Consider the following 72089-nt stretch of genomic DNA (forward strand, 5'->3'; position numbering starts at 1 on the left):
GCTTAGGGACAAAGAAGACCCTCTCGGAGATGCTCGGGATCACGGACAAGTCCCCAAGTACATGGATGAAGGAGCACGACGAAAGGTAGCAGAGAAGGCTCCCAGGACCCGGATATCCGGCCCCAGCCCCGGACATCTGGCCCTTGGAGACTACAACAATAGCCCAGCGGACGCCAGGCAACTCTACAACGGCCAGACATCCGGCCGACCCCCGGACATCCGACGCCCTACAACGGGCCGGACATCCGGCGCCTGCCCGGAAATCTGGCGCACGCTATCCAGAGAGCAGAAGAAATTGGCAACTCCAGCTCGGACATCCGGCCCGGGGCCCAGACATCCGGCCCCTCATGAGCCGCCGGACATCTGGCCCCCAGCCCGGACATCCGGCGCCTGTCTGCGCATAGTGAACGGGCCAAGGGCCCATGTACCCCTCCAACTCGTCTCGACTTGTACTAGCACTATATATAGACCCCCCTCCTCTTCCTAGTTAGCGTCAGCATTGGTTTAGCTCATATTAGAGATAGAGCTTTGCTCATCCACTTGGTTACTTCTCCTTCGGAGGCGAGCGCCTCTTCGGAGAAGATCCCCCAAGCGGATTCAAGACCCCATCACGGGAAGACCCTTCAAGACCTCCTCATGGAGAAGACCTTTTGTATCATCCTTTGTTGACTTTGAATTGTGTATCACTCTTTGTGTTTCGAGGATCTAGCATATGTGTACCGGATCTTGTTGGTTTGAGTGATTCTCTCGTGTTTCCCCTCGTGATTTCTCCCCGTGTTCTTCGTAGGATCCCCTCTAATCGTGAAAGATCGGACATCTAGGGTTCTACCCTACATCATCTTGGATCAGAGCAAGGTTGATCATGAATTTGGAGCCCCTACCCCTTGTTTCTAGCCTTCTTTTGCTTGATTTCGTCCTAAATTCGAAAATCCCCACCAAAAAATAGCCCCATTTTTTTGATTTGTTGGTTTGATGATGTTTTGTTGATTTTGACCCATGGATTTGCTTGGTTTCGAGTGGATCTAGCATCTCCCAAGTTTCCCCACCTTCCATCCACGAAATCCATCAAATTTTGCCCTGGAAATCATCAATTTCCGCCCCCAAATGGAGTTTCGAAGTCCAAATCCTGATCTGGAATCGTCGGGCCGGACATCCGGGCCCCAAGCCATACATCCGGCTCCTGGAGCACAAAATCTGCATGATTCTGGATATCAGCCCACGGATATCCGACCCCCACCCCCGGATGTCCGACCCCTGGGATTTCAGCCTTTGGTGTTTCACCGTTTTGCCTATAACTTTCACATCCGGAGTCCGATTTTCGCGTTCTTTAGCTCGTTGAGTAGCTATTGACATCCCCCATCAATCTAGATAGGTTTCAGCATCATTTGACTCCATCAAATTTTTGAAATTTTGGCAAGTTTGCCTAGGGCTTCCACCATATCATTCGCATTACCACCCCGACTTCCGCAACCTAACCCATATTGCACCCCCATTGCGTTTGAGGTTGTTGAGTAGTGATTCGAGTCTCCTAAGGTGTTTCGGCTACTTAGGGACGATTTCTTCTTCATCAACCACCACCACCATAACTTCCGCATAAGCTTGCCCACCACACACTTCCGCCACCCCAACTTAACCCAATTTTGTTTGAGCTTGCTTGAGTTGTGGCTTGTGTCTCCTCAGGTGTTTCAGCTACTTAGGGATGACAACTTCAACTCTGACACATGTATAGCCCATCACTCCACTTCCGCATTGCCAAGTGCAAACCACCACCGCTTTTTCGCTACCACCATTTGACATTTGCCTTTGGAGATTTTGAGTTTGCGGTTTTTCTATTTTCTAAGGTGTTTCGGCTAATTAGGGACGGTTCGACATCGAGAACACCACCACTCATCATCACCACGAGGTCTTCATCGTACGTAAGGACGGTAACCTTGACGACATCATTGTATATCCCCCTTGTCATTGCATTGATAACCCCTAGCCCATTTTGCATCACTTGCCTATCGAGACTAGCCTTTGAGTATTGCCGACAACATTACTTGTGCACATTAGTGATCATTGGTCTACACCTCCTATTGCATATATACCATATCATATTGGTATCATCTCGCTATCATATCATATCTTGTGTCACAAGTTTGTTCCCGCATATACACTATTGCTATCTTGGTTTGTGCATTGGTGCAAAAGTGGCCATAAAAAAGAAATAAAGCTTTTAAGCAAACAAAGATAGCAAAGGAGCTTGTAAGCAAGTGCCATAATATCATACCACATTGCATATAAGACTGTCATATCCGATCATCTTGTTAACCACCGGGGACATCATACATACATAGAATACTTGGGATAGAAGTTGCTACATTTTGCATCTTATAGGTTGTGCACAAGTCTCGTATCCGCCTATTGAGCAATCATGCTAGCGTCTCTCTTGAGTTGTGCAACACGAGCGTTTTGCGTGGATTCCACATTCTGTGCTCATTCCTTGGTTGCACAAACCCATTTATCTATCCGTGTGTGTGTTTCCATGTGCCATTCATTGCTATTGGTCTACTTGTTTCGCTTGGGCATTTGTGAATCTCTTTCAACATTATTGACTCTTGCTAACATTTTGCATCAAATTTTTGTGCCACTATCCTCATCGAGCTCCACAAATTGTGCCTTACTTGTGTAGGTACGAGAAATTGACGAGATCGGTACCAATTGTGCTATTTCCTTGTTACATCTTTTAGTGATCATTGATCCATTTTCAACATCGGCCAAGGTACATTTGGTATAGTTCTCTCCTTTCTTCCACTCATATTTGCTCGAGTCTTGTGATGGATAGGAAAGGCATTTCATCTCCGGTCTTCGACAACAACGACGGCATGAACAACTACATCACCAAATCGTCAATCTTCAATCTACAATGACAAATGCAAGGCGCACAATCAAGATTGCCAGAGCGCATCGAGAACCTCTCCATTGACATTCATCACTCCCAAGCAAGGAAAAGGGACTACATCGACGACAATCTTTCCGCATAAAAGGAGGAGCAAGATGCAAGGATGAGGAGATTCGGGCCTTAATCAAGTCTACTTCCCCTTCATCATCTTCAAGGCAGCGGCGATCAAGTCGATCATCTTCGGAGCACCCAAGTGATGCAAGTGCAAGTCGTCCACGTCCACATCTACATGGCGACCTGATACGTCTCCAACGTATCTATAATTTGTGATTGTTCCATGCTATTATATTATCTGTTTTGGATGTTTAATGGGCTTTATTATGCACTTTTATATTATTTTTGGGACTAACCTATTAACCGGAGGCCCAGTGCAAATTGCTATTTTTTTGCCTATTTCAGTGTTTCGTAGAAAAGGAATATCAAACAGAGTCCAAATGGAATGAAACCTTCGGGAGAATCGTTTTTGGAACAAACGCAATCCAGGAGACTTGGAGTGGACGTCAAGGAAGCAACAAGGCGGCCACGAGGTAGGAGGGCGCGCCCAGGGGGCTAGGTGCGCCCCACCCTTGTGGGCCCCTCGTGGCTCCACCGACCTACTTCTTTCACCTTTATATACTCATATACCCCCAAAAACCACGAAACCCTATTTCCACCGTCGCAACCTTCTGTACCCGTGAGATCCCATCTTGGGGCCTTTTCCGGCGCTCCGCTGGAGGGGGAATCAATCATGGAGGGATTCTACATCAACACCATAGCCTCTCCGATGATGTGTGAGTAGTTTACCACAGACCTTCGGGTCCATAGTTATTTGCTAGATGGCTTCTTCTCTCTCTTTGATTCTCAATACAAAGTTCTCCTCGATCTTCTTGGAGATCTATTCGATGCAATACTTTTTGCGGTGTGTTTGTCGAGATTCAATGAATTGTGGGTTTATGATCAAGACTACCTATGAACAATATTTGATTCTTCTCTGAATTCTTATATGTATGATTTGATATATTTGCAAGTCTCTTTGAATTATCAGTTTCGTTTGGCCTACTAGATTGATCTTTCTTGCAATGGGAGAAGTGTTCAGCTTTGGGTTCAATCTTGCGGTGTCCTTTCCCAGTGACAGCAGGGGCAGCAAGGCACGTATTGTATTGTTGCCATCGAGGATAAAAAGATGGGGTTTATATCATATTGCTTGAGTTTATCCCTCTACATCATGTCATCTTGCATAATGTGTTACTCTGTTCTTATGAACTTAATACTCTAGATGCATTATGGATAGTGGTCGATGTGTGGAGTAATAGTAGTAGATGCAGAATCGTTTTGATCTACTTGTCACGGACGTGATGCCTATATACATGATCATGCCTAGATATTCTCATAACTATGCGCTTTTCTATCAATTGCTCGACAGTAATTTGTTCACCCACCGTAAGATATGCTATCTTGAGAGAAGTCACTAGTGAAACCTATGGCCCCCGGGTCTCTTTTCCATCGTATTATATCTCTTTTATTTACATTGCATCTCGTTTACTATTTTGCAATCTTTACTTTTCAATCTATACAACAGAAGTACCAAAAATATTTATCTTATTATCTCTACCAGATCTCACTTTTGCAAGTGGCCGTGAAGGGATTGACAACCCCTTTATCGCGTTGGTTGCAAGGTTCTTATTTGTTTGTGCAGGTACAAGGTGACTTGCGTGTAACCTCCTACTGGATTGATACATTGGTTCTCAAAAACTGAGGGAAATTCTTACGCTACTTTGCTGCATCACCCTTTCCTCTTCAAGGGAAAACCAACGCATGCTCAAGAGGTAGCACGACCACCATCACGTTCGTGATCCACATCGTCATGACGGACAAGTCACCTCCTACCATCATGTGCACGACGACGACGAACGACATCTACTACGAGCTCAAGCACGACAACACCACCATCATCATGAAGATGATCCACATGCGCAAATGCACTAGTCCCAACAAGCCCTACTTCATGCCAAGTCCAAGCTTCATGAGAAAAAGAGAAGACCGCGAGACGAGCACCACCAAGACGGAGCTACGGCTACACCAACCACTTCAGCATCTTCGCCAAGTGTTCTCAAGGCATCTTCGCCTTTGGACGTATGACATCTTCGCCTACTTCCCATGAGTTCGCCTACATCGACATCTTCAACAACAAGGCGACCACCTACGAGCTACGAGGTGCCACATCATATGGGCCTCCAACAACAAGATGATGACAAGACGGTCGAGCAAGGGCCATCCCCATCGACCACGGCGGTGAGCATGAACCTCTTCAACAACATGAAGACGACACCCATATTGGACTCATACTCCGAGTCAAGCTACGCGAGCACACATGAGACATTCTCTTTGATCTCGGAGGAGAGTTATGTTTTGCCACATCCTAGGACATTCATCTTTGGAGGCGTTATGGATGAGGAGTTTGAGCATGGGACTATCCCTTCAACCAAGGCGGTGATAGGAGTTGAGCATGGAGACATTTGCACCTACATCTCTCTGATACCCACATATATCTAGATGACCCAAGTGCCATGTGAGGAGAGCCACTACCACATGAGTGACATGAGTGACCATACATGACATTGAGAGCATTTCCTATGAGAGGATGAGTGTGACTAGCACTAGCCCCACACATGAGAGCATGCCACACATCCTATGTGAGGTTGAGCGCCATTTGAGTGACTCCACCAACCATATGAGTGAGAGCATCCTTGAGGGAGTGAGTGAGCCACAACACTTAGTGAGTGAGGTAGTTGACACGACATGTGAGGCCACTATGATTTCTAACGACTTAACCTCTACTCTGAGTGTGTTTTGTTCTTTGGTGATAGGTCTCCTACATGACGACATGCCTATCCTCGACTAGTCCATCCCTCCAATGGAGACGACGATGGCCATGGTGGAATATGATGCACCCCCACATGGTTCCATCAAGATGAAGATGACAATGAGTGGATCTTCGACACCTCACCTACAACACATGAGCGACACTCCAAAGGTAACATAGGTGATGGTGCTTCTCTTGTCCCACTAGTGGACTCTCTTGACATTGATTGCTCCCATGATGTTGATCACCCTATGGATTCATCACATACTATGTCTTGTTTCGATATGCCACCCATTTATGATGAATATGATGATGAGCATGTTGAATTGCCTACTTTTGATGCTATGCTCCATAGGATATCATGTGAAAATTCTATTGGTCACGTCATGTTTGACAATCCATTAAACTTGTCATATGCTATGAGTGAGATCTCCCATATTGCATCATTTAAATCTCAACGTAGTAACTATGCATGCCCCATTAAAATAAATCCCATTTGCACTTATGGCATAGATGACGAGATGATGGTCATTGGCTTTTGTTTTTCATGCGATGATATTGCTATGCTTCCTTTACATGATTTATGCAATTCATCTACTATGCCATGTCATAATCACATTGTTTTGAATATGCTATGTTTTGGATGTTGTCAATATTCTCCATGTGATGTTTCCACTAATGCTCATGAGGAGACATCCATAGTTTCCTCATACATATTAGGAGTTTTTGATACATCCCATACTTTGCATGCTTTCCACAATTGCTTGCACCATATGCATTCCATGAATAACAATGCTGTAGATATTGCTCGTGATGCATTACATAATTTGAGTCTCCATTATGCCATACATAACAACAAACACATCATGATGGATGACATGTTTCTATATCATGCATCTCATTTATTTGAGCATTGGATATTTTGTGCTAACCAACACAAGCACGTGCGCATCATAATGGATGATGTGTACATCTACCACGCACACACAATTTTGCCTTTGCCTTTGTTTTGTGTAGGTACTCACGTATACTTGTCAACCTCTCAATCCCAAGATTTGATGAAACGAGCTCTTGAGAGCAACGACGACTTGGGATCACATGGATTATCCTTACCACAGTTACCTTCGCGCAAGGACTACGCACATCTATTTTACTTGGCTCTCACACGGCTATGGGCCATATACCATTTCTCACCTTATGCTCATTTTACCGTGTTCACTTTACATGATATGCTTGCTCCTATGCGTTTGCCATGCAATTGACCCTTGTTTTCACTTACATATAATTCACCATTCTAGTACTTCTATGTGTATTTGCATGCTCGGTGGAGATCCTTGTTGCTATTGCCATGTTTACCAGGTGCCACATGCTATTATTGATTCTTGTGTTGGGAGAGTCATGATGTTCCATTTCTATTTACATATGGCCTCTCGCCAATACATTGATAATATTTTGCTCATATCTTGCTTTCATGCTTGTGATATGTCATGTGCATTATTCATGACCACTATTTGCACACATGACATGCTTGCCATGATTCCTTCTAGTACGTTGCATCTTCGCACTACTAGCTCGCATGACTTGATTCATATGATTACTTGCTTTGATGCATCACCCATGTTCCATTATTACTCGCTTTCTTGGGTTGATGACATATATGTTCATGCCTCTCACATGATATATCTTGATCATTGTCTCTTGTGTCAATTAGTTGCCTCTCTCACATCCACTTGTATTGAGTGCAACCATACTATGCTTATTGATTTTGGAGACTTTGACACCTTACTTATGATGCATGCTTGTTTGTTTGAGCCTAGTGCCTTTGGTTGTTATCGCATCATATGCCTTCATACCATGCCACATCTTGTCCTTTCTTATGATAAGCATGATGAAAACACTTGTTGGGTATCTCACCCCCCGTATGATAGGTTTTGCATTTCTGCTAACGGCATTTGTTTATCCAAGTGTTTGTCATGTTCTTTCACTTGGAAGGATTCACGAGGCGGTACCATCAAGAGACATTTTGGTTATGTGAAAGTATAAATGATGTACAACTCCTACATCACCAAGAAGATCCTAAAGGTGAACTCTTTCCCTTTGAGCCATCTTCAAATATGCATATTGGATGGGCCATACTTTCATTGTTGTCTCCTTCTTCTTGTCTACATGATACATATATTGGATGGAGGACCGACATTGGAGATGGACCCTATGGACCTTCAAGTTGAGAAGCGCTCAGACATATCGGATGCACCTTCGGAACTCCACTCATGACACAACATCGAGCATTGGTACTTCTACGCTCCTTTGACACATTGCACCAACACCTCCATATTTGTTGATTGTGCTCCCACGTGTCATGCTCGATGGACATATCATACTCACCACAAGTTTGCACCCTATGCATGGATTGACTTGCATTATGATTGCCTTGTTGCATCTTGTATTCCCATGTCATCCATGATATATGAGCTTGTGCACTTCCTTAGCAAATTTATAGTGATCTTTCTTGATGGCATATTCATACATCATGATCATATTGCCCACCATCAATTGCATGATCACATACTCATATTGAGCACCAATTACCATGTTCATGCTTTTGATACACCGTCCCATTATGACATCATTTTGCACAATGGTCTCATTCATCATATTCACAACACCTTTGTGCATGCCTCAAATGAATTTGACAACATAAATGTTTTACATGTCATTTTACATCATTTGGATAAGCATATCGTGCCTTCTCATGACCAATTCCATTGGACGACCTCATGCTTACTTGATGGACACCTTGTGTGCGCTAACCATTGTATTTCCGAGTGTCGCTTGTGTTTGCTCGTTTTGCATGTATACCATCCCGACGACATCTTGCAGTACTTGGATTGCGTCATGACTTCCATTCCATTCAACTACAAGTCCATCCACGACAACCATTTCCATGGTGATGAGGTTTTGATCCGAGGTCGGATCTTTCCCAAGGGAGGGGAGATGATGCGAAGCATCCTACAACCATCCCCATGTACACTATGACTACTCCCCAAGCCCCAATTGGACATACGATGAGACCTCAAGCATACACAATTGGACACAAGGCGAACCCGCTCCTAAATGCCTGCCCTTCCCTTTCGTGCGAGACATGGTTGCTACCTCATGCAAAGACACTATATGTGCTTAGGGACCAAGAAGACCCTCTCGGAGATGCTCGGGATCACGGACAAGTCCCCAAGTACATGGATGAAGGAGCACAATGAAAGGCAACGGAGAAGGCTCCCAGGACCCGGACATCCGGCCCCAGCCCCGGACATCCGGCCCCAGGAGACTACAATAACAGCCCAGCAGATGCCAGGAAACTCTACAGCGGCCGGACATCCGGCGCCTGCATAGAAATCCAGCGCACGCTATCCAGAGAGCAGAAGAATCGGGCAACTCCAGCTCGGACATCCGGTCCGAGGCCCGAACATCCGGCCCCTCATGACCCGCCGGACATCTGGCCCCCAGACAGGACATCCGGCGCTTGCCTGCACACAATGAACGGGCCAAGGGCCCATGTACCCCTCCAACTCGTCCCAACTTGTACTAGCACTATATATAGACACCCTCCTCCTCCTAGTTAGGGTCAGCATTGGTTTAGCTCATATTAGAGATAGATCTTTGCTCATCCAGCTGGTTACTTCTCCTTCGAAGCCGAGCGCCTCTTCGGAGAAGATCCCCCAAGCGGATTCAAGACCCCATCACAGGAAGACCCTTCAATACCTCCTCACGGAGAAGACCTTTTGTATCGTCCTTTGTTGACTTTGAGTCATGTATCATTCTTTGTGTTTCAAGGATCTAGCATATGTGTGATCGAATCTTGTTGATTTGAGTGATTCTCTCGTGTTTCCCCTCGTGATTTCTCCTCGTGTTCTTCGTAGGATCCCCTCCAATCATGAAAGATCGGGCATCTAGGGTTCTACCCTACATCAGATATGTTTCTCGTTTATGGAGGTGACAAAGAGCTTGTCGTAAGTGGTTACATCGACGCTAGCTTTCACACTGATCCGGATGACTATAAGTCACAAACCAGATACGTATTTTTATTGAATGGTGGAGCTGTCAGTTGGTGCAGTTCCAAGCAGAGCGTCGTGGCAGGATCTACGTGTGAAGTGGAGTACATAGCTGCTTTGGAAGCAGCAAATGAAGGAGTCTGGATGAAGGAGTGCATATACGATCTAGGTGTAATACCTAGTGCATCGGGTCCAATGAAAATCTTTTGTGACACTACTGGAGCAATTGTCTTGGCAAAGGAATCCAGATTTCACAAAAAGACCAAACACATCAAGAGATGCTTCAACTCCATCCGAGATTTGGTCAAGGAGGGATACATAGAGATTTGCAAGATACATACGGATCTGAATGTGGCAGACCCATTGACCAAGCCTCTTCCATGAGCAAAACATGATCAGCACCAAGACTCCATGGGTGTTAGATTCATTACAATGTAATCTAGATTATTGACTCTAGCGCAAGTGGGAGACTGAAGTAAATATGCCCTAGAGGCAATAATAAAGTTGTTATTTTATATTTCCTTATTCGTGATAAATGTTTATTATTCATTATATAATTGTATTAACCGAAAACTTGATACATGTGTGAATACATAGACAAAACATCGTGTGCCTAGTATGCCTCTACTTGACTAGCTCGTTAATCGAAGATGGTTAAGTTTCCTAGCCATAGACATGTGTTGTAATTTGATGAACGGGATCACATCATTAGGAGAATGATGTGATGGACAAGACCCATCCGCTAGCTTAGCATTCTATCGTTCAGTTTTATTGCTACTGCTTTCTTCATGTCAAATACATATTCCTCCGACTATGAGATTATGCAACTCCCGGACACCGGAGGAATGCCTTGTGTGCTATCAAACGTCACAACGTAACTTGGTGATTATAAAGATGCTCTATAGGTATCTCCAAAGGTGTTTGTTGGGTTGGCATAGATCGAGATTAGGATTTGTCACTCAGAGTATTGGAGAGGTATCTCTAGGCCCTCTCGGTAATGCACATCATATGAAGCTTTGCAAGCAATGTGACTAATGAGTTAGTTGCAGGATGATGCATGATGGAATTAGTAAAGAGACTTGCCGGTAACGAGATTGAACTAGGTATGAAGATACCGATGATCGAATCTCGGGCAAGTAACATACCGATGACAAAGGGAATAATGTATGTTGACATAGAGGTTCGACCGATAAAGATCTTTGTAGAATATGTGGGAACCAATATGAGCATCTAGTTCCTCCATTGGTTATTGACCGGAGAGGTGTCTCAGTAATGTCTACATAGTTCTCGAACCCGTAGGGTTCGCACGCTTAACGTTCGATGATGATATGTATTATATGAGTTATGTGTTTTGGCGACTGAAGGTTGTTCGGAGTCCCGAATGAGATCACTGTCGATGTTCTGGGAATGGGGGTCCCTAGACTTGCCTGCCTGTGGCCTGCGGCATGGCTCAAGTGGTGGCCCAGTATGGCCCATCTTCATCAGCGCAAGACTCAAGACCCTCGCGAGGGGCTAAGCCTCGCGGGGCGGACGACACGAGGCTTCCTCAGGAGCGGCCTCGTTAGGTAGGCTCGCGAGGAGGCGGGGAGATCAAGGTAGGGGTATCTCGCGAGGTTCCCGTGATGCAAGCCGTGACGATCGAGACCAGGCGGGCGCCAGGCGGGTGCTGGCCCGCGCAGTGTCCTTGTTTCCTCTTTGGTGCAAAGGGGGCAAGCACAGGCGTGGAGTACCGAGGCATCAGGCAAAGGTTACCATTTCAGTGCAACGAGACCAAGACCAGCAGAGCGGCAGGATGGAGGTCACCGTGGAGCCCAAGACGGCGTCATTGCCAGTGCCTTTGGCAGCCGAAGACCAACTTTAGTCAGGATAACTTGTACTAGATGTTCCCCTTCAAAATGGCCGTTGTTGGCGCCCTTCCCGCTCAATATTTGGGAAGAGGACCAGGGCCTCTATAAATAGGGATATCCACCACAGTAGGAGGGGAGGGGATCCTTCAACAAGTAGAACACCACATCATCTCAAGAACACCTCTCGCGAGGCAGTTCTTCCCTGTACTGTTCATCATCTGCCCCCCGAGGCTATCCACCACACCACACACTGGAGTAGGGTATTACAGCACAACGGTGGCCCGAACCAGTATAAATCTTGTGTCGCTCGTGTTGTTCATTGTTTAGCTTAGATTCTCATGAGGCGATCAAACGCTGATAGGTAGGGGGAAGATCTTCGTGCACACCCCAGAGTTCGAACCTTAAGGGTCTGCCGGAACCCAACATCCGACATTTGGCGCACCAGGTAGGGGTGCGCCGAAGCTCTCCCTTCCGTCGGATCACTCTCCATCAGCACTGCGCTTCTCCCTCATGGCAGACATCGCGCTTCCGGCTCCGACGGCCAGCACCAGCGCTGGGGCCAGGGGGCTCCGGGCCTTGGCCCCCGCCTTACGGCAGGTGCAGTGGCCAAACAATTTCAAGCCAGACATGCCTCCACGCTACAACGGCACGACGGATCCGCTAGCCTTCCTGCTGGCATATGAGGAGGCCGTCCTCGAGGCAGGGGGCAACGACAGGGTCATGGCTAACTGGCTGCCCATGGCCCTCACCGGAGTCCCGCGCATGTGGTTGCTCCACCTGCCAGCGGCTTCTGTGGCCTCCTGGGAGGAGTTGCGCAGCCTCTTCCTCACCCAGTATGATGCGTCGGTGCCCCCGTTCATCGCATCTCTCCTGGACGGCTCACTGGCGCCACCTTCGAGCCGCCACGTCAAGTCGTTCCTCCGCCGGATCGGTGCCGTCCTCAAGCACCATGAAGCCCCCCTGGGCTGGGTGGCACCCAAGGCCGATTTGACCTTTAGCTCGGACGATCACCCTTCCAACACCGCCTGCTCGGGCGCTATGCACCCCCACCATCTGCCAGGTGGCCGTCACCAGGACCCTCATCGACGGTGGTGCCGGCCTCAACGTGCTCTCGGTGGAGGCCTTCAGCCTCCTCCGTGTGCCGCTGGAGCGACTCCAGCCCAGCAGGCCCTTCTCGGGCCTCGGAGGCAGTTCCACCGGCTCCCTGGGGCAGATCCGCCTCCCGGTGACCTTCGGCACCCATGACAACTTCTACACGGAGCTGGTCGACTTCGACATCGTCCCCATCGCCTCCCGTATAACGCCATCCTCAGCTACCCTACCTTAGTACAGTTCATGGCGGCGACTCACCCGGCCTACAACCTCATGAAGATGCCCGGGAGCAGCGGCGTCCTTACCGTGCCTGGAGACGCGAGGGATGCACTGCAGGCACTCAAGCTCACTTTCAAGGCGGCCGCAGTGGCGCAACCCACCAGCACTGACGCCCTCGAGCCCAAGGGGGCTGCGCCGGCCAAGAAGAAGTAGCTATTCACCCAAGACAAGACGGAGACCAAGCAAGTACTGGTCGATGAAGATGGATCTTCTGGTGCTACCTTCACCATAGGCGCCAATCTCGACCCTGAGCAGGAGGAGGCCCCGGTGAAATTTCTGCGTGCGAACAAGGAGGTGTTTGCATGGGAACCTGATCAGCTAGCAGGGGTCCCAAAAGAGGTGATTGAGCACCATCTAAACGTGTGCCCCAACATGCGCCCCGTGAAGCAGAAGGCAAGGCGATAGTCCACCGAGAAGCAGGCCTTCATCGTCCAAGAAACCCGCAAGTTGGAGGCTGCCGGTGTCATTTGCGAGGTTCGCTATCCTGAATGGCTGGCCAACCCTGTTGTTGTGCCAAAAAAGGGGGGAAAGGAGCGCATGTGCGTCGACTTCACCAACCTCAACAAGGCCTGCCCTCAGGATCCATTCCCGCTCCCTCGCATTGACCAGATCGTCAATTCCACCGCCGAATGCGACTTGCTGTGCTTCCTGGATGCCTTCTCAGGCTATCACCAAATTAAGATGGCGGTAGAAGATGTGGAGAAAACGACCTTCCTGACCCCGTGCGGGGTATACTGCTATACCTGCATGCCGTTCGGAATGCGCAACGCAGGCGCGACCTTTCAGCGACTGATGCACATCGCCTTGGGCCGGCAGCTCGGGAGAAACGCTGAGGCCTACATCAACGACATCGTGGTGAAGTCTCGGGAGGCGAAAACCCTGATACAGGACCTGGAAGAAACCTTCGCGAGCCTCCGCGAAGTGGACCTGCGGCTCAACCCGGAGAAGTCCGTATTCGGAGTCCCCTCGGGCAAGCTTTTGGGCTTCCTCGTGTCCCACAGAGGTATCGAGGCTAACCCAGAGAAGGTCAAGGCAGTTGAAGACATGGGTCCGCCGAAGACCCTTAGAGAAATGCAGAAGCTCACCGGGCGAGTAACCGCCTTGGGACGCTTCATCTCCAAGATGGGGGAACGAGCACTGCCCTTCTTCAAGTTGATGAAGAAGAAGGGCCCGTTCGAATGGACAGAAGAGGCTGACAAAGCATTCCAAGATGTCAAGAAGTACCTTACCAGCCCCCCGGTGATGGTAGATCCGTGCCCTTAGGAGCCCTTGGTGCTCTACCTTGCAGCCACGCCCTATCCGCCAGCGCAGCCCTGGTGGCGGTTCAGGAGGAGCGTCGGGCCAAGACCGCGTCAGCCTCAGCCCCGGCCGAGGCGGAACAAGGCCAAGAAAGCCTCGCGAAGACCACAACCACAGCAGATGAGGATCAGCCTCAGCAGGGGGACGTACCCAGGGCGGAGGAGGCCCCGCCGGGCGACCAAGCGCTGGGGGCTCCATCGTCTCGGGAGGCTCCTCGACTTCCGGAAGGCGCAGGCCACACCAGCACTCTCGACCTCGTCGAGCATCCTATGTACTTCGTTAGCACGGTGCTGCGGGACGCGAGGGCGCGATACCCCATGCTTCAGAAACTCCTCCTTGCGTTGCTAGTGGCCTCACGCAAGCTGTGGCACTACTTTCAAGGTCACCCCATCAAGGTCGTCTCGGCATATCCCTTGGAAAGGGTACTCAGGAGCCCCAACTCAGCTGGAAGGGTCGCTGAATGGAACATCGAGTTGCAAGCATTTCAGCTGGAATTCAGCACGACTAGGGTCATCAAGGGAGCCGCACTTGCAGATTTCATGGCGGAATGGACGGAAGCACCAGGCCTCGAAGCGGGCGAGGATCGGTCACTTTCCCCAGGAAGTGAAGCATCGGACGGCTGGGTCATGTACTTCGACGGGGCGTTCTTGCGACATGGCGCAGGAGCAGGCGCAGTGCTCATATCTCCCACTCAGGACAAGCTCTATTATGCCGTGCAGCTCTGCTTCCAGCATGGAGAGAAGGTCTCCAATAACATAGCAGAATACGAGGGCCTGATAGCAGGCTTGAAAGCTACAACCTCTTTGGGAGTAAAGTGCCTCATCATCAAGGGGGATTCACAACTCCTTGTCAACTTCTCCAACAAGGTGTACGAGCCGCAGGACGAACACATGGAAGCATATCTTGCGGAGGTCCGCAGGATGGAAAAGCAGTTCTGGAGGTTAGAGTTGCAGCACGTGCCCCGCGGCACCAATCAGGAGGCTGATGACATCGCCAGGAGGGCGTCCAGGCGGCTGCCTCAGGAGCCCGGCGTCTTTGAGGAACGACTCTTCAGACCCTCAGCAGCATCGACACTACCAAGTACAGCACAACCTCGGGAGGAGCTCCCTCAACCGCCTGCCTCGGGAGCCCCGGCCTGCGGCCCGACCTCGGGAGCTGATAACCCGCAAGTATACGGGATAGTTGTAGCCTCTTTCGATAAGTAAGAGTGTCGAACCCAATGAGGAGCTAAAGGTAGAACAAATACTCTCTCAAGTCCTATAGGCCACTAATACGACTCTACGCACGCTTGACGTTCACTTTACCTAGAACAAGTATGAAACTAGAAGTACTCTGTAGGTGTTGTTGGATAGGTTTGCAAGATAATAAAGAACACGTAAATAAAAATTAGGGGCTTTTAGATAAATATGCAATAAAGTAAATATAGCGAGTGTGGAAAAGTGGTGGTAGGAGTTGTGAAATTGTCCCTAAGCAATTGACTATGTTACTAGACCGATAATCCCTATTGCAATTCTCTTTGAGGGAGAGACATAAGCTAACATACTTTCTCTACTTGGATCATATGCACTTATGATTGGAACTCTAGCAAGCATCCGCGAATACTAAAGATTCATTAAAGTAAAACCCAACCATAGCATTAAAGTATCAAGTCCCTTTATCCCATACGCAAACAACGTTACTCGGGTCTGTGCTTCTGTCACTGACGCCACCCACCATAAGCAAATCATAAACATATTGCAAACCCTATAGCGGGAATCCCTCACGCTTGCGCGACACGGAGGGCACAATAGGACAACACCAATAATAAAACATGCAACTCAAACCAATCATAGCAATTCATCAATCACCGATAGGACAACGAAAATCTACTCAAACATGATAGAATGGCAACACATCATTGGAAAATAATATGAAGCATAAAGCACCATGTTCAAGTAGAGGATATAGCGGGTTGCGGGAGAGTGGACCGATGTAGATAGAAGGGGGAAGGTGATGGAGATGTTGGTGAAGATGATGGAGGTGTTGGTGAAGATCACGGTGATGATGATGGCCTCCGGCAGCGCTCCGGCGCCACCGGAAGCAAGGGGGAGAGAGCCCCCCTTCTTCTTCTTCTTCTTACTTGACCTTCTCCCTAGATGGGAGAAGGGTTTCCCCTCTGATCCTTGGCTCCCATGGCTTGGGAGGGCCGAGAGCCCCTCCGAGATTGGATCTATCTCTCTGTTTCTGTGTTCTCAGATTCTACCCCCTCACCATTTCTTTAATATCCGGAGATCCGTAACTCCGATTGGGGTGAATCTTTCGCCCAGATTTTTCTCGTAAAATTAGCTTTCTTGCGGCAAAAGAAGAGCGTCAACCGCCTTACGGGTGGCCCAGGAGAGTCCAGGCCGTGCCTGCCTCCCTGGGGCGCGCCCCTATCTCCTGGCCCCCTCGGGCACCGTCTCGCGTTGATTTTACTTCCCAAAAATCATAAATATTCCAAAATATTCTCCGTCTATTTTTATCCCGTTTGGACTCCATTTGATATGGGGTTTCTGCGAAACATAAAACATGCAACAGACAGGAACTGGCACTGGGCACTGGATCAATATGTTAGTCACAAAAATAGTATAAAAAGTTGCCAAAAGTATATGAAAGTTGAAGAATATTGGCATGGAACAATCAAAAATTATAGACACGACGGAGACGTATCAGCTTCCCCAAGCTTAATTCCTACTCGTCCTCGAGTAGGTAAATGATAGAGAAGAATAATTTTTGATGTGGAATGCTACCTAGCATAATCTTGATCATATGTCTAATCATGGCATGAGTATTAAGACACGAGTGATTCAAAGCAATAGCCTATCATTTGACATAAAAACAATAATACTTCGAGCGTACCAATAAAGCAATCATGTCTTTTCAAAACAACAAGGCCAAAGCAAGCTTATCCCTACAAAATCATATAGTTTGGCCATGCTTCATTTTCATCACACAAAATGCCCCCATCATGCACAACCCCAATGACAAGCCGAGCAATTGGTTCATACTTTTTAACGTGCTTCAGCTTTTTCAACCTTCACGCAATACATGAGCGCAAGCCATGGATATAGCACTATAGGTGTAATAGAATATAATGATGGAGGTTATGTGGAGAAGACAAAAAGGAGAAAGTCTCACATTAACGCGGCTAATCAACGGGCTATGGAGATGCCCATCAATTGATGTCAATGCGAGGAGTTGGGATTGCCATGCAATGGATGCACTAAGAGCTATAAGTGTATGAAATCTCAACAAAAGAAACTAAGTGGGTGTGCATCCAACTTGCTTGCTCATGAAGACCTAGGGCATTTGAGAAAGCCCATCGTTGGAATATACAAGCCAAGTTCTATAATGAAAATTCCCACTAGTATATGAAAGTGATAACATAGGAGACTCTCTATATGAAGAACATGGTGCTACTCTGAAGCACAAGTGTGGAAAAAGGATAGTAACATTGCCCCTTTTCTTTTTCTTTTTTTTCTTTTTTTTTCTTTTTGGGTGGGCTTCTTTGGCCCCCTTTTTTATTTAGGCTTCTTTGGCCTTTCCTTTTTTTATTTTTTTCTTTTTCTTTTGTATGGGGCAATGTTCTTTTATGATGATCATCACACTTTTATTTACTTACAACTCAATATTACAACTCGATACTGGAACAAGGATATGACTCTATATGAATGCTTCCGGCGGTGTACCGGGATGTGCAATGATCTAGCGTAGCAATGACATCAAAAAACGGACAAGCCATGAAAACATCATGCTAGCTATCTTACGATCATGCAAAGCAATATGACAATGAATGCTCAAGTCATGTATATGATGATGATGGAAGTTGCATGGCAATATATCTCGGAATGGCTATGGAAATGCCATGATAGGTAGGTATGGTGGCTGTTTTGAGGAAGATATAAGGAGGCTTATGTGTGATAGAGCGTATCATATCACGGGGTTTGGATGCACCGGCGAAGTTTGCACCAACTCTCGAGGTGAGAAAGGGCAATGCACGGTACTGAGGAGGCTAGCAATGATGGAAAGGTAAAAGTGCGTATAATCCATGGACTCACATTAGTCATAAAGAACTCATATACTTATTGCAAAAGTTTATTAGCCCTCGAAGCAAAGTACTACTACGCATGCCCCTAGGGGGGTAGATTGGTAGGAAAAGACCATTGCTCGTCCCCGACCGCCACTCATAAGGAAGACAATCAAAGAAACACCCCATGCTTCAAATTTGTCACACAACGGTTACCATACATGCATGCTACGGGACTTGCAAACCTCAACACAAGTGTCTCTACAATCCAGAACCACCCACTAGCATGACTCTAATATCACCATCTTTATATCGCAAAACTATTGCAAGGAATCAAACATATCATATTTAGCGATCTACAAGTTTATGTAGGATTTTATGACTAACCATGTGAATGACCAATTCCTGTCATCTCTCCAAATAGATATAAGTGAAGCAAGAGAGTTTAATTCTTTCTACAAAAGATATGCCCATGCTCTAACAAATATAAGTGAAGCAAAAGAGCATTCTACAAATGGCGGTTTTCTATGTGAAGAAAAACATGCAATCCAAACTTCAAATGATATAAGTGAAGCACATGAAGCATTCTATAAAGCCATACTCAAAAGATTTAAGTGAAGTGCAATGAGCATTATATAAATCAACCAAGGACTATCTCATACCAGCATGGTGCATAAAATAAAAATGAAAACTAAATGCAAAAGATGCTCCAAGACTTGCACATAATGCATGAACGAAACGAATTCGAAAACATACCGATACTTGTTGAAGAAAGAGGGGATGCCTTCCGGGGCATCCCAAGCTTAGACGCTTGAGTCTCCTTGAATATTTACTTGGGGTGCCTCGGGCATCCCCAAGCTTGAGCTCTTGCCTCTCTTCCTTTTCCTCATATCGAGACATCCTCGATTAGACACTACATCCACACAAAACTTCAACAGAAAACTCGGTAAGATCCGTTAGTATAATAAAGCAAATCACCACTCTAAGTACTGTCACAAACCAATTCATATTTTGTTTTTTAATTGTGCCTACTGTAATATAGCTTTTCCATGGCTTAATCCACTAGTATAAATTGGTAGATTCATTAAAAGAAGCAAACTATGCATCAAAAACAGAATCTGTCAAAAACAGAACAGTCTGTAGCAATCTGAACATCCACCATACTTCTGGTACCCCAAAATTCTACCAAAATTAGGAAAAATAAACAAGTTGTATAGCAAGACAGTGCAAAATGAATCAGAACCAATTGACATTCCAGTTAAAAATGTAAAATCGCGCACTACAGCCAAAGTTTCTGTCCTGCACCGTACAAACCAACAAGCATTGTAACATCCTAAAGGCAAACCTTAGCACATTATTTTTATAATGCAATGGAATTGTACAAGGGGATAATTATTTTTGATGAAAAGTTTCTGTAATCAAGATTCCCAAAGTTTCTGTGAGCATGAACAAAGTTCAAGGAGCTCCCCCACTTCAACAATGCTTGTCTTTCTTACTTTCACTTTCCTTTTTCAAAAGTTTTCGGTTCCCCTCTTTATTTTTGTGTTTTTAAACCATATGAAAGCACTAAACAGAAATAAATGACTCTCTAAAACTTCCGGGTTGTCTCCTTGGCAGTGCTTTCTTTAAAGCCATTAAGCTAGGCATTTAGTGCTCAAGTAATGAATCCACCTGGATCCCAAGGTATATCAGAGCCAATTTTAATTAACAATGATTTGTAATTTAGTAGTGAGCACAAAGTAACATATATCATGCAACTTTGAAGTCTAACTCTCTTCCTATGCATCGGCATGTCATAAAAGAACAATTTATGCACACATAGTAAAGGCCAATGTATAGTATAAACAGTTTCTTGCAATTCTATCATATTGGGAACATAGAGAGGTGGAGATGTAGTTCCTCTCTCATAATAATTGCAAGTAGGAACAGCAAGCACATGCATATTACATTCAACAAAATCATCATGTGCAATGGTAAAAGGCAACCCATCAATATAATCCTTAATAAGCACAAACTTCTCCGATATAGTGTAGTTTGGAGAATTCAAAAAGATAATAGGACTATCATGCGTGGGTGCAATAGCAACAATTTCATGTTTAACATAAGGAACTATAGCAAGTTCATCTCCATAAGCATAATGCATATTGGCATCTTGGCCACAAGCATAGCAAGCATCATCAAAAAGGGATATTTCAAGAGAATCAACGGGATCATAGCAATCATCATTCGGTAAGCACGAAGGGGAATTAAACAATGTATGAGTTGAAGAGTTACTATCATTAGAAGGTGGGCACAGGTGATCAATCCGCTCTTCCTCCTTTTGTTCTTTGCTCTCCTCATCATCTTTTTCATCCAATGAGCTCACGGTTTTATCAATTTCTTCTTCCATAGCTTCCTGCAAAATATTATTCTCTTCTTGGACAGCGGAGAATTTCTCAATATATAATTTAACATAGGCATTAGAAGCATAATTATCATAACAATATTCAGGTATGGCAAAATTTTCAGATTTCTAGAGAGTAGCATCATACTTTTCAATCAAAGAAGCAATTTCATAAGCACCCTTAAAAGCAACAAATTCTTCAATTTGTTGAACATCATAGTAATTATAAACACCCTTAGCATAGGAAGATACGATTCCATTATCAATAAACTCACATTGGTAGGGAAGGTGTTTCTTAGGGTTTTCAGAACAACAAGTAATATCATATATTTCACATAAATTCCAAGCATAGCATTGCAAACGATGAACTTGATCTAGTAAAAGTTTCCCTTTTTCAGATATATGGTATCGCACATAACAAGCATGCTCATCTAAAGATTTGCCCTCAACTAAGCTAGTTGGGGTTTTAACACGAGCACAAAGGGATCGAAGATGATCCAAGTAAAAAGCTTCAGGAGTGTGATAGATTTTGAGTGGTTCTTCAACCATTGGTTTAGTAGGTACAACTAATTTTTTTGGTATTTTGCATTTCCTACCCATAACTAAAGATAGAAAACAACTAAGAACAGCAAATAAAAATTACTTAGTGATAAAGCAAACAAGCACACACGAGAATATTCACCCCACGCTATGACTCCCCGACAACGGCGCTAGAAAAAGGTCTTGATAACCCACAAGTATACGGGATAGTTGTAGCCTCTTTCAATAAGTAAGAGTGTCGAACCCAACGAGGAGCTAAAGGTAGAACAAATACTCTCTCAAGTCCTATAGGCCACTAATACGACTCTACGCACGCTTGACGTTCACTTTACCTAGAACAAGTATGAAACTAGAAGTACTCTGTAGGTGTTGTTGGATAGGTTTGCAAGATAATAAAGAACACGTAAATAAAAAGTAGGGGCTGTTTAGATAAATATGCAATAAAGTAAATATAGCAAGTGTGGAAAAGTTGTGGTAGGAGTTGTGAAATTGTCCCTAAGCAATTGACTACGTTACTAGACCGGTAATCACTATTGCAATTCTATTTGAGGGAGAGGCATAAGCTAACATACTTTCTCTACTTGGATCATATGCACTTATGATTGGAACTCTAGCAAGCATCCGCAAATACTAAAGATTCATTAAGGTAAAACCCAACCATAGCATTAAAGTATCAAGTCCCCTTTATCCCATACGCAAACAACCTACTTACTCGGGTTTGTGCTTCTGTCACTCACGCCACCCACCATAAGCAAATCATAAACATATTGCAAACCCTACAGCAGGAATCCCTCACGCTTGCGCGACACAGAGGGCACAATAGGACAGCACCAATAATAAAACATGCAACTCAAACCAATCATAGCAATTCATCAATCACCGATAGGACAACGAAAATCTACTCAGACATCATAGAAGGACAACACATCATTGGAAAATAATCTGAAGCATAAAGCACCATGTTCAAGTAGAGGGTACAGCGGGTTGTGGGAGATGGACCGCTGTAGATAGAAGGGGGAAGGTGATGGAGATGTTGGTGAAGATGATGGAGGTGTTGGTGAAGATCGCGGTGATGATGATGGCCTCCGGCAGCGCTCCGGCGCCACCGGAAGCAAGGGGGAGAGAGCCCCCCTTCTTCTTCTTCTTCTTCTTCCTTGGCCTTCTCCCTAGACGGGAGAAGGGTTTCACCTCTTGTCCTTGGCTCCCATGGCTTGGGAGGGGCGAGAGCCCCTCCGAGATTGGATCTATCTCTCTATTTCTGCGTTCTCAAATTCTACCCTTCACCGTTTCTTTAATATCCGGAGATCCATAACTCCGATTGGGGTGAATCTTTTGCCTAGATTTTTCTCATAAAATTAGCTTTCTTGTGGCAAAAGAAGAGTGTCAACCGCCTTACGGGTGGCCCAAGAGAGTCCAGGGCGCGCCTGCCTCCCTGGGGCGCGCCCCCTATCTCCTGGCCCCCTCGGGCACCGTCTCGTGTTGATTTTATTTCCCAAAAATCATAAATATTCCAAAATAATTCTCCGTCCGTTTTTATCCCGTTTGGACTCCGTTGGATATGGCGTTTCTGTGAAACATAAAACATGCAATAGACAGGAACTGGCATTGGGCACTGTATCAATATGTTAGTCCCAAAAATAGTATAAAAAGTTGCCAAAAGTATATGAAAGTTGAAGAATATTGGCATGCAACAATCAAAAATTATAGATACGACGGAGACGTATCAGGAGCTCGCCTACTCCTAGCACTAGAGCCTCAGGAGGGATGTTGGATCGCAGAATTCAAAGATTACCTGACACAAGTGACTCTGCCAGAGAAGGAGGAGGACGCGGAACGCGTGACGCGGCAGGCCACGCCCTACTGCATCCAAGATGGAGAACTCTACCGAAAGCGTCCGAATGATGTTTCCCTGCGTTGCATCTCCAGGGAGCAAGGGAAAGAGTTACTGGCAGACATTCACGATGGGGACTGTGGGCACCACTCATCTTCACGGACCCTCGTCGACAAGGCGTTTCGGAGCGGGTTCTATTGGCCAACAACACTCAACAACGCGATCGAACTGGTGAAAGCTTGTGAAGCCTGTCAATTCCATGCTAAGCAGATTCATTAGCCGGCTCAGGGCCTGCAAACCATCCCCCTTTCATGGACATTCGCTGTTTGGGGATTGGACATCCTTGGCCCATTTCCCCGGGCGCCAGGGGGCTACCGCTACCTCTATGTCGCCATCGACAAGTTCACAAAGTGAGTGGAGGTGGAAGCTGTCCGCACCATCCCGGCCAGCTCAGTGATCAAATTCATCATGGGCCTCGTGAGCCGGTTTGGGGTGCCTAATCGCATCATCACCGACAACAGTTCGCAGTTCACCAGCAATCTCTTCAAAACATATTGTGCTAACCTTGGAACACAGATATTCTACGCTTCAGTGGCACACCCTCGGAGCAACGGCCAGGCTGAACGCGCCAACGCGGAGGTCCTGAAAGGCCTCAAAACCCAGACCTTCAAGACGAAGCTGGAGGCCTGCGGCAGGGGCTGGCACGACGAGCTCCAGTCCGTGTTGTGGTCCATCCGCACTACCGCTACCAAGTCGACCGGCGAAACCCCGTTCTTCCTCGTCTACGGGGCTGAGGCGGTCCTTCCTCACGAGGTCAGGCATTGCTCTGCGCGGGTCCTGGCTTTCGACGAAGCACAGCAGGACGCCATGCGGGGGTGGACCTCGTGCTCGGAGAGGAACGCCGTTGGGAGGCTGCGCTTCGGGCAGCGAGATACCAACAGGCGTTGCGGCGGTACCACTGCCGCAGCATCCGCCCCAGGACAATCAAGGTAGGTGACCTCGTGCTCAGGCGGGTTCTCTCCAGGGAAGGGTTGCACAAGCTCTCGCCCATGTGGGAGGGCCCGTTCAAGGTTGTTCATGTCTCCAGGCCTGGCACCACACGCTTTGAGACTCAGGAGGGGGTGCCCATCCTGAACGCGTGGAACATCCAACAGCTCCGGAAGTTCTACCCTTGAAGTATGGCCCGGCGCCTGTAAAGAAGGCCCGGCGCCTGTGAAGCTAGTCGTACCAAGAAAGGCCCGGTGCCTGTGAAGAAGGCCAACACCTGTGAAGCTCATCGCCCCGAGAAAGGCCTGGTGCCTGTGAAGAAGGCCAACGCCTGTGAAACTCATCGCCCCGAGAAAGGCCCGAAGCCTGTGAAGAAGGTCAATGCCTGTGAAGCTCGCCGCCCATGACACTCTCACGTAATAATGAGTTGGGGCTGTACACGCCCCGGAGTCTCCGGAGAGCCGCCGTCGGGCCTCGGGGGCTCCCGCCCACGCCCAGTGGCAGTACTTAGCTCCGCCCTAGTGAGAAGACGTCAAAGACTAGATTAGGTGCCAGACGCGGCTTTTTCATTTGCTTTCTGCAGTTGGCTTGTTCATCCTTCTTTGAAATTTTATTGGACTTGCTTTTAGCATTGTTGCCATCTCCGACCCGTGATTCTTTGTATTTGTCTCCCACCTGACTCGTTTTCTCTTTCGCAAGTCTCGCGAGGGGGCTGCGTGGGTGCCGTCGCGAGTGTTTTCTGACCCAGTCTCATGAGGCTTTCCTATCCAAGTCCACCGCGGGAGCACCCCTCCCGGTCCGTGCCCCACGGGCATCGCGACGCGAACACAGGACCTAAGCCGGTTGCCCTCATGACCGGGTCTGAAAGTTATCCCCCTGACTAATTCTTACAGGCCTCAAGGCGCGCGACGAGGCCTCAACCTCGAGAAGCAAAGACTGCGGCAAGTCCCCCCGGGCTAAGTGGTTCCTACATACGAGCACACAACACCAAAACACAGCATGGGAATAACGAAAGTAGCATAATAGTTAAACAACAGCAGTCCAGCACGCCCCTATGGGGCCCCACATTACTCTCTCTTTGTGCAGGAAAGGGAGGAAAACAAAATAGACACGGCTCGCCCGGCGCCGACTCATGGCGAGGGCTCGTACTGCCTCTGGAGCTCAGTCAGACCCCTCCTCACGCTTCACCGAGGCGCGACGACGGGATGACCCGCTACCTCCCTCAAGGCGAGCGCGACGGCGCGGTGGCTGGTCACGGACAGCGCTGGAGGAGCGGCCATCCGAAGGGGAGCTCTGAGGCTTGGTGAGCTGCGAACGCCACCGGCCACGCGCCCACCTCCGTCTTCATCTCGACCATCGCCGAGGCTGGGCACCCGGTCGCCGTCATCATCTTCTGGGCAGCACCCAATGCGGCGGCCGTCTTCTCCGAACACCCTCACGTAGAGGGTGGTGTCGCCGTCGAACTTGAAATGCAGGGTGCACCGCCGGCTCAGGCCACTCGCGCGGGCAAACGTTTGCCAGCCGCGGGCCAGAGCCACGTTCCCGGCGATGGAGATCTCTAGTGAGGCCCAGGAGGCCCTGCTGCAGCAACCGTCCTCTTGAAGCCAGAGGCCGCCAGGAGCGCCGGTCGGGAGTTCGCCTGCAAAGAAGCAGGGAAGCTGGAGCCAGCTGACGATTGGGTCCACTGACCACATGACGAACTCCGGCAGCACCTCTGCTGAATGGAAGCGCGGGCTGGGAGGCCGCGCGGCCACGGCGCGCCTTCCCTCACCCACCAGGCGCCCATCGCCACACAGGAGATCGCAGCCGCAGCCGCGGGGAGCCGCTGCGGGAGTCGCGGGATGCTTGCGGGGACGACCCCGGCCGCGCTTGGGCGGGGGAGAGTCAGGCCCTTCCTGACGAGTCTTTCCCTTCTCCACGGCCGAGAACCTCTTCGGCAACGCCAGAGAACACGACGAGCAGCTGGGATGGGGAGAAAGAAGAAGCAAGGAGGAAGCTGTGCAGCGGGGGCCTGCGCTCTCCCGCATTTATAACCGGGGGAGGCCATCCGTCGGCCTCCATGATCTCAGGTAATCATGACTCATTTCTGCATGCAGGGACTTGTTAAGTCGGGCAGTTGTCGAGGCAGCGTGGGGAAGTGGGGGCGCGCACGTCCAATCAACCGCCATGCGGCGCCCAAGGCCGCAGGCTGATGGGGCCTGCGGCGCTCCACACTTGCCCCTTCGCTTCTCTGCTAAGCCAAGTCCGAGCGCACCTTGGGTCCGGGGGCTACTATCGGTGTTCTGGGAATGGGGGTCTCCAGACTTGCCTGCTTGCGGCCTGCGGCATGGTTCGAGTGGTGGACCAGTACGGCCCATCTTTATCAGCGCAAGACTCAAGACCCTCGCGAGGGGCCAAGCCTCGCGGGGTGGACGACACGAGGCTTCCTCAGGAGCGGCCTCGCCAGGCAGGATTGATACGTCTCCAACGTATCTATAATTTTTTATTGCTCCATGCTACTTTATCTACTGTTTTAGGCAATATTGGGCTTTATTATCCACTTTTATATTATTTTTGGGACTAACCTATTAACCTGAGGCCCAACCCAAATTTGCTGTTTTATGTCTATTTCAGTGTTTCGAGGAAAATGAATATCAGACAGAGTCAAAATGGAATGAAATCAACTGGAGAAGTTATTTTTGGAAGGAAAGCCACCCGATGGACTTGGAGTGCATGTCAGGAAAGAAGGGAGGTGCCCATGAGGGTGGAGGCGCGCACACCCCCCTAGGGCACGCCCCCTGCCTCGTGGGGCCCCCGTAGCTCCACCGACGTACTCCTTTCACCCATATATACCTACATACCCTAAAACTTCCAGAACAGAAGATAGATCGGGAGTTCCACCGCCGCAAGCCTTTGTAGCCACTAAAACCTCTCGGGAGCCCTTCCCGGCGCCCTGCCGGAGGGGGATCCCATCACCGGTGGCCATCTTCATCATCCCGGTGCTATCCATGATGAGGAGGGAGTAGTTCACCCTCGGGGCTGATGGTATGTACCAGTAGCTATGTGTTTGATCTCTCTCTCTCTCGCGTTCCCTCTATGGCACGATCTTGATGTATCCCGAGCTTTGCTATTGTAGTTGGATCTTATGATGTTTCTCCCCCTCTACTCTCTTGTGATGAATTGAGTTTCCCCTTTGAAGTTATCTTATCGGATTGAGTCTTTTATGAGAACACTTGATGTATGTCTTGCCGTGATTATCTGTGGTGACAATGGGATACCATGAGCCACTTGATGTATGTATGGTGATCAACTTGCGGGTTTCGTGACATTGGGAACCTATGCATAGGGGTTGGCACACGTTCTTGACTCTCCGATAGAAACTTTGGGGAACTCTTTGAAGTAATTTTATGTTGGTTGGATGAATCTGAGATTATGTGATGCATATCGTATAATCATGCCCACGGATACTTGAGGTGACAATGGAGTATCTAGGTGACATTAGGGTTTTGGTTGATTTGTGTCTTAAGGTGTTATTCTAGTACTAACTCTTTTATAGATTGATCCGAAAGAATAACTTTGAGGTGGTTTTGTACCCTACCATAATCTCTATGTTTGTTCTTCGCTATTAGTGGCTTCGGAGTGACTCTTTGTTGCATGTTGAGGGCTTGTTATATTATCTATCTATGTTATTATTGTTGAGAGAACTTGCACTAGTGAAATTTTGAACCCTAGGCCTTGTTTCCTATCATTGCAATACCGTTTACGCTCCCTTTTACCACTTGTTACCTTGCTGTTTTTATATTTTCAGATTACAAAAACCTATATCTACTATCCATATTGCACTTGTATCACCATCTATTCGCCGAACTAGTGCACCTATACAATTTACCATTGTATTGGGTGTGTTGGGGACACAAGACACTCTTTGTTATTTGGTTGCAAGGTTGCTTGAGAGAGACCATCTTCATCCTACGCCTCCTAAGGATTGATAAACCTTAGGTCATCCACTTGAGGGAAATTTGCTACTGTCCTACAAACCTGTGCACTTGCAGGCCCAACAACGTCTACAAGAAGAAGGTTGTGTAGTAGACATCAAGCTCTTTTCTGCCGCCATTGTCGGGGAGGTTAGCGCTTGAAGGTATATCTTTAGATCTTGCAATCGAATCTTTTTGTTTCTTGTTTTAGCACTAGTTTAGTTTATAAAAGAAAACTCGAAAAAAATGGAATTGAGTATGTCTCATACGCTTCACCTTTTTAATATCTTTCGTGAGTATGATGGAAAGGAAAATTGTGCCAAAGTGTTAGAAGAAGAATGCATTAAAATGTTTGGCACTAAATCTTTGAATGATGAGCATGATTGCAATGTTGTTAGTACGAATTCTTTGAATATCCATGATGCTAATGATGATTGCACTAGTTATGATGAAAATGCCTCCTATAAGCATGTTAGTTTTTGTGGAGTGCATTGGGCTTGCAAGGACACACCAAATAGGGAAGATAGATATTGCAAGAGGCATAAGTACTTAGAAACTAAATGGTTGCAAGAAAGGCTAGATGCATGTGCTGAAAATTTATTTTTTCTTAGCCATACTTGTGAACTTTGCAATGAACGTGATCATTTTAGTACCCAATGCAAATTGTTTCATGATCGTGTCGTATCCAAAAATTGTGATGACTTGATTTCCCTTGCACATCATAATGAGCTTAGTTTGCTCTTGGGTTATGAAGAAATAAAACGTATAACTAAGATTATTCCAGAATTTGCCCTTGATAGAATTCTTCATTTTGATGTAGAAGAAATGCATATGTATTGTGCGGTGAATTGCATTGAAAATCCTTATATTGCCAATTACATAAAGAAAAGAAAACAAATAGAGGATGAAGAGAATACTAATGAAAGGGAAGAGGCTTCCCAATCTCCTCCTATAGTTTCTTATGATGAATCAGGTAACGAGGAGGAGCTTTCTATTCAACCAATCTCATCAATAAGGAGCTCAAAGAGGAAGGTTGAACCTACACATAATGTGAAGAAGAAAAAGAAAAAGAAGGAGCAACAAAGGTAAAAAGGTATCCCTCCCAAATGATGTTGCTCCTACTACTACTTGTGATGATGCCAATTGCTATACTATTGGTGCTATCCATATTTTTAATGATGAGAGTGATTATGCTTATGATATGAAAGGGCCCAAGCTTGGGGAAGCTATGTTTGATGAGGATGAAATATTTGAGAATATATTTGCTGGAATTAATGTTTGTCCCAAGCTTGGGGATGCTATGTTTAATGAAGATGATATTTTTAGCACCCCAAGTTTTGATATGCAAAGTTGTTATGATGATAGCATGCCTTTTACCTATGATGATTATATTTATGAAAGTGGGTTTGGAAGAGTGTCAACTTTAGGAAGTAGTGATCCCACTATTTTGGAGGATGTTGAATCTTATAATATTTATGAAAGTGGATTTGGAGAGGTCATGACCTTATTTAGTGATGTATCCACTATTTCGGAAGAGGTTTCAATCGATTATGATGAGAACAAAGTTGCTACTTATGATGATTATTGTGATAAAACTTATGTTATAAAGAGTAGTGATGATTATATTTATAAAACTTGTCATGATTATGAGTACCCTTTCTCTGAACATTACTCTTTTAATGTGGAAACAATTTATAGTATTCAAGTCTCTTATGATACTCCCACTATTCTGAATGAGAAGAATTTTGCTTATGTGGAGCAAAATTTCTATGCTAGTAGATCATGAAAAGAATACTAAGAAAAGTTTGATGCTTGATAATTGTTTTGAGATATGGAGGTAGTGATATTAAAGTCATGCTAGTTGGGTGATTATGAATTTAAAGAATGCTTGTGTTGAAGTTTGCAAGTCCCGTAGCATGCACGTATGGTTAAAGTTGTGTAACAAATTTGAAACATGAAGTGTACCTGGCTTGTGCATCCTTATGAGTGGCGGTCGGGGACGAGCGATGGTCTTTTCCTACCAATCTATCCCCCTAGGAGCATGCGTGTAGTACTTGGTTTTTGATGACTTCTAAATTTTTGCAATAAGTATATGAGTTCTTTTGACTAATGTTGAGTCCATGGATTATACGCACTTTTACCTTTCCGCCATTGCTAGCCTCTTCGGTACCGTGCATTGCCCTTTCTCACCTTGAGAGTTGGTGCAAACTTCGCCGGTGCATCCAAACCCCGTGATATGATATGCTCTATCACACATGAACCTCCTTATATCTTCCTCAAAACAGCCACCATACCTACCTATCATGGCATTTCCATAGCCATTCCGAGATATATTGCCATGCAACTTCCATCATCATCATGACATACATTAATTTTGTCATATTGCCATTGCATGATCATGTAGTTGACATCGTATTTGTGGCAAAGCCACCATGCATTATTTTTCATACATGTCACTCTTGATTCATTGCACCATCCCGGTTCGAGTTGTAATCCTTATGTTGTAATCAATAGAAGTGTGATGATCATCATTATTAGAGCATTGCCCAAAAAAAGAGAAAGGCCCCAAAAAAAGATAATAAATAAAACGGGGCAATGCTACTATCTCTTTTTCCACACTTGTGCTTCAAAGTAGCACCGTGTTCTTAATGTAGTGAGTCTCATATATTGTGCTTCGAAGTAGCACCTTGTTCTTCATGCTATGAGTCGCATAAGTTGTCTTTTTATACTAGTGGGAATTTTTCATTATAGAACTTGGCTTGTATATTCCTACGATGGGCTTCCTCAAATGCCCTAGGTCTTCATGAGCAAGCGAGTTGGATGCACACCCACTAGTTTTCTTTTGTTGAGCATTTATAGCTCTAGTGCATCCGTTGCATGGCAATCCCTACTCCTCATGTTGACATCAATTGATGGGAATCTCCATAGCCTGTTGATTTTCCTCATCAATGTGAGACTTTCTCCTTTTTTTGTCTTCTCCACACAATCCCCATCATCATATTCTATTCCACCCATAGTGCTATATCCATGGCTCACGCTCATGTATTGTGTGAAGGTTGAAAAAGTTTGAGATTATTTAAGTATGAAACAATTGCTTGGCTTGTCATCGGGGGTATAGAAGTTGGGAACATCTTTGTGTGACGAAAATGAAGCATAGCCTAACTATATGATTTTGTAGGGATGAACTTTCTTTTGCCATGTTATTTTGAGAAGACATAATTACTTTGATTAGTATGCTTGAAGTGTTACTATTTCTTTTATCAATATGAACTTTTATTTTGAATCATTCAGATCTGAATATTCATATCACAAGTAAGAAGAATTACATTGAAATTATGCCAAAGTATCACTCCGCATCAAAAATTCTTTTTTATCATTTACCTACTCGAGGACAAGCAGGAATTAAGCTTGGGGATGCTTGATACATCTCCAACGTATCTATAATTTTTGATTGATCCATGCTACTTTATCTACTATTTTAGGCAATATTGGGCTTTATTATCAACTTTTATATTATTTTTTGGACTAACCTATTAACCGGAGGCCCAACCCAAATTTGCTGTTTTATGCCTATTTTAGTGTTTCGAGGAAAAGGAATATCAGACAGAGTCAAAACGGAACGAAATCAACTGGAGAAGTTATTTTTGGAAGGAAAGCCACCCGATGGACTTGGAGTGCACGTCAGGGAAGAAGGGAGGTGCCCACGAGGGAGGGGGGCGCGCCGCCCTGCCTCGTGGGGCCCCCGTAGCTCCACCGACATACTCCTTTCACCCATATATACCTATGTACCCTAAAACTTCCAGAACAGAAGATAGATCGGGAGTTCCGCCGCCGCAAGCCTCTGTAGCCTCCAAAAACCTCTCGGGAGCCCTTCCCGGCGCCCTGCCGGAGGGGGATCCCATCACCGGTGGCCATCTTCATCATCCCGGCGCTATCCATGACGAGGAGGGAGTAGTTCACCCTCGGGGCTAAGGGTATGTACCAGTAGCTATGTGTTTGATATCTCTCTCTCTCGTGTTCTCTCTCGTGTTCCCTCTATGGCACGATCTTGATGTATCCCGAGCTTTGCTATTGTAGTTGGATCTTTTGATGTTTCTCCCCCTCTACTCTCTTGTGATGAATTGAGTTTCCCCTTTGAAGTTATCTTATCGGATTGAGTCTTTTATGAGAACACTTGATGTATGTCTTGCCGTGATTATCTGTGGTGACAATGGGATATCATGAGCCACTTGATGTATGTTTTGGTGATCAACTTACGGGTTTCGTGACATTGGGAACCTATGCATAGGGGTTGGCACACGTTCTTGACACTCCGATAGAAACTTTGGGGCACTCTTTGAAGTACTTTTATGTTGGTTGGATGAATCTGAGATTATGTGATGCATGTCGTATAATCATGCCCACGGATACTTGAGGTGACAATGGAGTATCTAGGTGACATTAGGGTTTTGGTTGATTTGTGTCTTAAGGTGTTATTCTAGTATGAACTCTTTTATAGATTGATCCGAAAGAATAACTTTGAGGTGGTTTCATACCCTACCATAATCTCTACGTTTGTTCTCCGCTATTAGTGGCTTCGGAGTGACTCTTTGTTGCATGTTGAGGGCTTGTTATATTATCTATCTATGTTATTATTGTTGAGAGAACTTGCACTAGTGAAAGTATGAACCCTAGGCCTTGTTTCCTATCATTGCAATACCATTTACGCTCCCTTTTACCACTTGTTACCTTTCTGTTTTTATATTTTCAGATTACAAAAACCTATATCTACCATCCATATTGCACTTGTATCACCATCTCTTCGCCAAACTAGTGCACCTATACAATTTACCATTGTATTGGGTGTGTTGGGGACACAAGAGACTCTTTGTTATTTGGTTACAGGGTTGCTTGAGAGAGACCATCTTCATCCTATGCCTCCTACAGATTGATAAACGTTAGGTCATCCACTTGAGGGAAATTTGCTACTGTCCTACAAACCTGTGCACTTGCAGGCCCAACAACATCTACAAGAAGAAGGTTGTGTAGTAGACATCAAGGCTCGCGAGGAGGCGGAGAGATCAAGGCAGGGGTACCTCACGAGGTGCTCGTGACGCAAGCCATGATGATCGAGACCAGGCGGGCGCCGGCCCGCGCAGTTTCCTTGTTTCCTCTTTGGTGCTATGGGGGCAAGCACAAGCGTGGATTACCGAGGCATCAGGCAAAGGTTACCATTTCAGTGCAACGAGACCAAGACCAGCAGAGCGGCAGGATGGAGGTCACCATGGAGCCCAAGACGGCGTCATCGCCAGTGCCTTTGGCAGCCGAATACCAACTTTAGTCAGGATAACTTGGACTGGATGTTCCCCTTCAAAATGGCCGTTGTTGGCGCCCTTCCCGCTCAATATTTGGGAAGAGGACCAGGGCCTCTATAAATATGGATATCCACCACAGTAGGAGGGGAGGGGATCCTTCAACAAGTGGAACACCACATCAAGTCAAGAACACCTCTCGCGAGACAGTTCTTCCATGTACTGTTCATCATCTGCCCCCTTAGGAAATCCACCACACCACACACTGGAGTAGGGTATTACACCAGAACGGTGGCCCGAACCAGTATAAATCTTGCGTCGCTCATGTTGTTCATCGTTTAGCTTAGATTCTCGCGAGGCAATCAGCCGCGGATAGGTAGGGGGAAGATCTTCGCGCGCACCCCAGAGTTCAAACCTTAAGGGTCTGCCGGAACCCAACATCCGACAATCACGGAAATGACAAGGAGTCTCAAAATACTCAAGAGGTAAAGATTGATATATTGGAAGGTAGTATTTTGACACCGGAAGTGTTCCAGAATGTATCACGTACATATCAGAGTACCAGAGGGGTTACAGAACCCCCCCCCCCCGGGAAAGATATGGGCCAGATGGACCATGGGAGGGAGGCACACCAGCCACAAGGGGGTGGCACGCCCTCCACCAGGGAGGAGTCCGAATTGGACAAGGGGAGGGGGCGTTGCCCCCCTTTCCTTCTCCTTCTCCCTCTCCTTCCACCTTTCCCCCTCTGATAAAAGGAAGGGGGGGCGAATACAACTAGGACCCCAAGTAGGACTCCTCCTACTTGGGGGTGCGCCTAGGGATGGCCTCCTCTCCCTCCCTCCTTTATATACCGGGGGGGCTAGAGGACACACTAATCGCTCTAAGCCATGTGCGGCGCCCCCCTCCATAGTTTACGCCTCCGATCATATTCTCGCGGTGCTTAGGCGAAGCCATGCGAAGATCACATCACCATCACCATCACCACATTATCATGATGACGGAACTCATCTACTTCCTCGACCCTCTGTTGCATCAAGAGCTCGAGGGACGTCATCGCGCTGAACGTGTGCAGAACTCGGAGCTGCCGTACGTTCGGTACTCGATCGGTCGGAACAAGAAGATGTTCAACTACATCAACTGCGTTAAGCAAACGCTTCCGCTTTCGGTCTATGAGGGTACGTGGACACACTCTCTGAAAGTGCAACTAATCCCAGGGTGATTTTGTTAATTCTTAACAACATATAGCTCATTGAACTAATACTCTTTCAAGGTGATCATTTCAGAAAGTTCAATGATTGGCATGGCATGGACTAGAGATGTGGACCCCTCAAAATGCTAAGGACACATATTGGCAAAAGCTCAAGACTCTACATTTTCATTTAAGTGATCCAAGATCACATTGAGTCCATAGGAAAAGCCAATACTATTAAAAGGGGATGAGGTGTTGCTTAATGGCTTACTTGCTCAAAATGCTTAGTGATATGCTCCAAAAACCCTCAACCACTTTCTCATATCCACATATGTCCTAAACCTAAAGTCAAACTCGGCCCCATCGATTTGATCTATCAGGCTCCACCAAGTTCATTGGACATAACCACTACCATAAACCCTAATCACTTCGGTATCACCGATAGGAATCTCGGTCTCACCGAGATGGGATTGTAAACTCTCTGTTTCCCTTCGTAACGTTTCGGTCTAACCAAAATGGGCGATCGATCCCACCGAGTTCTCAATGCAAACACTCTGTTTCCTTTTCATAACGTTTCGGTCTCACCGAAATGAGCGATCGGTCCCATCGAGTTTGCCTGACCAACTATCTATTTGCCTATTACTGAAATCGGTCCTATCGAGTTCGTGTGATTGGTCTCACCGAGGTCACGTTATGCCCTAACCCTAGCACATCTGTCCCACCAAGTCGATCATGTTGGTCCCATCGAAAAGTCTAATGTTCACATTTTGAACCGAATCGGTCTGACCGAGTTTCACTATTCGGTCTCACTGAGTTTGGGAATCTGTGTGTAACGGTTAGATTTTGTGTGGAGGCTATATATACTGAAAGTGCAACTATCCCTAGGTGGTTTTGGTAATTCATAACGACATATAGCTCATTGAGCTAATGCTATTCCAAGACTATTATTTCAGGAAAGCTCAATGAATGGCATGGCATGGATGATGAAAGTGGATCCCTCAAAATACTAAGGACAAAGGATTGGCTCAAGCTCAAAAGCTCAAGACTCTTCATTTTATATTTTAGTGATCCAAGATCACATTGAGTCTATAGGAAAAGCCAATACTATCAAGGAGGGATGAGGTGTTGCTTAATGAGCCTCTTGCTTCATGTGCTTAGTGATATGCTCAAAAACCCTCAGCTACTTTCTCACATCCACAAATGACCTAAACCCAAAGCCAAAATTGGTCACACCGATTCTTCCTATCCGGCGCCACCGATTTCAAAAGTCATAGCCACTGCCACAAACCCTAGGCAAATCGGTCCTACCGATAGGGATCTCGGTCTCACCGAGATGGGATTGTAATCTCTCTGTTTCCCTTCGTAACGTTTCGGTCAAACCGAAGTGAGCGATCGGTCCCACCGAGATTGCAATGTAAACTCTAAATTTCCCTTTTGTAACATTTCGGTCTCACCAAAATGAGTGAATCGGTCCCACTGAGTTTACCTGACCAACTCTCTGGAAAGCTTATTACCAAAATCGGTCTCACCGAGTTTGTGTAATCGGTCTTACCGAGATTACGTTATGCCCTAACCCTAACCGAATCGGTCTCACCGAGTTGCATGTCAGTCCCACCAAAAATCACTAATGGTCACTAGGTTTACTAAATCGGTCCAACCGAGTCTGTTGAATCGGTCCCACCGAGTTTGGTAAATTGTGTGTAACGGTTAGATTTTGTGTGGAGGCTATATATACCCCTCCACCTCCTTTTCATTCGTGGAGAGAGCCATCAGACTAAACCTACACTTCCAACTTACCATTTCTGAGAGAGAACCACCTACTCATGTGTTGAGGCCAAGATATTCCATTCCTACCATATGAATCTTGATCTCTAGCCTTCCCCAAGTTGCTTTCCACTCAAATCCTCTTTCCACCAGATCCAAATCATATGAGAGAGAGTTGAGTGTTGGGGAGACTATCATTTGAAGCACAAGAGCAAGGAGTTCATCATCAACGCACCATTTGTTACTTCTTGGAGAGTGGTGTCTCCTAGATTGGCTAGGTGTCACTTGGGAGCCTCCGACAAGATTGTGGAGTTGAACCAAGGAGTTTGTAAGGGCAAGGAGATCGCCTACTTCGTGACGATCTACCGCTAGTGAGACAAGTCCTTCATGGGCAACGGCCATGGTGGGATAGACAAGGTTGCTTCTTCATGGACCCTTCATGGGTGGATCCCTCTGTGGACTCGCGCAACCGTTACCCTTCGTGGGTTGAACTCTCCATCAACGTGGATGTACGATAGCACCACCTATTGGAACCACGCCAAAAACATCCGTGTCTCCAATTGCGTTTGAATCCTCCAAACCCTTCCCTTTACTTTCTTGCAAGTTGCATGCTTTAATTTCCGCTGCCCATATACTCTTTGCATGCTTGCTTGATTTGTGTGATGATTGCTTGACTTGTCCTAAGATAGCTAAAATCTGCCAAACTCTAAAATTGGGAAAAGGTTAACTTTTTATTTGGTCAAGTAGTCTAATCACCCCCCCTCTAGACATACTTCAAGGTCCTACAAGTGGTATCAGAGCTTTGGTCTCCATTTGCTTTGATTTCCATAGCTTTGGTGGTCATAGCCTTGGTTTCACAACCTAGGAGAGTATGGCGTCTAGCGAGGGAAATTATCACCGTAGAGGTCCTTACTTTGATGGTACTAACTTTGCTAGTTGGAAGCATAAGATGAAAATGCATATTCTCGGACATAACCCCGTTGTTTGGGCAATTATTTGTATTGGCTTGCAAGGTGAATTCTTTGATGGGAGAGAGCCGAACCGTGAAGCTAATGCGGAAGAATTGAAGATGCTGCAATACAACGCTCAAGCTTGTGATATCATCTTCAACGTATTGTGCCCCGAAGAATTCAACAAAATCAGTTGTCTTGAGAATGCAAAGGAAATTTGGGATACTTTGATTGATATGCATGAAGGTACCGAATCCGTCAAGGAATCCAAGTTGGATGTGCTCCGAAGTCAGCTTGACAAGTTCAAAATGAAGGATGGTGAAGGTGTCGTTGAAATGTACTCTAGGCTTGCAATTATTACAAATGAGATTGCCGGCTTAGGGAGTGAAGAGATGACCGACAGATTCATCATCAAGAAGATCCTAAGAGCATTGGATGGAAAGTATGATACCGTGTGCACATTGATCCAAATGATGCCAAACTACAAAGATCTCAAGCCAACGGAAGTCACTGGAAGAATTGTTGCTCATGAGATGTCACCCAAGGATAAGGAGGAACTTCACAACAATGTGTGAGGAAAAGAATGCCTAAGAACATCCACTTGTTGTTTTGATTGATTTGCCTCTTTTTCTATTTGCCAAGTGGATGGACAAGAATGCCTAAGAACCTTCTCTAGCTATCTATGCTTTTCTTGTCTCAAACTCTATTCATGCTACATCACAAAATTTGATCAAGTCAGATTTGAACCACTCTGTGTGAGGAGCACTCGGAGTCCCCGATTCGTCATAGACTTAAACTTCCAAAACTTCTTTGTGATTCTCGGTCTGACCGATTCCTCCATTTCGGTCCTACCGAGATCATGAAGTCGATCTAAGTTTTCAATCTCGGTGCAACCGATTTGAACTTTTCGGTCACACCGAGTTGCTGTAACTGTACACAGTTATGCATCTCGGTGCCACCGAGTTGTTCCACTCGGTCACACCGACAGCATCGGGCTATATATAGTCATGGGCAAAAATTTGGAAATTCCTCCGAACCCCTTCGCCCGCGCAATAGCTCGCTCTGCCTCCAAGGTCTCCGGATCGTCTCCTCGTCGCCAGCCGCCTCCTGTCGCTGGTCTCCGCCGCCGTCAACAGAATTCAACCCCGCCGTTGCCGCCGTAGCGAGTTCATCGCCGAGCTAGGGTATGGACTCGATCACTATGCTATCCTTGTCTGATTCCTAGCACATTGTGTTCTTATTGATTCTTGCCACGATTGAAACACTCCTATCCAGTCAATGCAATCCGTAGATTAGATGAGATTCAAAATTTTAGGGTTAGGTTTCCGCCGAAACCATCTTGGACCCACCGAGTTGAAAAAATCGGTCCCACCGATTTGGCTTATGCCATTGCACTAGTAACTCTCGGTCTGACCGAGAATTGCTAATCGGTGAGACCGATTTTAGGACTTTGTGAAACCCTAGCAGTCTCGGTGCCACCAAACTCTGACTCGGTCCGACCGAGTTCATCAGTTTAGGTTCCAAAACTGCTTCGGTATCACCGAGTTTGAAAATCGGTTGATCCGAAATGCTTTCTGTGGAAAACTAAAACTGAATTTTTGAATCATTCTTTTGCAAAAATCTCTGCATTTTGTGATGCTCATCCACTCTATCTCATCTATAACTCTTCACAAGGTTAGCAGTCAGTGTTTGCAGCATGTCAGACCAGAGTGACAGCCAGAACAGGTCAGAAGAGCAGATTGACATGAGTCAGGGCACTAGTCCCTCCAGCACTTCAGATGAAGGCAGCAGAAGCACTCCTAGCAACCTGCCTAAGGCTGCTACCAGGCAAAGGAAGAAGAGAAATTCAGACTCTGAAGATGAGGATTATAGAGCTGAAGAAGATGAGGCTACTTCCAAGAAGGTAGTGCTCAAAAAGGAGTATGGCTCAGCCAAGACCACTAAGCCTGGACTTAATAGGAAGGTCCCTGCCAAGAGGACACCTATGCTGAAGGTCAGAGGGTCAACTCAAATACCAGAAAAGCCTGATCCCAAAGAGCCTGCTGCTGAAGGAAAGAAAAGAAAGGAAAGGGTCAAGAATACCATTGCCAAAGTTGTTGGGCAACCTTCCATGATGGAAGAGGAAGAAGAGGTTGCTGCACCAGCACCCAAGGCACCAAAGCTTATGGGTGATGCTATTAGATCAGGGGCTGCAACATCTAAGCCCAAGGAAGCACCCAAAGCTGCCCCCAAGGCCAAGCTTGCACCAAAAAGGAATACCAGGAGTATTCCAGCTGCTGAGAAGAACAAGGCCCAGTGCCTAATGTTGTTGATGAGGAAGATGAAGAAGGACAGGTTCTAAGGAAGCTCAAACCCAAGATACCAGACCACAATGATGCCCATCCTGTGGCTGAGGACATGAACATCAGAAGAGACTCAGGGTTGAGGCTATGGAGGCTGACAGATCCATATGCCACAAGGAGAAGAACTGCTGTTGATTACAGGTTCTATACAAAGGAAAAACAGGACTTCTATGAGACAATCTTGTTGGACGAGAAGCCCATAGTATGTGATATGAGGTGGGTCGACTGGACCTACATAAAGGAAAATGAAGAGCACTATCCTGGAGTGCAAGACAGTTTTGTTGCTTGTGGAGATGCAGATTATGTTGGGCAAAAGCTCACCAACTGGAATGATGAACTTATCATGCAATTCTACTCCACAACACACTTCTATCCAGATGGGAGGATAGTTTGGATGTCTGAAGGTACAAGGTACCAGTCAACTATTGAGGAATGGGCAAGATTGATCAATGCCCCAAAGGAAAATAATGATGACCTGGATGTATATGCCAAGAAGAAAATGGGACACAATTCCATGGCACATATGTACAAGGAGATCCCAGACAAAGCCATTGAGACACATAAGTTTGGGTCAGTCCACGTTCTTCTATCTGGGCTGCCAACAATCAACTGCATCCTAAGGCACACTCTATTGCCTAAGTCTGGTAACCACAACATGATCAGAGGGCATGCAATCAACATGTTGCATTGGTTTGATGTGCCTCAGAAATTCAAGGTCATGAGCCTTATGGTTGAAACCATTAAGAGGACTGCAGCAGATCAGAAGAGGAGCCGTGGATATGCCCCTCAGATTCAGGAGTTGATTAACTCAAAGATGGGAACTGGCAAATATCTATTGGATAAGGAACATTTTCCACTTTATCCAGACTTTTAGGACAATGAGGTTGTCATGAATGAGAATGATCCATCATCTGTACATGCTCAAGAGAAGAAGGAGAAAGCAAGGAAGGAGAAGGCTGCCAAGATGCCAACTCAAGAGGAGGCATCTGAGTATTTCTTGAAGAACAAGCAGGAGCAGCTTGGTTACTTAATAGCATCAACACTGAGGATTGAGAAGGGATTGGCCACCCTCACTCAGAATCGGGAGAGCTTGGAAGGAATCATGGAACTCAAATTTCATGATCTTGATGTCAAAGTAACTAAGATTCAGTCTGTTGTGGAGCAGCTGCAGGATGACATGCAGGAAAGGCAGGGCAAGACTACCACTAATGTGTTTGCCAGAGTGCCTAGATCCCAGAGGTCAGTTGCAGTGCCTGTGACAAACACTAGAGCAACATCATCTGCACCAGCTACAGCTCCTACAGCTCCAGTGCAACCAGCTCCAGCATCAACTCCAGCAGCCTCTACTTCAACTGAAGCCTTCGTTCTTGGAGTTATCCGGACACCACCACCTGAAGATCAAGCCTGAGAGACGATCTAGCACTATGCATTTTCTATGAACTTTTTGGTAACTTGTTTCCAAAGGGGGAGAAAAATGTATAGATCATAGGCTTCGAGAGAGAGAGTGTTGCTTTTGTTCTCTCTTGATTTGGTGGTTAAAACTTGTTTGCTTTTGATTGCTTGAGATACTATGCTATTTTTGTGAGACATTGATGATCATGTGTTTGATCATAAGCTACACTTATGCGTGTTTGATGATATTATCTTATCTATCTTCTATGATCATTCACCTTGCTTGGTGATGAGTGCATGTATTCAATATTTATCATTTTGAGCGCTCCACCAAGATGTATGTGACATGGAAGAGTAACCCATGAGCCTAACTCCTTGTGCATTTGTAGTCCAAAGCAAATCTTAAACTATGCACAAATTTAGGGGGAGCTCTTGCTTATCACACACTTCTCAAAGCGACGATGTTTTTCAATCTTATTATCATTTGTCGAAGCTTTCATCTATATGTTGTCATCAATTACCAAAAAGGGGGAGATTGAAAGTGCAACTATCCCTAGGTGGTTTTGGTAATTCATAACAACATATAGCTCATTGAGCTAATGCTATTCCAAGACTATTATTTCAGGAAAGCTCAATGAATGGCATGGCATGGATGATGAAAGTGGATCCCTCAAAATACTAAGGACAAAGGATTGGCTCAAGCTCAAAAGCTCAAGACTCTTCATTTTATATTTTAGTGATCCAAGATCACATTGAGTCTATAGGAAAAGCCAATACTATCAAGGAGGGATGAGGTGATGCTTAATGAGCCTCTTGCTTCATGTGCTTAGTGATATGCTCCAAAACCCTCAGCTACTTTCTCACATCCACAAATGACCTAAACCCAAAGCCAAAATCGGTCACACCGATTCTTCCTATCCGACGCCACCGATTTCAAAAGTCATAGCCACTGCCACAAACCCTAGGAAAATCGGTCCTACCGATAGGGATCTCGGTCTCACCGGGATGGGATTGTAATCTCTTTGTTTCCCTTCGTAACGTTTCGGTCAAACCAAAGTGAGCGATCGGTCCCACCGAGATTGCAATGTAAACTCTATGTTTCCCTTTTGTAACATTTTGGTCTCACCGAAATGAGCGAATCGGTCCCACTGAGTTTACCTGACCAACTCTCTGGAAAGCTTATTACCAAAATCGGTCTCACCGAGTTTGTGTAACCGGTCTTACCGAGATTACGTTATGCCCTAACCCTAACCGAATCGGTCTCACCAAGTTGCATGTCAGTCCCACCGAAAATCACTAACGGTCACTAGGTTTACTAAATCGGTCCAACCGAGTCTGTTGAATCGGTCCCACCGAGTTTGGTAAATTGTGTGTAACGGTTAGATTTTGTGTGGAGGCTATATATACCCCTCCACCTCCTCTTCATTCGTGGAGAGAGCCATCAGACTAAACCTACACTTCCAACTTACCATTTCTGAGAGAGAACCGCCTACTCATGTGTTGAGGCCAAGATATTCCATTCCTACCATATGAATCTTGATCTCTAGCCTTCCCCAAGTTGCTTTCCACTCAAATCCTCTTTCCACCAGATCCAAATCCTATGAGAGAGAGTTGAGTGTTGGGGAGACTATCATTTGAAGCACAAGAGCAAGGAGTTCATCATTAACGCACCATTTGTTACTTCTTGGAGAGTGGTGTCTCCTAGATTGGCTAGGTGTCACTTGGGAGCCTCCGACAAGATTGTGGAGTTGAACCAAGGAGTTTGTAAGGGCAAGGAGATCGCCTACTTCGTGAAGATCTACTGCTAGTGAGGCAAGTCCTTCGTGGGCGACGGCCATGGTGGGATAGACAAGGTTGCTTCTTCGTGGACCCTTCGTGGGTGGAGCCCTCTGTGGACTCGCGCAACCGTTACCCTTCGTGGCTTGAACTCTCCATCAACGTGGATGTACGATAGCACCACCTATTGGAACCACGCCAAAAACATCCGTGTCTCCAATTGCGTTTCAATCCTCCAAACCCTTCCCTTTGCTTTCTTGCAAGTTGCATGCTTTAATTTCCGCTGCCCATATACTCTTTGCATGCTTGCTTGATTTGTGTGATGATTGCTTGACTTGTCCTAAGATAGCTAAAATCTGCCAAACTCTAAAATTGGGAAAAGGTTAACTTTTTAATTGGTCAAGTAGTCTAATCACCCCCCTCTAGACATACTTCAAGGTCCTACAAGTGGTATCAGAGCTTTGGTCTCCATTTGCTTTGATTTCCATAGCTTTGGTGGTCATAGCCTTGGCTTCACAACCTAGGAGAGTATGGCGTCTAGCGAGGGAAATTATCACCGTAGAGGTCCTTACTTTGATGGTACTAACTTTGCTAGTTGGAAGCATAAGATGAAAATGCATATTCTCGGACATAACCCCGCCGTTTGGGCAATTATTTGTATTGGCTTGCAAGGTGAATTCTTTGATGGGAGAGAGCCGAACCGTGAAGCTAATGCGGAAGAATTGAAGATGCTGCAATACAACGCTCAAGCTTGTGATATCATCTTCAACGGATTGTGCCCCGAAGAATTCAACAAAATCAGCCGTCTTGAGAATGCAAAGGAAATTTGGGATACTTTGATTGATATGCATGAAGGTACCGAATCCGTCAAGGAATCCAAGTTGGATGTGCTCCAAAGTCAGCTTGACAAGTTCAAAATGAAGGATGGTGAAGGTGTCATTGAAATGTACTCTAGGCTTGCTCTTATTACAAATGAGATTGCCGGCTTAGGGAGTGAAGAGATGACCGACAGATTCATCATCAAGAAGATCCTAAGAGCATTGGATGGAAAGTATGATACCGTGTGCACATTGATCCAAATGATGCCAAACTACAAAGATCTCAAGCCAACGAAAGTCATTGGAAGAATTGTTGCTCATGAGATGTCACTCAAGGATAAGGAGGAACTTCACAACAAGTCAAGTGGTGCTTACAAAGCCTCAAGTGAAGCCCCCACATCATCAAGTGAGAAACAAACCTTCAATGAAGAATTGAGCTTAATGGTGAAGAACTTCAACAAATTCTACAAGAGTAGAAGCAAAGAAAGAAGCTCCAAGACAAGGTCTTACCATGACAAAAGATCTTCTAGTCGAGAGCGCAATTGCTACAATTGTGGGAGACCTGGACACTATTCCAATGAGTGTACGGCACCCTACAAAAGAAGAGAAGATTCTCCAAAAAGAATAAGCAAAAGAGAAGAATCACCACCAAGAGAGAGGAGGAGTAGAGATGATCGTTATGAACGAAGACCCTCACGGAGAAGCAAGGATTCGGAAAGGAAGGGCAAGTCATCAAGGAGCTACACAAAACGAAGACATCAAGCTCATGTTGGTGAATGGGTATCCGACTCCGACTCCGACAATCACTCCGAGAGAAGCTATCACTCCGACTCTGAATATACTCAAGATGAAGGTGTTCCGGTCTAGCACTTGTGTCAACCAACTCCTATGACATATTTGATTCACCAAATGAAGGAATTGGAAGATGCTTCATGGCCAAAGGTCCAAAGGTAACACATCCTGAGTATGTTGATTTCAGTAGTGATGAAGATGACTTGCTTGTGGATGATGATCTACTTGTTGACAACTCTAGTGATGAATACTATGATGAAACGTCAATTAATCATGCTAATCAAGATAAAATGAATGACAATGATAAGGAGAAGATTGAGCTTCTAACTAAAGAACTAAACACTCTTAAGTTGGCTCATGAAACTATCTTCGAAGATCATCGAGAACTTTTAAGGGCTCATGAGAAGTTACGCTTTGAAAAGCTCAATCTTGAGCAAGAGCATGAGTTCTTAAAAGCAATCAATGATGATCTCCGTAAGAAAAGTTCTTCTTACATTGCCAAGCGTTTACTCTTATTTACTTACATGCCTCAAGTCAAGTCTAGTAACAAGTACAAGAAAGATACTTCCTCTAGTAGTAACAATAATAATGTCAATATTGTTGCTTCTAGTAGTTCTCTTGATTCCACTAATGATTCTCTTAGCCAAGTTACACTTGAGCAAGAAAATAGCTTATTGAAGGGAATTATAGAGAAAGGTGTTTACAAGAGCCTTGCCGGGAGTAAGCAATTCGAGGAAATTGTACGCAAGCAAGGAAGACACCGGAAGAATCAAGGTGTTGGTTTTGAACGAAAGTTCAATGCCAATGGAGTTGAGTGGGAAGAAGATCAATACCCCAAGATGAAGTTTGTTCCTCAACAAGAGAAGTATGATCCTACTTCCTTCAAGGGAACACAAGCACAAGATGGTCTTCCACCACAAGATCACAAGAACAAAGGCAAGGACAAGCTTCAAGAAGAGATTGATGCAATTAAAGAAGCACCTAAGGCCTCGTTCAAGTGGGTTCCCAAGACTACGTCAAGTTCAACTTCATCAAGTACAACTACAACTCCAAGGATTCCCATCAATATGATGTGGATCCCGAAGAAGAAGAACTAGAGAGTTCTTGAGGGTGACTCCGCCAATATTGTTCACTCATATCATTATGGCAAGGACAAGTGCAATCAACTTCCACATCTTGGACTAGTTCAAGGAGTCACAAACCCTCATGTTGGTAAGGAAAGGGACAAGGTAACCTAATGATTTCATGGACATCATCTTGTGTGTGCATCACTCTATGTCTATGGATATTCTTGTTTGTTCCTTGTGGGACTAACCCATGTAGGTAAGTTGAAAGTGCAACTCACTCCAACGGATTGCTCCAAATGATCTACATCAACATTGAGCATCCACATCTTCAACACCTACATGAAGTCATCATCGACAAAACCCAAGGTTAGTTCATCCCTCTAAGGGGGGATCTCACATCTAGGGCGGCTTAACTCTAAGAATTGAGTCAAAGCAACTCTAATGGTGTGAACACATCAATGCATTATGTAAAAGTGGTAACCCCACTTGAGATTAAACGATGAGTATGACCTATGATCAAATGTTCTCATTTGACTCCTAAGTCAATATACTCATATATAGATGACCTGGTCATCGCCAATTGTTTGATAGATGCTAGAATTGGTTGTGTATGTTTTGTCACATATTTCATTTGCCATCTTATTGTATGAGCATGTTGGTGCATATTTTACTCATTCAAGGACATCCACTTGTTGTTTTGATTGATTTGCCTCTTTTTCTTTTTGCCAAGTGGATGGACAAGAATGCCTAAGAACCTTCTCTAGCTATCTATGCTTTTCTTGTCTCAAACTCTATTCATGCTACATCACAAAATTTGATCAAGTCAGATTCGAACCACTCTGTGTGAGGAGCACTCGGAGTCCCCGATTCGTCATAGACTTAAACTTCCAAAACTTCTTTGTGATTCTCGGTCTGACCGATTCCTCCATTTCTGTCCTACTGAGATCATTAAGTCGATCTAAGTTTTCAATCTCGGTGCAACCGATTTGAACTTTTCGGTCACACTGAGTTGCTGTAACTGTACACAGTTATGCATCTCGGTGCCACCGAGTTGTTCCACACGGTCACACCGACAGCATCGGGCTATATATAGTCACGAGCAAAAATAGGAAATTCCTCCGAACCCCTTCGCCCGCGCAATAGCTCGCTCTGCTTCCAAGGTCTTCGGATCGTCTCCTCATCGCCAGCCGCCTCCTGTCGCTGGTCTCCGCCGCCGTCAACGGAATTCAACCCCGCCGTTGCCGCCGTAGCGAGTTCATCGCCGAGCTAGGGTATGGACTCGATCATTGTGCTATCCTCGTCTGATTCCTAGCACATTGTGTTCTTATTGATTCTTGCCACGATTGAAACACTCCTATCCAGTCAATGCAATCCGTAGATTAGATGAGATTCAAAATTTTAGGGTTAGGTTTCCGCAGAAACCATCTCGGACCCACCGAGTTGAAAAACTCGGTCCCATCGATTTGGCTTATGCCATTGCACTAGTAACTCTCGGTCTAACCGAGAATTGCTAATCGGTGAGACCGATTTTAGGACTTTGTGAAACCCTAGCAGTCTCGGTGCCACCGGACTGTGACTCGGTCCAACCGAGTTCATCAGTTTAGGTTCCAAAACTGCTTCGGTATCACCGAGTTTGAAAATCAGTTGATCCGAAATGATTTCTATGGAAAACTAAAACTGAATTTTTGAATCATTCTTTTGCAAAAATCTCTGCATTTTGTGATGCTCATCCACTCTATCTCATCTATAACTCTTCACAGGGTCAGCAGTCAGTGTTTGCAGCATGTCGGACCAGAGTGACAGCCAGAACAGGTCAGAAGAGCAGATTGACATGAGTCAGGGCACTAGTCCCTCCAGCACTTCAGATGAAGGCAGCAGAAGCACTCCTAGCAACCTGCCTAAGGCTGCTACCAGGCAAAGGAAGAAGAGAACTTCAGACTCTGAAGATGAGGATTATAGAGCTGAAGAAGATGAGGCTACTTCCAAGAAGGTAGTGCTCCAAAAGGAGTATGGCTCAGCCAAGACCACTAAGCCTGGACTTAATAGGAAGGTCCCTGCCAAGAGGACACCTATGCTGAAGGTCAGAGGGTCAACTCAAATACCTGAAAAGCCTGACCCCAAAGAGCCTGCTGTGAAGGAAAGAAAAGAAAGGAAAGGGTCAAGAATACCATTGCCAGAGTTGTTGGGCAACCTTCCATGATGGAAGAGGAAGAAGAGGTTGCTGCACCAGCACCCAAGGCACCAAAGCTTATGGGTGATGCTATTAGATCAGGGGCTGCAACATCTAAGCCCAAGGAAGCACCCAAAGCTGCCCCCAAGGCCAAGCTTGCACCAAAAAGGAATACCAGGAGTATTCCAGCTGCTGAGAAGAACAAGGCCCCAGTGCCTAATGTTGCTGATGAGGAAGATGAAGGACAGGTTCTAAGGAAGCTCAAACCCAAGATACCAGACCACAGTGATGCCCATCCTGTGGCTGAGGACATGAACATCAGAAGAGACTCAGGGTTGCGGCTATGGAGGCTGACAGATCCATATGCCACAAGGAGAAGAACTGATGTTGATTATAGGTTCTATACAAAGGAATAGCAGGACTTCTATGAGACAATCTTGTTGGACAAGAAGCCCATAGTATGTGATATGAGGTGGGTCGACTGGACCTACATAAAGGAAAATGAAGAGCACTATCCTGGAGTGCAAGACAGTTTTGTTGCCTGTGGAGTTGCAGATTATGTTGGGCAAAAGCTCACCAACTAGAATGATGAACTTATCATGCAATTCTACTCCACAGCACACTTCTATCCAGATGGGAGGATAGTTTGGATGTCTAAAGGTACGAGGTACCAGTCAACTGTTGAGGAATGGGAAAGATTGATCAATGCCCCAAAGGAAAATGATGATGACCTGGATGTATATGCCAAGAAGAAAATGGGACACAATTCCATGGCACATATGTACAAGGAGATCCCAGACAAAGACATTGAGACGCATAAGTTTGGATCAGTCCACTTTCTTCTGTCAGGGCTGCCAACAATCAACTGCATCCTAAGGCACACTCTATTGCCTAAGTCTGGTGACCACAACATGATCAGAGGGCATGCAATCAACATGTTGCATTTGTTTGATGTGCCTCGGAAATTCAAGGTCATGAGCCTTATGGTTGAAACCATTAAGAGGACTGCAGCAGATCAGAAGAGGAGCTGTGGATATGCCCCTCAGATTCAGGAGTTGATTAACTCAAAGATGGGAACTGGCAAATATCTATTGGATAAGGAACATTTTCCACTTTATCCAGACTTTGAGGACAATGAGGTTGTCATGAATGAGAATGATCCATCATCTGTACATGCTCAAGAGAAGAAGGAGAAAGCAAGGAAGGAGAAGGCTGCCAAGATGCCAACTCAAGAGGAGGCATCTGAGTATTTCTTGAAGAACAAGCAGGAGAAGCTTGGTTACTTAATAGCATCAACACTGAGGATTGAGAAGGGATTGGCCACCCTTACTCAGAATCAGGAGAGCTTGGAAAGAATCATGGAACATATTGTGCTAACCTTGGAACACTGATATGCTACGCTTCGGTGGCACACCCTCGGAGCAACGGCCAGGCTGAACGCGCCAACGCGGAGGTCCTGAAAGGCCTCAAAACCCAGACCTTCAAGAAGAAGCTGGAGGCCTGCGGCAGGGGCTGGCACGACGAGCTCCAGTCCGTGTTGTGGTCCATCCGCACTACCGCGACCAAGTCGACCGGCGAAACCCCATTCTTCCTCGTCTATGGGGCTGAGGCGGTCCTTCCTCACGAGGTCAGGCATCGCTCCGCGCGGGTCCTGGCTTTCGACAAAGCACAGCAGGACGCCATGTGGGGGGTGGACCTCGTGCCCGGAGAGGAACACCGTTGGGAGACTGCACTTCGAGCAGCGAGATACCCCAATAGGCATTGCGGCAGTACCACTGCCACAGCATCCGTCCCAGGACCCTCAAGGTGGTGACCTCGTGCTCAGGCGGGTGCTCTCCAGGGAAGGGCTACACAGGCTCTCGCCCATGTGGGAGGGCCCGTTCAAGGTTGTTCATGTCTCCAGGCCTGGCGCCACACGCTTTGAGACTCAGGAGGGGGTGCCCATCCCGAACGCGTGGAACATCCAGCACCTCCGGAAGTTCTACCTTTGAAGTAAGGCCCAGCGCCTATAAAGAAGGCCCGGTGCCTGTGAAGCTAGTCGTACCAAGAAAGGCCCGGTGCCTGTGAAGAAGGCCAACACCTGTGAAGCTCATTGCCCCGAGAAAGGCCTGGTGCCTGTGAAGAAGGCCAACGCCTGTGAAACTCATCGCCCCGAGAAAGGCCCGGAGTCTGAAGAAGGCCAATGCCTATGAAGCTCGCCGCCCATGACACTCTCACGTAATAATGAGTTGGGGATGTACACGCCCCGGAGTCTCCGGAGAGCCGCCCTCGGGCCTCGGGGGCTCCCGCCCACGCCCAGTGGCAGTACTTAGCTCCGCGCTGGTGAGAAGACGTCGAAGACTAGATTAGGTGCCAGACGCGGCTTTGTCATTTGCTTTCTGCAGTTGGCTTGTTCATCCTTATCTGAAATTTTATTGGAGTTGTTGTTAGCATTGTTGCCATCTCCGACCCATGATTCTTTGTATTTGTCGCCCACCTGACTCGTTTTATCTTTCGCAAGTCTCGCGAGGGGGCTGCGTGGGTGCCCTCGCGAGTGTTTTCTGACCCAGTCTCGTGAGGCTTTCCTATCCACGTCCACCGCGGGAGCACCCCTCCCGGTCCGTGCCCCACGGGCATCACGACGCGAACACAAGACCTAAGCCGGTTGCCCTCATGACCGGGTCCGAAAGTTATCCCCCTAACTAATTCTTATAGGCCTCAAGGCACGCGACGAGGCCTCAACCTCGAGAAGCAAAGACTACGGCAAGTCCCCCCGGGCTAAGTGGTTCCTACATACGAGCACACAACACCAAAACACAGCATGGGAATAACGAAAGTAGCATAATAGTTAAACGACAGCAGTCCGGCACGCCCCTATGGGGCCCCACATTACTCTCTCTTTGTGCAGGAAAGGGAGGAAAACAAAATAGACACGGCTCGCCCGGTGCCGACTCATGGCGAGGGCTCGTACTGCCTCCGGAGCTCAGTCAGACCCCTCCTCACGCTTCACCGAGGCGCGACGACGGGATGACCCGCTACCTCCCTCAAGGCGAGCGCGACGGTGCGGTGGCTGGTCACGACCAACGCTGGAGGAGCTACCATCCGAAGGGGAGCCGCCGAGGCTTGGTGAGCTGCGAACGCCGCCGGCCACGCGCCCACCTCCGTCTTCATCTCAACCATTGCCGAGGCTGGGCACCTGGTCGCCGTCATCATCTTTTGGGCAGCACCCAATGCGGCGGCCGTCTTCTCCGAACACCCTCACGTAGAGGGTGGCGTCACCGTCGAACTTGAAATGCAGGGTGCACCGCCGGCTCAGGCCACTCGCGCAGGCAAACGTTTGCCAACCGTGGGCTAGAGCCACGTTCCCGGTGACGGAGATCTCCAGTGAGGCCCAGGAGGCCCTGCTGCAGCAACCGTCCGCTTGAAGCCAGAGGCCGCCAGGAGCGCCGGTCGGGAGTTCGCCTGCAAAGAAGCGGGGAAGCTGGAGCCAGCTGTCGATTGGGTCCACTGACCACACGATGAACTCCGGCAGCACCTTCGCTGAATGGAAGCGCGGCCTGGGAGGCCGCGCGGCCACGACGCGCCTTCCCTCACCCACCAGGCACCCATCGCCACACGGGAGATCGCAGCCGCGGCTACGGGGAGCCGCTGCGGGAGTCGCAGGATGCTTGTGGGGACGACCCCGGCTGCGCTTGGGCGGGGGAGAGTCAGGCCCTTCCTGACAAGCCTTTCCCTTCTCCACGGCCGAGAACCTCTTCGGCGGTGCCATAGAACACGACGAGTAGCTGGGATGGGGAGAAAGAAGAAGCAAGGAGGAATCTGTGCAGCGGGGGCCTGTGCTCTCCCGCATTTATAACCGGGGGAGGCCAACCGTCGGCCTCCACGATCTCAGGTAATCATGACTCATTTCTGCATGCAGGGACTTGTTAAGTCGGGCGGTTGCCGAGGCAACATGGGGAAGCGGAGGTGCCCACGTCCAATCAACCGCCACACGGCGCCCAAGGCCACAGGCTGATGGGACCCGTGGCGCTCCACACTTGCCCCTTCGCTTCTCTGCTAAGCCTAGTCCGAGCACACCTTGGGCCCGGGGGCTACTGTCGGTGTTATGGGAGTGGGGGTCTCCAGACTTGCCTGCCTGCGGCCTGCAGCATGGCTCGAGTGGTGGACCAGTACGGCCCATCTTCATCAGTGCAAGACTCAAGACCCTCGCGGGGGCCAAGCCTCGCGGGGTGGACGACACGAGGCTTCCTCAGGAGCGGCCTCGCTAGACAGGCTTGATACGTCTCCAACGTATCTATAATTTTTGATTGCTCCATGCTACTTTATCTACTGTTTTAGGCAATATTGGGCTTTATTATCCACTTTTATATTATTTTTGGGACTAACCTATTAACCGGAGGCCCAGCCCAGATTTGTTGTTTTATGCCTATTTCAGTGTTTCGAGGAAAAGGAATATCAGACAGAGTCAAAACAGAATGAAATCAACTGGAGAAGTTATTTTTAGAAGGAAAGCCACCCGATGGACTTGGAGTGCACGTCAGGGAAGAAGGGAGGTGCCCATGAGGGTGGGGGGCGCGCCCACCCCCCTAGGGCGCTCCCCCTACCTGGTGGGGCCCTCGTAGCTCCACCGGCGTACTCCTTTCACCCATATATACCTACGTACCCTAAAACTTCCAGAATAGAAGATAGATCGGGGGTTCCACTGCTGTAAGCCTCTGTAGCCACTAAAAACCTCTCGGGAGCCCTTCCCGGTGCCCTGCCGGAGGGGGATCCCATCATCGGTGGCCATCTTCATCATCCCGGTGCTATCCATGACGAGGAGGGAGTAGTTCACCCTCGAGGCTGAGGGTATGTACAAGTAGCTATGTGTTTGATCTCTCTCTCTCTCGTGTTCCCTCTATGGCACGATCTTGATGTATCCCAAGCTTTGCTATTGTAGTTGGATCTTATGATGTTTCTCCCCCTCTACTCTCTTGTGATGAACTGAGTTTCCCCTTTGAAGTTATCTTATCAGATTGAGTCTTTTATGAGAACACTTGATGTATGTCTTGCCGTGATTATCCGTGGTGACAATGGGATATCATGAGCCACTTGATGTATGTATGGTGATCAACTTGCAGGTTTTGTGACATTGGGAACCTATGCATAGGGGTTGGCACACGTTCTTGACTCTCCGATAGAAACTTTGGGGAACTCTTTGAAGTAATTTTATGTTGGTTGGATGAATCTGAGATTATGTGATGCATATCGTATAATCATGCCCACGGATACTTGAGGTGACAATGGAGAATCTAGGTGACATTAGGGTTTTGGTTGATTTGTGTCTTAAGGTGTTATTCTAGTACGAATTCTTTTATAGATTGATCCGAAAGAATAACTTTGAGGTGGTTTTGTACCCTACCATAATCTCTATGTTTGTTCTCCGCTATTAGTGGCTTCAGAGTGACTCTTTGTTGCATGTTGAGGGCTTGTTATATTATCTATCTATGTTATTATTGTTGAGAGAACTTGCACTAGTGAAAGTATGAACCCTAGGCCTTGTTTCCTATCATTGCAATACCGTTTACGCTCCCTTTTACCACTTGTTACCTTGTTGTTTTTTATATTTTTCAGATTACAAAAACCTATATCTACCATCCATATTGCACTTGTGTCACCATCTCTTCGCCGAACTAGTGCACCTATACAATTTACCATTGTATTGGGTGTGTTGGGGACACAAGAGACTCTTTGTTATTTGGTTGCAGGGTTGCTTGAGAGAGACCATCTTCATCCTACACCTCCTACGGAATGATAAACCTTAGGTCATCCACTTGAGGGAAATTTGCTACTGTCCTACAAACCTGTGCACTTGCAGGCCCAACAACGTCTACAAGAAGAAGGTTGTGTAGTAGACATGAAGCTCTTTTCTGCTGCCGTTGTCGGGGAGGTTAGCGCTCGAAGGTATATCTTTAGATCTTGCAATCGAATCTTTTTGTTTCTTGTTTTAGCACTAGTTTAGTTTATAAAAGAAAACTACCAAAAAATGGAATTGAGTATGTCTCATACGCTTCACCTTTTTAATATCTTTCGTGAGTATGATGGAAAGGAAAATTGTGCCAAAGTGTTAGAAGAAGAATGCATTAAAATGTTTGGCACTAAATCTTTGAATGATGAGCATGATTGCAATGTTGTTAGTACGAATTCTTTGAATATCCATGATGCTAATGATGATTGCACTAGTTATGATGAAAATGCCTCCTATAAGCATGTCAATTTTTGTGGAGTGCATTGTGCTTGCAAGGACACACTAAATAGGGAAGATAGATATTGCAAGAGGCATAAGTACTTAGAAACTAAAGGGTTGCAAGAAAGGCTAGATGCATGTGCTGAAAATTTATTTTTTCTTAGCCATACTTGTGAACTTTGCAATGAACGTGATCATTTTAGTACCCAATGCAAATTGTTTCATGATCGTGTCGTATCCAAAAATTGTGATGACTTGATTTCCCTTGCACATCATAATGAGCTTAGTTTGCTCTTGGGTTATGAAGAAATAAAACGTATAACTAAGATTATTCCAGAATTTGCCCTTGATAGAATTCTTCATTTTGATCTAGAAGAAATGTATATGTATTGTGCGGTGAATTGCATTGAAAATCCTTATATTGCCAATTACATAAAGAAAAGAAAACAAATAGAGGATGACGAGAATACTAATGAAAGGGAAGAGGCTTCCCAATCTCCTCCTATTATTTCTTATGATGAATCAGGTAACGAGGAGGAGCTTTCTATTCAACCAATCTCATCAATAAGGAGCTCAAAGAGGAAGGTTGAACCTACACATAATGTGAAGAAGAAAAAGAAAAGAAGGAGCAACAAAGGTAAAAAGGTATCCCTCCCAAATGATGTTGCTCCTACTACTACTTGTGATGATGACAATTGCTATACTATTGGTGTTATCCATATTTTTAATGATGAGAGTGATTATGCTTATGATATGAAAGGGCCCAAGCTTGGGGAAGCTATGTTTGATGAGGATGAAATATTTGAGAATATATTTGCTGGAATTAATGTTTGTCCCAAGCTTGGGGATGCTATGTTTAATGAAGATGATATTTTTAGCACCCCAAGTTTTGATATGCAAAGTTGTTATGATGATAGCATGCCTTTTACCTATGATGATTATATTTATGAAAGTGGGTTTGGAAGAGTGTCAACTTTAGGAAGTAGTGATCCCACTATTTTGTAGGATGTTGAATCTTATAATATTTATGAAAGTGGATTTGGAGAGGTCATGACCTTATTTAGTGATGTATCCACTATTTCGGAAGAGGTTTCAATCGATTATGATGAGAACAAAGTTGCTACTTATGATGATTATTGTGATAAAACTTATGTTATAAAGAGTAGTGATGATTATATTTATAAAACTTGTCATGATTATGAGTACCCTTTCTCTGAACATTACTCTTTTAGTGTGGAAACAATTTATAGTATTCAAGTCTCTTATGATACTCCCACTATTCTGAATGAGAAGAATTTTGCTTATGTGGAGTAGAATTTCTATGCTAGTAGATCATGAAAATAATGCTTTAGGTGATGGTTATATTGTTGAATTCATTCATGATGCTACTGAAAATTATTATGAGGGAGGAACATATGCTTGTAGGAATTGCAATAATATCAAGTTTCCTCTCTATGTGCTTAAATTTTTGAAGCTATGCTTGTTTTACCTTCCTATGCTTGTTGATTATTGTTCCCATAAATTGTTTGCTCACAAAATCCCTATGCATAGGAAGTGGGTTAGACTTAAATTTGCTAGTCGTATGCTTCATGATGCTCCCGTTATGTTTCAATTCTTATTTTTTATGTGAGCATCATTGTCATCATCATGCCTAGCTAAAAGGCATTAAAGAAAAGCGCTTGTTGGGAGACAACCCAATATTTATCCTTACTGTTTTTGTGTGTACACATGATTATGCTACTGTAGTAATCATGTTTTATAGCTTTTGTTTTAATAAAGTGCCAAGTAAGACCTTTAGGATAGCTTACGGTGATAGTTGTGTTGATCCTGCTGAAAATCAGAAACTTTTGCACCCAGTAAATTAGTTTTGTTAATTCACAGAAATGTGATTCTGATCTGATTCTTTTTGCTCTGGATTGGTACACTAATTTCTCAGGCTGTCCTAAATTTTTAGAATTGTTGGAGTTCCAGAAGTATACGTTTGATACATATTAATACAGACTGTTCTGTTTTTGACAGATTCTGTTTTCTATGTGTTGTTTGCTTATTTTGATGCATCTATGGCTAGTATTCAGTGGTATGAACCATAGAGATGTTGGAATACAATAGATATTACACCAATATGAATTTAGAATGAGTTCATTACAGTACCTAAGTGGTTGTTTTATTTTCTCATACTAACGGAGCTTACGAGTTTTCTGTTAAGTTTTGTGTTGTGAAGTTTTCAAGTTTTGGGTAAAGATTCGATGGACTACAGAATAAGGAGTGGCAAGAGCCTAAGCTTGGGGATGCCCAAGGCACCCCAAGGTAATATTCAAGGACAACCAAGAGCCTAAGCTTGGGGATGCCCCGGAAGGCATCCCCTCTTTCGTCTTCGTTCATCGGTAACTTTACTTGGAGCTATATTTTTATTCACCACATGATATGTGTTTTGCTTGGAGTGTCATTTTCTTTTGTTAGTATTTTCTTGTTGTTTGAATAAAGTATCAAGATCTGGAATTATTAAATGGGAGTGTCTTCACATAGTTGCATAATTATTCGACTACTCATTGATCTTCACTTATATCTTTCAGAGTAATTTCTGTTATTGCTCTAGTACTTCACTTATATCTTTTAGAGCATGGTGGTGGATTTATTTTGTAGAAATTAATGAACTCTCATGCTTCACTTATATTATTTTGAGAGTCTTAAAGAGCATGGTAATTTGCTTAAAATCCTAATATACTTGGTATTCAAGATATGCGAAACTTTCTTTTGAGTGCGTTGAATACTAAGAAAAGTTTGATGCTTGATAATTGTTTTGAGATATGGAGGTAGTGATATTAAAGTCATGCTAGTTGGGTGATTATGAATTTAAATAATGCTTGTGTTGAAGTTTGCAAGTCCCGTAGCATGCATGTATGGTTAAAGTTGTGTAACAAATTTGAAACATGAAGTGTACCTGGCTTGTGCATCCCTATGAGTGGCGGTCGGGGACGAGCGATGGTCTTTTCCTACCAATCTATCCCCCTAGGAGCATGCGCGTAGTACTTGGTTTTTGATGACTTCTAAATTTTTGCAATAAGTATATGAGTTCTTTTGACTAATGTTGAGTCCATGGATTATATGCACTTTTACCTTTCCGCCATTGCTAGCCTATTCGGTACCATGCATTGCCCTTTCTCACCTTGAGAGTTGGTGCAAACTTTGCCGGTGCATCCAAACCACGTGATACGATACGCTCTATCACACATGAACCTCCTTATATCTTCCTCAAAACAGCCACCATACCTACCTATCATGGCATTTCCATAGCCATTCCGAGATATATTGCCATGCAACTTCCATCATCATCATCATGACATACATTAATTTTGTCATATTGCCATTGCATGATCATGTAGTTGACATCGTATTTGTGGCAAAGCCACCATGCATTATTTTTCATACATGTCACCCTTGATTCATTGCACCATCCCGGTACACCGCCGGAGGCATTCATATAGAGTCATATCTTGTTCTAAGTTTCGAGTTGTAATCCTTATGTTGTAATCAATAGAAGTGTGATGATCATCATTATTAGAGCATTGCCCAAAAAAAAGAGAAAGGCCCCAAAAACAAGAAAATAAATAAAAAGGGGCAATGCTACTATCTCTTTTTCCACACTTGTGCTTCAAAGTAGCATCGTGTTCTTCATGTAGTGAGTCTCATATATTGTGCTTCAAAGTAGCACCTTGTTCTTCATGTAGTGAGTCTCATAAGTTGTCTTTTTATACTAGTGGGAATTTTTCATTATAGAACTTGGCTTGTATATTCCTATGATGGGCTTCCTCAAATGCCCTAGGTCTTCATGAGCAAGCGAGTTGGATGCACACCCACTAGTTTTCTTTTGTTGAGCATTTATAGCTCTAGTGCATCCGTTGCATGGCAATCCCTACTCCTCATGTTGACATCAATTGATGGGAATCTCCATAGCCTGTTGATTTTCCTCGTCAATGTGAGACTTTCTGCTTTTTTTGTCTTCTCCACACAATCCCCATCATCATATTCTATTCCACCCATAGTGCTATATCCATGGCTCACGCTCATGTATTGCGTGAAGGTTGAAAAAGTTTGAGATTATTTAAGTATGAAACAATTGCTTGGCTTGTCATCGGGGGTATAGAAGTTGGGAACATCCTTGTGTGACGAAAATGAAGCATAGCCTAACTATATGATTTTGTAGGGATGAACTTTCTTTTGCCATGTTATTTTGAGAAGACATAATTACTTTGATTAGTATGCTTGAAGTGTTACTATTTCTTTTATCAATATGAACTTTTATTTTGAATCATTCAGATCTGAATATTCATATCACAAGTAAGAAGAATTACATTGAAATTATGCCAAAGTATCACACCACATCAAAAATTCTTTTTTATCATTTACCTACTCGAGGACGAGTAAGAATTAAGCTTGGGGATGCTTGATATGTCTCCAACATATCTATAATTTTTGATTGCTCCATGCTACTTTATCTACTGTTTTAGGCAATATTGGGCTTTATTATCAACATTTATATTATTTTTGGGACTAACCTATTAACCGGAGGCCCAGCCCAAATTTGATGTTTTATGCCTATTTCAGTGTTTCGAGGAAAAGGAATATCAGACAGAGTCAAAACGGAACGAAATCAACTGGAGAAGTTATTTTTGGAAGGAAAGCCACCCGATGGACTTGGAGTGCATGTCAGGGAAGAAGGGAGGTGCCCACGAGAGTGGGGGGCGTGCCCCCCTGCCTTGTGGGGCCCCCATAGCTCCACCGACGTACTCCTTTCACCCATATATACGTACGTACCCTAAAACTTCCAGAACAGAAGATAGATCGGGAGTTCCGCCGCCGCAAGCCTCTGTAGCCACCAAAAACCTCTCGGGATCCCTTCCCGGCGCCCTGCCAGAGGGGGATCCCATCACCGGTGGCCATCTTCATCATCCCGGCGCTATCCATGACGAGGAGGGAGTAATTCACCCTCGGGGCTGAGGGTATGTACCAGTAGCTATGTGTTTGATCTCTGTCTCTCGTGTTCTCTCTCGTGTTCCCTCTATGGCACGATCTTGATGTATCCCGAGCTTTGCTATTGTAGTTGGATCTTATGATGTTTCTCCCCCTCTACTCTCTTGTGATGAATTGAGTTTCCCCTTTGAAGTTATCTTATCGGATTGAGTCTTTTATGAGAACACTTGATGTATGTCTTGTCGTGATTATTTGTGGTGACAATGGGATATCATGAGCCACATGATGTATGTTTTGGTGATCAACTTGCGGGTTTCGTGACATTGGGAACCTATGCATAAGAGTTGGCACACGTTCTTGACTCTCCGATAGAAACTTTGGGGCACTCTTTGAAGTACTTTTATGTTGGTTGGATGAATCTGAGATTATGTGATGCATATCGTATAATCATGCCCACGGATACTTGAGGTGACAATGGAGAATCTAGGTGACATTAGGGTTTTGGTTGATTTGTGTCTTAAGGTGTTATTCTAGTACGAACTCTTTTATAGATTGATCCGAAAGAATAACTTTGAGGTGGTTTCGTACCCTACCATAATCTCTACGTTTGTTCTCCGCTATTAGTGGCTTCGGAGTGACTCTTTGTTGCATCTTGAGGGCTTGTTATATTATCTATCTATGTTATTATTGTTATGAGAACTTGCACTAGTGAAAGTATGAACCCTAGGCCTTGTTTCCTATCATTGCAATACCATTTACGCTCCCTTTTACCACTTGTTACCTTTCTGTTTTTATATTTTCAGATTACAAAAACCTATATCTACCATCCATATTGCACTTGTATCACCATCTCTTCGCCGAACTAGTGCACATATACAATTTACCATTGTATTGGGTGTGTTGGGGACACAAGAGACTCTTTGTTATTTGGTTGCAGGGTTGCTTGAGAGAGACCATCTTCATCCTACGCCTCCTACGGATTGATAAACCTTAGGTCATCCACTTGAGGGAAATTTGCTACTGTCCTACAAACCTGCGCAATTGTAGGCCCAACAACGTCTACAAGAAGAAGGTTGTGTAGTAGACATCAAGGCTCGCGAGGAGGCGGAGAGATCAAGGAAGGGGTACCTCGCGAGGTGCTCGTGACGCAAGCGGTGACGATCGAGACTAGGCGGGCGCCAGGCGGGCACCGGCCCGCGCAGTGTCCTTATTTCTTCTTTGGTGCAAAGGGGGCAAGCACAAGCGTGGAGTACCGAGGTATCAGGCAAAGGTTACCATTTCAGTGCAACGAGACCAAGACCAGCAGACCGGCAGGATGGAGGTCACCGTGGAGCCCAAGACGGCGTCATTGCCAGTGCCTTTGGCAGCCGAAGACCAACTTTAGTCAGGATAACTTGTACTAGATGTTCCCCTTCAAAATGGTCGTTGTTGGCGCCCTTCCCACTCAATATTTGGGAAGAGGACCAGGGCCTCTATAAATTGGGATATCCGCCACAGTAGGAGGGGAGGGGATCCTTCAACAAGTAGAACACCACATCAACTCAAGAACACCTCTCGCGAGACAGTTCTTCCCTGTACTGTTCGTCATCTGCCCCCTTAGGAAATCCACCACACCACACACTGGAGTAGGGTATTACACCACAACGGTGGCCCGAACCAGTATAAATCTTGCGTCGCTCGTGTTGTTCATCGTTTAGCTTAGATTCTCGCGAGGCGATCATATGCGGATAGGTAGGGGAAAGATTTTCGCGTGCACCCCAGAGTTCGAACCTCAAGGGTCTGCCGGAACCCAACATCCGACAATCATGGAAATGACGAGGAGTCTCAAAATACTCAAGAGGTAAAGATTGATATATTGGAAGGTAGTATTTTGACACCGGAAGTGTTCCAGAATGTATCAGGTACATATCGGAGTACCAGAGGGGTTACAGAACCCTCCCCCTGGGGGGGAAGATATGGGCCATATGGACCATGGGAGGGAGGCACACCAGCCACAAGGGGGTGGCGCGCCCTCCACCAGGGAGGAGTCCGAATTGGACAAGGGGAGGGGCGGTGCCCCCCTTTCCTTCTCCTTCTCCCTCTCCTTCCCCCTTTCCCCCTTCGATAAAAGGAAGGGGGGCGAATCCAACTAGGACCCCAAGTAGGACTCCTCCTACTAGGGGGTGCGCCTAGGGACGGCCTCCTCTCCCTCCCTCCTTTATATACCGGGGGGCTAGAGGACACACTAATCGCTCTAAGCCATGTGCGGCGCCCCCCCTCCATAGTTTACGCCTCCGATCATATTCTCGCGGTGCTTAGGCGAAGCCCTGCATGGATCACATCACCATCACCATCACCACATTATCGTGATGACGGAACTCATCTACTTCCTCGACCCTCTGCTGCATCAAGAGCTCGAGGGACGTCATCGCGCTGAACGTGTGCAGAACTCGGAGGTTCCGTACGTTCGTTACTCGATCGGTCGGAACGAGAAGACGTTCAACTACATCAACTGCGTTAGGCAAACGCTTCCACTTTCGGTCTATGAGGGTACATGGACACACTCTCTGAAAGTGCAACTAATCCGTGGGTGGTTTTGTTGATTCTTAACAACATATAGCTCATTGAACTAATACTCTTTCAAGATGATCATTTCAGAAAGTTCAATGATTGGCATGGCATGGACTAGAGATGTGGACCCCTCAAAATGCTAAAGACACATATTGGCAAAAGCTCAAGACTCTACATTTTCATTTAAGTGATCCAAGATCACATTGAGTCCATAGGAAAAGCCAATACTATTAAAAGGGGATGAGGTGTTGCTTAATGGCTTACTTGCTCAAAATGCTTAGTGATATGCTCCAAAAACCCTCAACCACATTCTCATATCCACATATGTCCTAAACCTAAAGTAAAACTCGGCCCCACCGATTTGATCTATCAGGAGCCACCAAGTTCATTGGACATAGCCACTACCATAAACCCTAATCACTTCGGTCTCACCGATAGGGATCTCGGTCTCACCGAGATGGGATTGTAAACTCTCTGTTTCCCTTCGTAACGTTTCGGTCTAACCAAAATGAGCGATCGATCCCACTGAGTTCTCAATGCAAACTCTCTGTTTCCTTTTCATAACGTTTCGGTCTCACCGAAATGAGCGATCGGTCCCACCGAGTTTGCCTGACCAACTCTCTATTTGCCTATTACTGAAATCGGTCCTATCGAGTTCGTGTGATCGGTCTCACCGAGATCAAGTTATGCCCTAACCCTAGCACATCTGTCCCACCAAGTCGATCATGTTGGTCCCACCGAAAAGCCTAATGTTCACATTTTGAACTGAATTGGTCTGACCGAGTTTCACTATTCGGTCTCACCGAGTTTGGGAATCTGTGTGTAACGGTTAGATTTTGTGTGGAGGCTATATATACCCCTCCACCCATTCTTCATTCATGAGGAGAGCCATCAGAATGTGCATACACTTCCAGCATTCTTTTTCTGAGAGAGAACCACCTACTCATGTGTTGAGACCAATACATTCCAATCCAACCACAAGAATCTTGATCTCTAGCCTTCCCCAAGTTGCTTTCCACTCAAATCATCTTTCCACCATAGCCAAATCTGTGAGAGAGAGTTGAGTGTTGGGGAGACTATCATTTGAAGCACAATAGCAAGGAGTTCATCATCAACACACCATCTATTACCTTTTGGAGAGTGGTGTCTCCTAGATTGGTTAGGTGTCACTTGGGAGCCTCCGTCAAGATTGTGGAGTTGGACCAAGGAGTTTGTAAAGGCAAGGAGATCGCCTACTTTGTGAAGATCTACCCAAGTGAGGCAAGTCCTTCGTGGGTGATGGCCATGGTGGGATAGACAAGGTTGCTTCTTCGTGGACCCTTCATGGGTGGATCCCTCCATGGACTCGCGCAGCCGTTACCCTTCGTGGGTTGAAGTCTCCATCAACATGGATGTACTATAGCACCACCTATCGGAACCATGCCAAAAATCTCTGTGTCTACATTGTGTTTGCTCCCTCCAAACTCCTCCCCTTTACCTTCATATGCAATGATTTACATACCGCTGCTATACTCTTAGGTTTGCATGTGTAGGTTCATTGCTTGACTAGTGCTAAGTTGCTCATATCTGCCAAGATTTAAAATTGGGCAAAGGCTAGATTTTTATTTGGTCAAGTAGTCTAATCACCCCTAGACATACTTTCGACCCTACAAGTGGTATCAGAGCTTTGGTCTCCATTTGCCTTGATTTCCATAGCTTTGGTGATCATAGCCTTGGTTTCACAACCTAGGAGAATATAGCGTCTAGCGAGGGAAATTACCACCATAGAGGTCCTTACTTTGATTATACTAATTTTGCTAGTTGGAAGCATAAGATGAAAATGCATATTCTTGGATATAACCCCACCGTTTGGGCCATTTTGTGTATTGGTTTGCAAGGTGAATTCTTTGATGGGAGAGAACCAAATCGTGAAGCTACCACGGAAGAATTGAAGATGCTGCAATACAATGCTCAAGCTTGCGATGTACTCTTCAACGGATTGTGCCCCGAAGAATTCAACAAAATCAGCCGTCTTGAGAATGCAAAGGAAAATTGGGATACTTTTATTGATATGCATGAAGGTACCGACTCCTTCAAGGAATCCAAGTTGGATGTGCTTCAAAGTCAGCTTGACAAGTTCAAAATGAAGGATGGTGAAGGTGTCGCTGAAATGTACTCTAGGCTTGCTCTCATCACAAATGAGATTGCCGGCTTAGGAAGTGAAGAGATGACCAACAAATTCATCATCAAGAAGATCCTAAGAGCCTTGGATGGAAAATATGATACCGTGTGCACTTTGATCCAAATGATGCCAAATTACAAAGATCTCAAGCCAACCGAAGTCATTGGAAGAATTGTTGCTCATGAGATGTCACTCAAGGATAAAGAAGAGCTTCACATAAAGTCTAGTGATGCTTACAAAGCCTCATGTGATGCTCCTACATCATCAAGTGAGAAACAAGCCTTCAATGAAGAATTGAGCTTAATGGTGAAGAACTTCAACAAGTTCTACAAGAGTAGAAGCAAGGAAATGAGTTCCAAGTCAAGGTCCTACAATGACAAAAGATCTTCTAGTCGTGAGCAAAATTGCTACAATTGTGGAAGATCCGGACACTACTCCAATGAGTGTATGGCTCCCTACAAAAGAAGAGAAGACTCACCTAAAAGGAGAAGCAAAAGGGAAGAATCTCCTCCAAGAGAGAGAAGGAGTAGAGATGATCGCTATGAACAAAGAACCTGTCGCAGAAGCAAGGATTCAGAAAGGAAGGACAAGTCATCAAGGAGCTACACAAAACAAAGGCATCAGGCTCATGTTGGTGAATGGGTATCCGGTTCCGACTCCGACCACCACTCCGAGAGAAGTCATCACTCTGACTCCAAATATACTCAAGATGAAGGTGTTGCCAGTCTCGCACTTGTGTCAACCAACTCCTATGACATATTTGAGTCACCAAATGAAGGAATTGGAAGATGCTTCATGGCTAAAGGCCCCAAGGTATCACACCCCGAGTATGCTGATTTCAACAATGATGAAGATGATTTGCTAGGTGATGATGATTTACTTGTCGACAACTCTAGTGATGAATACTATGATGAAACTGTTATTACTCATGCTAATCAAGATGAAATGAATGACAATGATAATAAGGAGATTGAGCATATAACTAAAGAACTAAACACTCTTAAGTTAGCTCATGAAACTACCTTAGAAGATCATCGAGATCTTTTAAAAACTCATGAGAAGCTACGCTTCGAGAAGCCCAACCTAGAGCAAGAACATGGGTTCTTAAAAGCCATCAATGATGATCTTTGGAAGAAAAGTTCTTCTTACATTGCCAAGTTTTTACTCTTGTCTACTACATGCCACAAGTAAAATCTAGCAACAAGAGTATGAAAGATTCTTATTCTAGTAGTAACAATAATCATGTTAAATCCAGTATTGTTGCTTCTAGTAGTTCTCTTGATTCCAATAATGATTCTCTTAGCCAAGTTACACTTGAGCAAGAAAATAACTTATTGAAGGGAATTATAGAGAAAGGTGTTTACAAGAGCCTTGTCGAAAGTAAGCAATTTGAGGAAACTGTATGCAAGCAAGGAAGGCACCGAAAGAATCAAGGTGTTGGTTTTGCACGAAAGTTCAATGTCAATGGAGTTGAGTGGGAAGAAGATCAATACCCCAAGAGGAAGTTTGTCCCTCAACAAAAGAAGTATGATCCTACTTCCTTCAAGGGGACACAAGCTCAAGATGATCTTCCACCACAAGACCACAAGCTAAAAGGCAAGGACAAGCTTCAAGAGGAGATTGATGCATTTTAAGAAGCTCCCAAGGCCTTGGTCAAGTGGGTTCCCAAGTATACATCAAGTTCTACTTCATCAAGTACATCTACAACCCCAAGGATTCCCATCAAGATAATGTAGATCCCGAAGAAGAAGAACTAGAGAGTTCTTAAGGGTGACTTCGCCAACATACTTCACTCATATTCATTTTGGCAAGGACAAGTGCAAACAACTTCCACGACTTGCACTAGTTCAAGGAGTCACAAACTCTCTTGTTGGTAAGACAAGGGCCAAGGTAATCTAATGCTTTCATGGACATCATCTTGTGTGTGCTCCACTCTATGTCTATGGATATCCTTGTTTGTTCCTTGTGGGACTAACCCATGTAGATATTGAAAGTGAAACTCACTCCAATGGATTGCTCCAAATGATCTACATCAACAATGAGCATCCACATCTTCCACACCTACATGAAGTCATCGTCGACAAAACCCAAGGTTAGTTCATCCCTCTTAGGAGGGGGGGGGGGATATCACATCTAGGGGGAGATTTACTCTAAGAATTGGGCTAAAGCAACTCTAATGGTGTGAACACAACAATGCTTTATGTAAAAGTTGTAACCCCACTTGTGCTTAAACGATGACTATGCCCTATGATCAAATGTTCTCATTTGACTCCTAACTCAATATACTCATATATCGATGACCTAGTCATCGCCAATTGCTTGATAGATGCTAGAGTGATTGTGCATGCTTTGCCACATATTTCATTTGCCATTTTATTGTGTGTGCATGTTGATTGCATATTTTTCTCATTCGAGGACATCCATTTGTTGCTTTGATTGTTTGGCTATTTTTCCTTTTGCCAAATGGATGGACAAGAATGCCTAAGAACTCCCTCTAGCTATCTATGCTTTTCTCGTCTCAAACTCTATTCATGCTACATCACAAAGTTTGATCAAGTCAGATTCGAACCCTCTGGGTGAGGAGCACTCGGAGTCACCGGTTTGTCATAGACTTAAACTTCCAGAACCTCTCCATGCATTTCGGTCTGACCGATTCATTTCTTTCGGTCAAACCGAGTTGATTGAGTTGATCTAGGTTTTCAATTTTGGTGCAACCAATTTGAACAATTCGGTCACACCGAGTTGCAGTAACCGCTTGCGATTATGCATCTCGGTGCCACCCGAGTCGTTCCACTCGGTCACACCGACAGGGTCGGGATATATATACCCATAGGTCAAAATTTGGAAATTCCTTCAAAAACCTTTTGCCCGCGCATATCCTGCTCTGCCGACTTAGGTCTCCGGATCGTCTCCTCGTCGCTAGCGACCTCCCGTCGCTGGTATCCGCCACCGTCAACGGAAATCTCCGCCGCCGTAGCGAGCTCATCGCCAAATTAGGGTATGAGTTCAATCCTCTATATTTTCTCACTCCGATTCTTAGCGCAGAGACAAAGCCATGATTCTTGACAAGTTTGAGATTATCCTATCCAACAAAAACTCTCTTTAGTTTAGATTTGATTCGAAAATTTAGGGTTAGGTTTCCGCCTAACTCATCTCGGACCGACCGAGTTGTAGAAATCGGTCTCACCGATTTGGCTTAGGGCATTGCACTTGTGATTTTCGGTCTGACTGAAACTTACAAATCGGTGTGACCGAGTTCAAAACTTGTGAAACCCTAGCAATATAAGTGTCATCGAACTGTGCCTCGGCCTGACCGAGATCACTAGTTTAGACACAGAATGTTGCTTCGGTGTCACCAAGTTTACAAATCGGTAGCTCCAAAATGCTTTCTGTAGAAAACTAAAACAAAGTTTTTAACTCAATTGTTTTGCAAAAACTCTGCACTTTGTGATGCTCATCCACTCTACCTCATCTATAACTATTCACAGGGTCCAGCTTGCAGTGTTAGCCATGTCATATCAGAGTGATAGCCAGAACAAGTCTGAGGAACAAGTCAACATGAGTGAGGGCACTAGTCCCTTTAAAAGCTATGAAGATGGAAGCAGAAGTACTCCTAGCAACCTGCCTAAGGCTGCTACTAGGTAGAGGAGGAAAAGAAACTCAGACTCTGAAGATGAAGATTATGTTGCTGCTTAGGAGGAGGTCAGCTCCAAAAAGAAAGTTGTGAAGAAAGAGTTTGGCACATCAGCTTCAACCAAGCCAGGCATGAAGAAGAAAGCTCCTGCCAGAAGGATTCCCATGTCAAAAGCCAGATCATCAACACAAGAAACCATGGAATTTACTCTTGAGCCAAGAGAAGATGCTGATGGAAAGGAAAGGGTTAGAAAAACCATTGCCAGAGTGATTGGAAAGCCATCTATGGCTAGAGATTCCGAAGAAGAGGGGGAGGAACAATAAGATGCACCTCCTGCCAAGTCTCAGAAGCTAGTCAGGGATGCCATCAAGTCTGGGGCTACTCCATCAAAGCCCAAGACTGCCCCCAAAGCTCCAGTTCAAGCTTCAAAGTCTGCACCAAAGAGAAGCACCAGAAACATTCATACTGCAGAAAAGGACAAGCCCCGGTGCCTGAAATTGAAGAAGAAGAAGAAGAAGAGGAAGCCCAAGTGCCCAGAAAGTTGAAGCCAAAAATTCCTGATCATGATGATAATCATCCAATGGATGAAAATATGAAGGAAATAAAGGATGCAGGTCTTAGATTTTGACGACAATCAGACCTTATGCTGTGAGGAGAAGAACTATTGTGGACTACAGATTTCACACAAAGGAACAACAGGACTTCTATGAGACTGTGCTCTTGGATAAGAAGCCCATTGTGTCTGACATGAAATGGGTGGACTGGAAATACATTGATGACAATTAAGATCATTTCCCTGGAGTACATGAGAGCTTCAGACTCAATGGAGTTGACACCTTTGTGGGTCAGAAATTGACCAAGTGGAATGATGAGCTTATCATGCAGTTCTATTCAACAACTCACGTCTACCCAAATGGGAAAATAGTTTGTATGTCTGAAGGTACTAGGTACCAATCTTCTGTTGATGAATGGGCCAAGCTCATTAATGCGCATGAAGAAGCTAAGAATGATATTGATGTCTATGCTGAGCACAAAAAAGATCACAACTCCATGGCCAACATGTACAAGGAGATACCTGACAAGGCCTTGGAGACACATAAGCTAGGCTCAGTATACTATCTTATGTCTGGACTGGCCACCATGAACACTATTTTGAGGAACACCTTGTTGCCCAAATCAAGAGATCACATGATGATCAGAGGCCCCTCCATCAACTTGCTTCAACTATTTGACTTGCCACAAAAATTCAAAGTAATGAGCTTGATAGTTGAAACCATCAAGAGAACAACAGCAGACTAGAAGAGATCATGTGGGTATGCTCCACACATTCATATGCTCATAAACTCCAAAATGAGCAAAGGTGTGTATCTGTTGGACAAAGAGCACCTTCCCTTGAGACCTGACCTTGAGGAAAACACAGTTGTGATGGATGCTTCCGATCCTACTTCAGTAGAGGCTCATGAGAAGTGAGCAAAAGCAAAAGCTGAGAAGGCAGCCAAGATGCCAAGTGCTAATGAGGCATCTCAAGTTTTTCTCAAGTCCAAACAAGACCAACTTGGCTATCTCATTTAGGCTACTTTGAGGATTGAGAAGGGATTGGCCACCCTGACTCGGAATCAAGAGAGTCTTGAAAGAATTTTTGAGACAAAACTTCATGACTTGGATGTCAAGGTGACAGAGATTCAGACTTCTGTGGAGAAGATCCAAGAAGAGCTTGAGGACAGGAGTGACAAGACCACCACTGATGCTTATCAAAAGGTCCCCAGAAGACAGAGGTCTGCAGTAGTGCCAGTGACAGGCACTAGAGCTAGAACTTCAGCTCCTGCAGCCACAACTTTAGTTTCCCCTCTGGTTGCAACTCCTTCAGCGCCTACAACCTCTTCAGAAGCAATTGTTGCAAGACTCCTCTCCACTTCACCTCCTGAAGATCAAGCTTAGAGAGCCGCATAGCACTATGCATTTTCAAACTTTTTGGTAACTTGTTGCCAAAGGGGGAGAAAGTGTATAGATCATAGGCTTCGAGAGAGAGAGAGAGCTTTGCTTTTTGGCTCTTTTGCTACTTATTTGCTTGCTTGCTTGGATGATACTTTATGGTTATGTGTGTGAGATACTTGTATGGTCATGTGTTTGATCATATCATTTTAAAGTTTGTTCTTGGATGATAATATTCTCTATCTCTTATGTATGATCATTCACACTTTGCCTTGGTGATGAGTGCATATTCCATTTTCTATCATTTTGAGCGCTCCACCAAGATGTATGTGGCATGGAAGAGTAACCCATGATCCTAATTGATTGTGCATTTGCATTCAAAAGCAAATTTTAAATAATGCACAAATTTAGGGGGAGCTCTAGCTTATCACATACTTCTCAAAGCGACGATGTATTTGTTCTTATTATCATTTGTCGAAGATTTGATCTATATGTTGTCATCAATTACCAAAAAGGGGGAGATTGAAAGTGCAACTAATCCCTGGGTGGTTTTGGTAATTCTTAACAGCATATAGCTCATTGAACTAATACTCCTTCAAGATGATCATTTCAAAAAGTTCAATGATTGTCATGGCATGCACTAGAGATGTGGACCCCTCAAAATGCTAAAGACACATATTGGCAAAAGCTCAAGACTCTACATTTTCATTTAAGTGATCCAAGATCACATTGAGTCCATAGGAAAAGCCAATACTATTAAAAGGGGATGAGGTGTTGCTTAATGGCTTACTTGCTCAAAATGCTTAGTGATATGCTCAAAAAACCCTCAGCCACTTTCTCATATCCACATATGTCCTAAACCTAAAGTCAAACTCGGCCCCACCGATTTGATCTATCCGGCGCCACCGAGTTCATTTGACATAGCCACTGCCATAAACCCTAATCACTTCGGTCTCGTCGATAGGGATCTCGGTCTCACCGAGATGGGATTGCAAAATCTTTGTTTCCCTTCGTAACATTTCGGTCTAACCGAAATGAGCAATCAGTCCCACCGAGTTCGCAATGCAAACTCTCTATTTCCTTTTCATAACATTTCGGTCTCACCGAAATGAGCGATCGGTCCCACCGAGTTTGCCTAACCAACTCTTTGTTTGCCTATTACTAAAATCGGTCCCATTGAGTTCGTGTGATCGGTCTCACCGAGATCAAGTTATGCCCTAACCCTAGCACACCGGTCCCACCGAGTTGATCATGTCGGTACCACCGAAAAGCCTAATGTTCACATTTTGAACTGAATCGGTCTGACCGAGTTTCACTATTTGGTCTCACCGAGTTTGGGAATATGTGTGTAACGGTTAGATTTTGTGTGGAGGCTATATATACCCCTCCTAAACGGAGTCCAAACGGAATGAAACCTTCACGATGATTTTTCTTGGACCAGAAGACAACCAGGAGACTTGGAGATGAAGTCGAAGGAGCCACGAGGTGACCATAAGGATGGAGGGCGCGCCCAGGGGGTAGGGCGGGCCCCCACCCTTGTGGGCCCTATGTGGCCCTCCTGACCTAATTCTTTCACCTATATATTCCCATATATCCCCAAACCACCAGAGGCATCCATGAAAACACTTTTCTGCCGCTGCAACCTTCTATACCCGTGAGATCCCATCTAGGGACCTTTTCCGGCACCCTGCTGGAGGTGGATTCGATCACGGAGGGCTTCTACATCAACTCTATTGCCCTTCCGATGAAGCGTGAGTAGTTTACCACAGACCTACGATACCATAGCTAGTAGCTAGATGGCTTCTTCTCTCTCTTTGATTCTCAATACCATGTTCTCCTCGATGTTCTTGGAGATCTATTCGATGTAATATTTTTTGCGGTGTGTTTGCCGAGATCCGATGAATTGTGGATTTATGATCAGCTTATCTGTGAATATATTTGAATCTTCTCTGAATTCTTATATGCATGATTTGATATCTTTGTAATTCTCTTCGAACTATCGGTTTGGTTTGGCCAACTAGATTGGTTTTTCTTGCAATGGGAGAAGTGCTTAGCTTTGGGTTCAATCTTGCGGCGTCCATTCCCAGTGGCAGTAGGGGCAGCAAGACACGTATTGTATTGTTGCCATCGAGGAGAAAAAAAAAGGGGTTTTCATCATATTGCTTGAGTTAATTCCTCTACATCATGTCATCTTACTTAATGCATTACTTCATTCTTTATGAACTAATACTCTAGATGCATGCTGGATAGCGGTCGATGTGTGGAGTAATAGTAGTAGATGCAAGGAGGAGTCGGTCTACTTGACACGGATGTGATGCCTATATTCTTGATCATTGCCTTAGATATCGTCATAACTTTGCGCTTTTCTATCAATTGCTCGGTAGCAATTTGTTCACCCACCGTATTATTTGCTATCTTGAGAGAAGCCTCTAGTGAAACCTATGGCCCCCGGGTCTATTTTCCATCATATTAGTTTCCGATATACTATTTTGCAATCTTTACTTTCCGATCTATAAACCAAAAATACCAAAAATATTTACTTTATCATTTATCTATCTCTATCAGATCTCACTTTTGCAAGTGACCGTGAAGGGATTGACAACCCCTTTATCGCATTGGGTGCAAGTTTGTTTGATTGTTTTTGCAGGTCTTTGTGATTTGTGCGTTGTCTCCTACTGGATTGATACCTTGGTTCTCTAACTGAGGGAAATACTTATCTCTACTTTGCTGCATCACCGTTTCCTCTTCAAGGGAAAAACCAATGCAATCTCAAGAAGTAGCAAGCTCGCCAGAGATGCAGGAGTGGTGGAGCTTCTCGAATGAGGTCGTGCGTGAAGAAAACGAATGCTCCTGGACAAGTGGAAGGGGTCAGGAGATGCGAGAGTGCACACGGAAGATGGTGGATGCGGTCAGGGCATCAGGGGTGAGCTCACCTCGCTGGAGAAGAAGATGGTGCGACGAAAAGCTTTGGGCTACGTCAAGCTCATGCTTCCAGGA

Source organism: Triticum dicoccoides, chromosome 2B (genome assembly GCF_002162155.2).
Source record: "Triticum dicoccoides isolate Atlit2015 ecotype Zavitan chromosome 2B, WEW_v2.0, whole genome shotgun sequence".
NCBI lineage: Eukaryota > Viridiplantae > Streptophyta > Magnoliopsida > Poales > Poaceae > Triticum > Triticum dicoccoides.